Raw genomic sequence first — 72,089 nt, 5'->3', positions numbered from 1 at the left:
GAATTTTGAAGTTAAACTCTGAGTTTAGTTAAAATGAAAATGTACAATTTTCCAGGAAAACATAGGCAATACAATAAAAATCTGTATCAGTATTTGGAATTTTAGTGTCACCCTTTCTGTATCCTACTGTTACGTGAAATATCAATTTGAAATGAAATAGTTAAACTCAAAGGTAAGACTAAATGGACTATGCTAGCTATTAGGAACAGTTGACTGTTGCAGGTTTATTCTCATTAGACCATATTTAATTTGTAGCTAAACATTTAAGCAGTCATTTGTACCTTGCCATGGAAGGAAAAAAAAAAGTATTTGGCCATTGGACCTTCATTATTTAGTCTATTCTGGTTTTTCTTTACATGTTTTGGTAATAAAAAAAAGAGATCACTTTGCAGTTATTGAGTTGCTGCTGAAATTGCTGATTTTTACATGATACAGCTCCCACATTAATGTGAAATTGTTTTTGTTATGGGTGTTCCTCCTTAATGAAATGCTAAAACACAACAAATTTTATGGCCTTTCATTTTTTCAGCTTCTGTCTTCCCAGAAACTTATTAAGTTAGCACTGGGTTTCTTCTTCCTCTCCCATGTCCACTTCTTTCTTTTCTTTTTTGGATGTTTGCTCAAATTTATGATTACTTTGTAATTTTTCCTGTGTCAGATCTTCAGTAGAGATGTTCCATTTCTTGAGGTCTCCAATGGTTTCCCTTATCCACTTCTTTTTCATTGTATTAGTAGTTACTACGTTAAATATCTTCTTGATCAGCCTGTCTTTGTTTATTCTATACATGTGTCTGTAACTTTGCCTTCTTTTACTGCTGTTTGTAATCATTTCTGTCTGTTTGTGAAGTTCTTTTGTCAATCTCTTTAACTAGATCTCCTCTTTCTAAAGTGGCCCATTGATGTGTATCAGTATTTCCCTCTGTTGTTTTTCTAAAGCCTAGCTATTCATTCTTCCCTTGGCTACAGTTATGCCCGCAGTGTACAAGGCCTCTGTTAAGACTCCTGTATTACAATGTCTTAATTTGACATTAATGGATATAATACTATCATTATAATGGTTCCATGAAAACCTGTATACTTCCTGTAGTTTTGTGATTCTTTCTTCATTGGATGTCAAGTTCAGTACTGTTTTCTGTATATCTCCCATGTATTGGAAAATTTTTACAGGTGTTATCTTTCTGTATTCTGTTTCAAGTGGGGTATCTGTGGATTTTGTGCCTGCATACTGTGATTTTTCATATGAGATTTGTAGTCATGTCTTGGCTAAGGTTTTGTGTACTGTCTCAGAGCTTCTTTGGCTTCCTTTCTGTTATTTGTTACAACGGCTATATCATTTGCAAAAGCCAGAATTTTAAATTGACAATTCTATCCTGCCCCCCCCCCCCCCCCCCCCAATCTTCTATTGATTCTTTTGTTCCATGCCCTGATTATTTCCTCTAAAGCTGCATTCAATAAAATGGGTGATAGGCCAGTTCCTGGTCTCACTCTTGTTTTCATATGGAATAATTCCAACATCTCTCACATGCACTCACTTTGGATGTTAAATTTGTAAATATATCCTGGATTAGCTTTCTAGTCTTCTTATGTACCTTCACTTCTTCCAGTGTGTTGAAGACTGTTTCTTTACCTCTAGATTCGTACACTTTCTTGAAGCCTATGAATGTTATTGTGGCTTTCCTGGACATCCTTGTTAATATTGTTCTTAGGCACCAGAACTGTTAACTGCATGATCACCCCTTTCTGAACTCTTCTATCACTGAGTCCATCTGAGGCGCCAACCAATTTAACAAGGCTTTCAACAGAACTTCATATGTGACAGGTAGTAGTGAAATTCCTCTGTTATTAGGGCCTGTTTTGTCTCTTTTCTTGTTGTGGAATGAGTGTATTGGGGCAGACTTTCATTCTTCTTCACAAATGTGAAACGTATACTGTTCACCCAAGATACTGATGCAAGATTCAGAGTCACAAAATGGCTAATTTACTCTTTTTATTTTAAACAACTATCTCAGAAAGTAAACACTGTCATTTTATAAACACTCTCACAAATTTATGTACAAAAACTGCACAAGTAAGAGAAGACACATTTGGAACAGTTTTTCCTGGGGTTTCACCAGCAAACATGATAACGTCGTCATGATGATGATGATGATGATGATGATGATGATACCGCTGCATCAGATTTTGTTAGCACGATGAAACACATTTTGACGAAGCAAGCTGGGATAATTTTACTTCGCCTCCTGTTTTACCATCTGCCTCCTTAAAATTCATTTTCTTCACTTTTGAACTAATTACCATTAACATCTGCATTTTCATAAAAGGGAAAATGCTGGCCATCAGTTTTAAAGAATATAACACCAGATCTAATTTTGTGCTAGTTTTATGTATGTAATTGATTTTCTAATTTATTTCGATTATGCCTAGTTAGTATCTTTTGTTATAGGATGAAATCAGTAATTGTTTTGTGACTTAAATTCTACTGTTGACTTATAAACAAATATAAATAGTATAATAATTATAAACGCTTGGAAGACGAAACACTAGCATTCTTTAAGTATTTATTTGGCTCTATTCGAAAACATGTTTGCAAAGCCAGCCCTTAATTAATTCCAAAGTAATTAACAGTTTTGTCAAAAGTAGTTTGCATAACTATATATATGTTAATTTCGTGATTAAAACAAATAATTCATCTTAACCCCTGTAGTAGAAGAAACTGTTAAAAAGAACCAATTTTTCGATGTATTCAGTTAATTTAATGAGTTAAGTTTTAATTGTAATTTCTGTAAATAAAAACTTCGAACAATGTGCAGTTTCAGTAACTATTATTGTGGGGATATATAAGGGCCCAATTTTGGGTCCCAAGACAGTCAGTCCACGGGCGAGTTTCAAACAAGGAACCTGTATTGGTTAGAACAACAACAATGCATCTGTGAAAAAAGTGCAACACAATTAGGCCATGTGTTAAAACAATGACAGTGTCTGTTCCACACATACTTCGTTATTCTTCAAGACTTATGTGGTTAGGTTTTTACTGCTTGCAGATGTTCAATAGTAAACAATTGTAGCTGTATGTGGATGTTCGCCTGCAAACTATTAATGAGGCTTATCGAAAGTTAAACAATTGTGTACTGGCCATATTAAATGTGTATATGGGGGGTTGTGAACAGTGAAAGTAAACAACTGTGAAAAGCAACTATGCACCTGTTGGCTACATTATTTACAATAGTCAGTATCTAAATTACAAACCCCATTTTTCAGCCAATGTTGAGACCGAGGACAATAAACGAAGAAATAAAGCAGGTGAACGTCACAACATGTTATTCAATTTTTCTCTAATTTATAATCAGTTTATCTGAAAGGTAGGTATGGTGTGCTGTGACATGACATAAGTAATGTCTAACCAGTAACACTTCATAGTAGTCATTGTTGCTTCATGACTTCGTTAGTTTTAAGGAGACATTTGTACCAACAAAACAAAATGCAAGATCCTTATTGCTGTAAATTTAGTACGACTATGGTCACATTTGCAAATATGATTGATTTGTGAACATCAACATTAAGCTTAGATTTTCAATTTATAGAAGGAAAATAGGGGATCATATGACAAAGTCTAGCAACAGGGTGTTGGACATATAAGTGCAGTTATTTTTAGTGGTGACTGAGGATCTACATTTACAAATATACTCCACTAGCCACCAAGTGGTGTGTGGCGGAGGGCACTATCTGCACCAAAGTCATATCCCCTGCCCCCCCCTGTTCCACTCGCGGATCACGCGAGGGAAAAACAACCGAACGCCTCAGTACGAGCTCTAATTTCCGTATCTTTGAATAGTGACCACTGCGCGATTTGAAAATTGGTGGTAATAATATGTGCTCTACATCCTTGGCGAAGATCGAATTTTGGAATTTAGTGAGCAGCCCCTTCAGTTTAGTGCGTCGTCTATCTGCAAGTGTGTCCCACTTCAAACTGCCTGTGAGATTTGTAACACTCCCCCAATGGCTAATGTACCAGTTACAAATCTTGCCACTCTTCTTTGGACCTTCTCAAGCTCTTTAATCAAACCCAACTGGTAAGAGTCGCTACAGATGAACAATTTGCTACAACTGGATGAACTAAAGTATTGTAAGCAATTTCCTTTGTTGAAGGACTGCATCGCTTGAGGATTTTACCAATAAACCGCAGTCTCGAGTTCACCTTAGCCATTACTTGTTTAATCTGATCATTCCATTTGAGATCATTTCAAATAGTAACACCCAGATACTTTATGGGTGTTACTGCTTCCAAAGACTGGGCATTTATTTTGTACTCTTCCATTAATGGGGATTTTCGCTCTGTTATATGCAGTAGGTTACACTTATTAATATCGAGAGATAACTGCCAGTCATTACACCATGCATTTATTTTCTGCAATTCCTCATTGATTTGTTCACAACTTTTGTGTGATACTACTTTCCTGTAGACTACAGCATCATCAGCAAACAGTCCAATGCCGCTGTCAATACCATCAACCAGATCGTTTATGTAAATTGTACAAAGCAGCAGTCCTATTACACTGCCTTGGGGCACACCTGATGTTACGCTTGTTTCTGTTGAAGTCTCCCCATTCAGAACGACATACTCCTTTCTGTCTGTTAGAAAACTTCCTATCCAACCGCATATGACATCGGATAGACAGTACGCGCACACTTTTTGGAGCAAGTGACAGTGCGGAACTGAGTCTAACACTTTCGGAAATCAAGGAATATGGCATCAACCTGGGAGCCTGTATCTAGAGCCTGTTGTATATCATGCAAAAAGAGGACCAGCTGTGTCTCACATGACCACTGTTTCCTAAAACTGTGCTGGTTTCTGCAAATGAGCTTCTCAGAGTCTACAAAGTCCATATGTCTGAACACAAAATATGTTCCGTGTCAGTGAAATTGGCTGCTGATTATGTGCATTCGATTTTCTACCCTTTTTATAGACTGCTATGACCTGGGCCTTCTTCAAGTCCTGTGGAACTTTCCACTGTTCCAATGACCTCCAATAGATGATGGATAAAAATGGTGCTATATTTGTAGCATAGTCAACACTAAATCTTATGGGGATACAGTCTGGGCCAGATGCCTTCCTGGCATCTAAGGATCTTAACTGTTTTACAGTCCCAAATACACTCACCATTATGTCAGCCATCCTTGTGTTTGTTCGGTAATTGAAAGGGGGAATGGTGCTGCAGTCTTCTACCATAAACAAGTTTTTGAAAGCTAGGTTTAGAATTTCGGCCTTCAGTTTATCATCATCCATTACATTTTCTATACTGTCGGCAAGAGAAGGTATTTACTTATTTGTAGCATTATAGATTTTACATACGTACAAACTTTTTTGGGGTTATTTTTAGAATCTGCAGATAAAATATTGCTTTCAAATTTGTTAAAAGAATCTCTCATTGACCTTTTGACAGCTGCTTTCAATTCACACAATTTCTGTTTGTCAGCAAGGCAATGACTACATTTAAAATGACTGTGCAAAATTCTCTGCTTTCTCAGCAACTTCCTAATACGTTTGTTGAACCAAGGTAGATCTTTTCCCTCCCCTATATTTTTACTAGATACACATCTCTTGCACATGGTGGACAATACCTCTAATTCCAACCAAAGATGCTCAGTATCTTTGTGTCCCATGGTGAATGCTTGGAGCTGATTATGAAGATATTCACTAATGGCTCTTAATTGCTTTCCCAAACAAGGAAACTATGCTCCCCCCCCTCCCCCTCCAACATAGAAGCCACAACAACATTATGGTTGCTAATACCTCCTTCTAGATTAACTTCCTCAAAAGAGATCAGGTCTGTTTGTCACCAAGATACCTAACATGTTCCAATCTCGAGTTGGTTTTCTAACCAATTGCTCAAGGCTGTATGTTGAGAGTGCTCCTAGAATAACTTCACAAAAGTCTTTGCTTCTGCCACCTGTGATAAATGTGTAATTTCCCTAGTCAGTGGATGCCAGATTAAAGTCTCCACCTATAACTAATGGATAATTTGGATATTTATTTCCTATGTACTCAAGACTTTCCCCTGAAACTTTCAGTGACGTTTGTTGTGGATGCTGGTGGTCTATAAAAACATCCTAATACAATGGTCACTCCTTGCCTGATTGACAGCTTTATCCAGACTATTTCACAGTCCAACCCATTATCGATCCAACTGCATTTAAGCAGCTTTTAACTGCAATGAACACATCACCTCCCATAGCATCAGTCCTATCTTTCCTAAACATTGTCCACTCAGAGGTCAATATTTCACTGCTATTTATGTCTTGTTTCAACCAGCTTTGGTACTTAATACAATATTGCCATTACTACTGTTTATTTCAGAGAGTAACTCGGGGATCTTGTTACAAACACTTAGACAATTTAGTAACATGAGATTTAGCATATTTAAATCCGTTGGAATGACCTAACAATTTTTACAGTTGGCACACCCACATCAGTGTCATGAACTGGTAATTTTTCAGGCCAAAATTTTGTTTCACGTGGGGAGGAACCTAATCTAAAAAAACCCCATGTGCACACCACAAGCACTGTGCTACCCATGTAACCGCTTCCTGTGTGTAGTGCACCCCTGATCTATCAAGAGGTGTCCTACAACCTTCCACCTCATTGCGTAACGTCGAGGATTCTACAACCATTTTCGCCACAGTCGACTTAGCCTCTGGTGTAGATTCTCCACCTGACTCCAAACGAGAGGACCCCGGTCCACCCTGAGTACGATGCTGCAAATCGGCAGCTTGGCTTCCACTCCTCGTGAGATGGAGGCTGCCTTCACCAATTTAGCCAGACATGGAAAGGACCCAAGGATTTCCTCAGAACCTCGACAACTGGCATCGTTGGTGCCAGCATGTGCAATAATCTGCAGCCGGCTGAACCCCACACAATCGATAGCCACCAAAAGAGCCTCTTCCACATCCCAGACAAGGGCCCCCCCGCAAGCACACCAAGTGAACATTGGACTACTTCCCTGCCCTAGTTGCCATGTCCCTGAGGGGGCTCCATGACCCGCCTAACACTGGAGCTCCCAAAAACTAACAAACCCCTACCTCCACGTGTCTGTCCGGACCTTGCTGAAGGAGTACTGGTGTACTTAACAATATTAAATCAGTATTTACTTCATTTACAGACAAATGGTGGTGGTGGTGGTGGTTAGTATTTAACGTCCCGTCGACAACGAGGTGATTACAGACGGAGCGCAAGCTCGGGGGAGGGAAGGATTGGGAAGGAAATCGGCCGTGCCCTTTCAAAGGAACCATCCCAGCATTTGCCTGAAACGATTTAGGGAAATCACGGAAAACCTAAATCAGGATGGCTGGAGACGGGATTGAACCGTCGTCCTCCCGAATGCGAGTCCAGTGTGCTAACCACTGCGCCACCTCGCTCGGTCACAGACTAATGATTATAGCTATTAGTAGTATTATGTTTTTACGTTGGTCAGTGCATGTGGTAAGAGCAAGCCATTAATGATTATTTTCCCCTGAGCAGGGGGTCAGGTGTTGAACTATGGACACAAAATGGTTATTCAATACTGCCAGGCATAGGCCATTTAGTGGAGCAGTTACGACCATGCAGGAAACATCAAGTAGTAAATTATGTGACTATGTTTGTGGAAGGACTGTTAGATACATAGAAAACACAAACAACATACTGAAGTGGGTACATATTAAGGTACAATATCTGGTGGTGGTGGTTAAGGAGTGGCAACAGGAAGTGAATCTGGCCATCCTTTACCACTAACATTGGCAGATCCAGATTAACATACCCACCCTGTGAAGGTACTGAATAAGGTCAGGAAGATGATGATTCAATATTACATCAGAACATACTTGACAATTGTGTGCCAATTTTTAATCCACTGCTTGTCAAATTTTCTTCAAAAAGAAATTTAAGTAGCTGTACAGTGTTTGTCAGTGGCTCAGACTTCAGTCTAAGACAAACACAGAAAATCTGTTGCTTAAAGTACAGAAACAGTGCACGAGATAGTGTGTTCATGTGCCTTATTACACATATTTGATTTTGATGATATACAGACAATGAAAATTAATTGTGAAAATATTTTCTGTACGGTTCCTGAACTCGTCCTGACATGAGGTCCTTTCTAATAACCCTTTCAGTCTGAAGTGTAGCATACAAAATAATCATGCTGGACAGAACCTTCTTGCAAAGTGTTATTACTCCCTTTTATGAAACCACTGTTATGTGAAGGTGCATACTAACCCACAGAAATACTATTCTTAAGCCGAGTTTTCACAAGCAACAGATGTACTGCCACAGCAAGCAGCATGCTGGCTGATAAAGCAGTGGCATTGAGTGCTGCTGTTTCCACATGCTCCCTTCAAGTTTCTTGTTGCACTGTTTTTCAATATGGCATGAGCTGTGTTTATTTGTATGGACACTGATTATGTCAGTTAGATTATAGCATTACAGCTGAGCTAAGAGTTCGATATGAAGATAATGTTGAATTTGGAAATGCATTCTCCACAGAAGTAGTGAAATGTCATCAAACATATTTATAAATGAAGTGGCACTCATAAAGAGAGAGCCATTTGTGAATCACTTCAGAACAACAAAAGCCAATTTTGAGTGATTGCAGAGCTGACTCAAACTCTATTAAAAAATTGGTTACGTTAGAGATGCAGTTCTGACTCAAGTGAAACTAAAAGTGAGACATTAATATCTGACACCTGGTGATGACCTGCGGCTTTCCAATATTTATACAGTGTTCTCAGAAGTATAATTCCAAAATTTTCCTGTAACGTGCTTTATGCTATTTATGATGCCATAAAGATTCACTGAAAAGTGTTTTCACTATTGCACAGCACAACTGTTAAATAAGATGAAATATTAATTATTCTATACAGAATTTTGGAGTTATGCTTTGTGCAAGTGCATTAACAGACACTGCAACATAGTTGATTTCCTTTATTAAAAGTTACACTCAAGCTGAAATTCTACTGCCACCAGAAACCTTGTTACTTCCTTTCTCAAATCCTCTAGGCAATAATTTAAGAACATCAAAGTTGTCAGTGCTAGAATCTGGATATACTGCCAGTTTTGCATTAATTTTCACCACTTTTAAAATGAACTGAGCTGCTTTGAAACTACAAATCACATTTCATCAATTACTCAATAACACTTGGCTTACTCTCACACAAATCTTATCCATGCATCATATAATGGAACCATTCTGTAGTTCCACCACATAAATTAACCATTATGTACTCATAACTCCAATGGAAAAACCAATAACTATCGGCAATCTTAAATGTAGAAAGTTTAATATTAATGTTCCTGTTCTAATACACACTTCGTTGTCATGGTTCAGGACACATACCACTTTGAATAAAAACAAACACTGTCATAGTTTCTAGGTACTCACGATACATAATTAAATCATAATTCTCATAATTTTAGTGTCTTTTTTTGTATTGGCTTAAACACAGTAATAGCATTATTTTTATTGAACATTCACAACTACCTCACTTGCTTATTTTCTCTTGACTCCACAGCATGGCAGATGTCTTGCAATGACATAATAAAAAAATGGAAATTTACCAGCTGCTATAATTGTTAATTGCTAGATGTTTTACATTAACAATAGGCCTATTTTGGCATTATTGCCATCTTCAGGCTATCTGCAACCAAATACGCTTTGTTAAAAGTATGTAACTAATAACAATTGCTTTACTAAGTGCTAGTCAGTCTTGTAATATTATTTCTACACAGGGCTTTTCCAACTGCTGCCAAATTTTTAAATATTTAACTTAATTATCTCTATTAATTGCTGTTGTTTGCAAATGTAAGCTAAATCTTATCACTTGTTTACATTATTGTGGTTTTGACAGCTATTATTCACAGCTAGCCCAGTCCACCTGCTTAGCTGAGTGGTAATGGGTTTGCCTACCATGCAGTGGGCCTGGGTTCGATCCCTGGCCGGGTTGAAGATTTTCTCCACCCGTGGACTGGGTGTTGTGTTACCACCACCACCACCACCACCAATGTGATGTCGCCTGAATAAAGACTTGCACCCGGCTGCCCAACTTCTCCGCACGGGGCCTCCCAGCCAACAATCCCACACAATCATAACAGTAACAGCTAGTCCAGTGACACTGTATGGTTACAATTTGTTTATTCATTTGTCTACATATTGCAATTATCTATGGCTTGGTATTATAATCTTTGTTATGTGTTTGTAGAGTGTATATATTTGTATTACATGAAATATTTAGAAAGTTGGCTGCAGTTGGAATCTATGCAGAAATAAAACAAGACTGTGACAATGCCACAATGCAATATGGAAGTAAGTACTAGCACACTGTAAAGCAAAGTTGTTATTAGTTACGATGTTACAACTTTGAACAAAACACATTTGGATTGCAGATAGCTTGAAGATGACCATAATGCTGAAATAGGCCTATTGCGCATGTAACATGTATAGCATTTAACAATTATAGCAGCATTCTGGTACATTCCATTTTTTATTATGTCATTACCGCATGTGTGTTTGAAAGAATATACAGGAATTTATTTTCTCAATACACCCACAAGGAATAATTTCCAGAAATCGATCTCTCTGGATGCCCAACAGACCTGTATACACACCATCTTAATAAGATTTTAATTCTTTCTGGTGTTCATTGATGTATGCATTGTGAATTATTCTTGTTTTAGCTCTGCGATACATAAATCACAGCTAGAGACATTTGACATTTACGATCAACAATTTCAAGTAATGCCTTTGTTTTTGTGTTTACACAAGCAAGATCATTCCTTGGAAAGTTCATTAAACTGTATAACTGTTGCTAATAACAACATAGCAGACATTTTTTTGGTACTGTGAAAAACACCCACAACAAAATTACTAACAAGAAAGTCAAAACATGATAGTGCTTTGAAATGAAGCCACAAGATGGCAGTCGAATGATGGTAATCAGTAGTGGGGGAAGTAAAGTGCTGTCACAAAGTAAAAGCAACTTTAAATTTTGTGGCACGGCTGAAAGTGGCATCATTTTAGTGTCACCAGAATACTTTTGGTGTTTTCACATGCAACTTCTGTGACACCACTGGAGTGGCATCACTTCTGTTACATGTGGAAACCTAGCTTTAGGGCATGCAACTTCAACAGCGCACACACTCCCACCCACACGCACATGTACACATTGGTAAATGAAACTGTTTCTCTTCCGAAGATAATTTTGAACCGTGGAGTTACTTAAATGCAGTGAGTGGTTCCGTGTACTTGGAACTGGGTAAATTCACTTACTGTCTTTACCTCAACGAATTCTCACCATTACTAGGTAGTACACTTCAAAATTTTGTAGTACAATTTGCATATCAGTATTGTGTGTGGGTATGTAACCCCCATTTATAATTTGGTTGAAGTCTGGAATAGGGTCAACAACAGTCCCAGCTTCTCTACTACTCAAGTGTGTGGCAATGTGTCAGTTTCACATAGCAATGGGATGATACTTCCACATAATCAATGAGAGGAGAGAAAATTAATGTCTAGCATTGTCAAATATTTGATTTTTTCCCCTAGAGTATGATATGAATTATAAGGTAGTCATTAAGTTGAAATGTGAGTTTGGCTGTGAGTGGTGACAGACTGATCTGTAACGTAGCCCAACCCCTAGATTTGGTTGGAATATGAAAACTTTACTCACAAAAAGTATATTAATAATCTTTGTTACATATTTGTTACTTCCTCATATTTCACACGTTACAATGTTGTGATTACATTGTAACCCAATTGCATGGCTTTTGTCTGAATGTGTTACGATTTTGTAGGTGATACACTGTAGTGAGACTGTGACAATATTGCTTCGAAACATATCACTTGTATGCTGCTCTCTCATTATCTGTGTAAAACCAGCAGGTGACATCCTCTGTACTTCCCAGGGCTGCCACAGAGTGATTCCAGTAAAAAAAAGTAGTTCCAGTAGCATAAAAATAGTTGCAAAAATAGTAACAAAATTAGTAGTTAAAAATTTATTGTGTACCATTACAACCAATTTACACACATACAATTAATATTTATTAGACATAAAATCCCAAGTCTTTCTTCATAATTGCATCTACCACTCTTCGATTTGTTTATTAAGGCAAGGTATCAGCAGACGCAGTCTCCTTAGTGTATCCCAGACATGTTCTATGGAATTCAAATTGGGAGAGCAAGCAGGCCACACCATGTGTGCAATACCTTTAATTCACGAGAAAGTATCAACCACCTGTGCTCTATGAGGTCAAGCATTACTGCCCAACAATACAAAGTCTAGGCCCACAGCACCTCACAACCACCACAGGTAAGGTCCCAAGATCTCATCATGATGCCTGACAGGAGTCAAGTTAAACCTTTCCGATTCCCCTGCACAGTTTCATGAAGAGGTGTTCGAGTGGTCAAAAATCCCTGCCCACACCATTATGGATCCTCGATATCGGTCTCTTTCCACAATGTTTGGGTCCCGAAATAGTGTTCCATGTTCCCTTCAGATGTGACTTCATTGTGAATCACTCACCAGACTAAAGTGGGACTTATCTGTGTAAACAACACTGGTCCCTTGTTCTACCGTCCACATGGCATGTTGATGATGCCACTCCAGACGTTCCCTTCTGTGAAGACGCGTAAGAGGTAGACGTACAGTAGGTCTCTGACAAAGGCTACTCTGTCGAAGCCTTCCGCACAATGTTTTCCTTGCTACAACACGTCCAGTGGATGGTGCGAGCTCACATGCCAGTCGCTGTGCAGTACTAAGATTATACTGTTGTGCCCTTAAAGCCAAATAACAGTCCGCTCTTCTGACGTCACACGTGGTCGGCCCTGCCCTGGTCTTCAGGATACACCTGAAAAACAACAGAACGATTCACATTAAGCCATCAGGCCACACCATTTTGTTACTGTCCTACTTCCTTTCCTTCTATACCCCTCACCTCAGTGAGTATTTTAGGCATCTTCTCTGAGCCATACTGCACTATCTGTGACTTGTATACACAGAGATTGTGGATATGGGGCTAGCCAGTAAACACTACCTCGTTTCATAGGTGCCCTGACGTCACCATTGGCATGGTTGTCTACTGACCGAAATGCCATCTTCCACCTAGAGCACAATTGTATGGACATCTGGTTGACAGTTTGTATTACTGTATTGTGAATTAGAGACAGGATGGGGAAATAGCAGTTTGTTGCTTTAATTTTGGACGCCAGTGTAATATTGAAAAATAAGATTTCCTGCCATCTAAATATTTCTCATGAAAATATGGTGTCAGTACCTCTGTTATGATGTATGTCAGCTTTGTTTGATGTGACTGAAAATCCTGTGAAATGGTGTCAAGGGACACTGCAGTAAAAACAATTTTTAAGTCGTCATTAACAGTGGCAGTCGTGTTATGCGGAATTAGTATCATTGTGCAAAGTGAGTTCTGCTTTTGTGATTTCCTCTTTTAAATTAAACAGCTCTAATAATGTTACAGGAGTGTTTGCTTTCCCAATATTGGTGTTTAAATTTTCTCTTGTGGCTGTAATTTTCTGAGCTGTATTTTACACAAACTGTTTGCTGTCAACTTGACTTTTGTGTTTTCCTTGTGCGCATTTGTAGGAACATGCTGTGTGAAAGCTGGGAAACTGTTTGTTTCACAATTAATTTTTTTGTTCAAATAACAAAAAACATGTCTCTTTCATCAATCTCTTTGCACCATGAAGAAAATAGATGGCCAAGGCTAGCTGTTGTCCTAACAAACTCAAGGAGGATATTATAAATTCCTCCCCCCTTTTTTCTGCCTCTAAAAAAAAAAAAAAAAAAAAAAAAAAAAAGTGACAGTGGATGCCTAAAAGCATTACGTCAACATATGAATTAGGTATTTCCAGTTTTACATCTTTAATGAAGGCCAACCTTTATTTGATTACAATATCATACATCCAACCACATAAGAAAATTTCTGTTATACTACTTCCCACCTAACCTCAGCACTTGCAAAATATGGTAGGAAGAGGGGCACCTTACTTGCAATGATTGGTACTTGGTAAACATACTGGCCGTGCAGCCGCTTCATGTAAAACACGAAGTGTGGCGTACTAACAGTGATCTCTGATACCAGATATCACTGCATGTAAGTTATTACAGCCAAAGATATTACAAGATGATGCCATACCACTAAGTAGTTTGAACCTCTGAGAAATTATATCTAAGGAGAAACTAACTATACGCCAATATTATCCCTGAATAAAGATAATAATTAGTCACTTGGTTCTCCAAAATAGTTGTACTTTTGGCACTTTCTATTAAAAATAGTTGCAATAGTCAGTTTCAATAAAAAAAAGAGTCACAAAAAGTAGCATCTAAGTCACCTGTGGCAGCCCTGCTTCCCATCAAACCTCACAGTGAGGACTGGGAACACTGCTGCATGAAATACGCAAGTTCGCCACTAACCCTGAGGTAGATTTTATCTCATGTTTTAATAAGTTGACTTTGCCTGACAAATGACTTTCGTACTGACAGTTACCCCCAAATGCATATCTTCTATATGACAGAGAAATCTTTTTAAAACAGACTGAATCCTCCCATGATTTGTTAACTCCACGAAATAAAAACGATTCATGTGGCACTGAACATGATTTTTTATGTGCACTCCTCATATACACTGTTGTATGGGTAACCACATTTTCTGTTTAGTGCTCTGTTAGGAAGCTTTCCTCCATTATTATGGACACCCACAGCTGCCTGTTCTATGAAAAGTTAAATTCACTACATCAGTACAAGTGTAAGTCTTCTTCTAACAAATCTAAAATGGCACCTGTAAATGAGTGTTATGAAGTAACTGTTTATCACTTTTGCACTGCAGATCAGCTAGTTTGATTTCACAAACCTATAAAATTTTGGGAGATCATTAACCCAGCTTATAGCTGTAAGTTTTTAAAGGGGGAGGGGTTGGAGGTGGTATACAAGGTACACAAATTTCAACTAAATGACTAGGATATACATGCAGCTTTCACGTAATTTATTCTTTTTGGAATGATGCACCAGTATAACCCACGATATTACAACAGATCAACATTCCATGCAGATTCAATAACAAAATATTTTAGTTTCAAACTTTGCATATCTTCATCTTTCAATAAATGTAAGCAACTCAGTCAAAAAATGTTAGCCTTGGACATATAATCGTTAGTCGGTGGGCCATCAAACTTTTCTCAAAACTATTGCAGTGTTTCCACATAAAGAGAAATTAAAAACAAAAACGAGCCAACACACACACACACACACACACACACACACACACACACACAGTGTAATATTATTAAATCTTTCTGTAATTACTTTCTTTGGGTCAGGATGAGTAGTGGGTATTGTGGACAACAGACTTATGTAAAATAAGACAATATAACATATCTTACATACATACTGCTCTGCTGTAAACCCTAGACAAGAATGCAAAGTTTACACAAAAAAAATTGTGTCTTGTATTGCGACAGTGCAAACCATTGTTCAGCTTAAACCAATTTTTCACAACCACATAATACTTTAACTAAAATAACAATACAATTGATGTTTTGGTGTGTCAAGTGGCAGGGGCTAGCAGTCAGGCAAATGCAATTGTTTCTTGGCACCAATGTGCTCAAAATGCTCACTGATTTTTAGGCACCACACAGCTTTCCCAGGCACAAAAGGATGCATGAGTACGGGAGAGCCTACTGTTAATTTAATGGCCACCCTTACTAACATCCTTCCCACTGCCACTAATGACAACAACAAAACAACAACAACAACCTGGAAGCACAAGGTGCATTCAAGTTCTAAGGCCTCCGATTTTTTTTTCTCCGGACTGGAAAGAGATAGAAACATGCGCATTGTTTTAAAATGAGGCCGCGTTCATTGTCAATACATCCCAGAGATGGCAGCACCATACGGCAGATGAAATTTTACTGCCAGCGGCGAGAATGAGAACTGTTTTAAATACTTAAAATGGTGACGTTTTCCTTACTTGAACAGCGTGCAATCATTCGTTTTATGAATTTGCGTGGTGTGAAACCAATTGAAATTCATCGACAGTTGAAGGAGACATGTGGTGATGGAGTTATGGATGTGTTGAAAGTGCGTTCGTGGGTGCAACAGTTTAATGAAGGCAGAACATCGTGTGACAACAAACCGAAACAACCTCTGGCTCGCACAAGCCGGTCTGACGACATGATCGAGAAAGTGGAGAGAATTGTTTTGGGGGATCGCCGAATGACTGTTGAACAGATCGCCTCCAGAGTTGGATTTCTGTGGGATCTGTGCATACAATCCTGCATGACGACCTGAAAATGCGAAAAGTGTCATCCAGGTGGGTGCCACGACTGCTGACGGATGACCACATGGCTGCCCGTGTGGCATGTTGCCAAGCAATGTTGACGCGCAACAACAGCATGAATGGGACTTTCTTTTCATCGGTTGTGACAATGGATGAGACGTGGATGCCATTTTTCAATCCAGAAACAAAGCGCCAGGAAGCACACAGATTCACTGCCACCAAAAAAATTTCGGGTAATCGCCAGTGCTGAAAGAATGATGGTGTCCATGTTCTGGGACAGTGAGGGCGTAATCCTTACCCATTGCATTCCAAAGGGCACTACGGTAACAGGTGCATCCTACGAAAATGTTTTGAAGAACAAATTCCTTCCTGCACCGCAACAAAAACGTCCGGGAAGGGCTGCGCGTGTGCTGTTTCACCAAGACAACACCCACACATCGAGCTAACGTTACGCAACAGTTTCTTCGTGATAACAACTTTGAAGTGATTCCTCATGCTCCCTACTCACCTGACCTGGCTCCTAGTGACTTTTGGCTTTTTCCAACAATGAAAGATACTCTCCGTGGCCGCACATTCACCAGCCGTGCTGCTATTGCCTCAGCGATTTTCCAGTGGTCAAAACAGGCTCCTAACGAAGCCTTCGCCGCTGCCATGGAATCATGGCGTCAGCGTTGTGAAAAATGTGTGCGTCTGCAGGCCAATTACGTCGAGAAGTAATGCCAGTTTCATCGATTTCAGGTGAGTAGTTAATTAGAAAAAAAATCTGAGGCCTCAGAACTTGAATGCACCTCGTATGTGGTGACCCAACTGCACTGTGTGTGTGTGTGTGTGTGTGTGTGTGTGTGTGTGTGTGTGTGTGTGTGTTTTGCACACACATGTGCACCTACTGCTTGCTGAAGTATGTGGAATGTTGCATACAATCAACAACTCTCTCCCCATCATACCTGTTCCTCAGTCCCCAGAGAAAGTGAGGAAAGTGCATAACAACAGTCATCAAAATTTTCTATTATTTGCCAACTAACAAAGTATCTGACTGGTAACACCACAAATTTTAAATCTGAATTGAAACTGCTTCTTCTGGACAACTTCTGCAGAGTGATGGCAGAGTTAGGATGAAGGCAGGATGTGTGCACCCTAGTGTGTTAAATTTCTTGAGATGAAAGTCATACCTAGAAAATTTAACTGCCACATCTGGAGTTTATTGTCTCCAAGTCCAATGTTACAGGATACAACTGATGTGTCGGGAGGCTGCTGCAGCCAGACGGAGGGCATGCTGCCCTAGGAGAGGAGCTAAGAAACACATATAGCTGGGAGGAGAGCATGTAGGCAAGAGAGCAACGATGTCTTTGGAAAACTCTCACCGGCCTGCTCCACAACACCCCTTGTAATGATTTCCAGCTTTCCTACTGGCTGGTAGAGGGCACCTTTAGGTCAGCAATGCCTCTGGGGTAGTGTCCCACACCAGCAGTACCCACCGTTGAAATGCTACCCACATGAACATAGCACGAGCAGGGGCACGAGTAACACTCTGTATGCACCAACCCAGCTCCAGCCACTGTTTCATCATGGGCCATTATACCAGCATTGTAAAACAGAATGGAATAAAAATTTTGAAAAGATTTCCTCAATCCTTTACATATTCTGCTCAGTCTGACTGCTCACCAAACACACCACTGACCTTACCGCAATAGCTGTTTTATGGGTCAAACTGAATGTACTAAAGTTAGTTAGTAGCAAAAGGTTATGGGCTCCTTTGTACAGGTCGCCGACATTTCCTAGAAGACTTACTCTACTAGAGAATGCTCAAACAAAATTCTTTTTAAATGACTAAAGGGGTAGGGTAATGCTGATTTATCGTTCGAGATTGGTGTACACAAATTATGTTGTGAAATGAGCCATGTGTATATAGTTATACCTTACATGTGTTTTGTAAAACAGAGAACAAGGTGGCTCTTTGTGTTGTGCTGATGAGACATCATTAAAGAGGAGATAGTGCTAAGGTGGTGAAGGTGGATGAGGCAGCACTGAGACAGCAGACGGGCAATGGCTTACTGTCGCACTGGCAATGTCCGAGTGGGACGATGGGGCTGTGGCAGTAACCAACAGCACTGATGCTGCTATAGTAAAGCTGTCAGGCATGGCGATGTGGCTTTGCAGGTGGCAGGGGACTGCAACACTCAATAATGTGGCAAATCAGTGGGGCCTCAAGAGGAGGTATCAGTATGGGGGAAGGGGGCTATAGATAATTGTGGCAAAGAGCGTTTGTAGTAACAGTATCCACATGAGAAGTTATGGAATCAGTGACAGATGTTTATAAACCTACATACCTTAAGCTCTCTTAGTCTTTTACATCAGAATGGTATACAACATTTGTAGTTAGTAACTGAATTCTACCCCTAGTATAGGATACTATCCCAGTGGGGGTTCATCAAGAACAGAAAAGTATTCCTGTATTAATACATTCCACTGCATTTAGTTACAACAATTAATCAGTATAAAGTGCATAAAAATGCAAGTATTTCATTTCAGAGAAAAGTAACCACCTGTCGTAAATACTTAATTTCTAAAGCTGAAACTAGGGAGGGGGGGAAGGGGGCATGTCTGAAAAGATTCGTGTTCCTAAATACTCCACTCATGATATTCACCAGATGGCTGCTGTTTAGGTATTGCTTGAGGTTGCATTCCACAACATTCACAGCAATCTTGGATATATAGTGCCCATATAACAAAACACACAATCATCAACATTGGAGCAACAGATGTACCACTAGGAATGACTACTCGGTGTATGTAATCCCTAGTGTTCCAGTCATTAATATGGGATGACGCATAGTCAAGAGTAATTTGTCCTTGCTCCTGAGCTAATTAGTCATTGATAGAATCCAACAGACAAGTCTTGGTATCATTTGGCAACACAGGCAGGCTGTCAAGGTGAGGGAGCACTAGGGGGCTTCAGGCACATAAAGCAGAGAAGACTTAATTCTAGCATCATGTGCATATATCATATGGACAGACAGTTTGGTGATGAATGTGATTATAGCACAGGTGGAAATGTTAAACAGGAGTCTACAACCAGCCAAAGTAACCCAATAAGTCTGAGACACAAATGCATGATTATAGCAAAGTAAGACCACTTTAGTGGGTTGTAGCACAAAATACAGTAAATTTTTACCAACAGGGACGGACCATGGTTTGTGTATCACGACGACGGCACAAGGGCAAGGAGGTACTTCAGTTTCCTTTACAAACAGTGCAATTTCATAGTTATTTACCCTGTGTTAAGGGACAGGGTCAGCACATCTCTTAATTAGTACGAAAGCAAGATACAAATGTATTAAGCGGCACAGCTGAGTGCATCTCGCAGTCTTTACTAACAATTACAATGTACTTGGTTTGTCAGAGGATGTGTTCTTGGGCAGCTGCCCATACAACTGGGAAAGGATGAAGACAGTAACATTTGAATTCACATTTTGCGGAAGTAGCAGGCAGTGAGACTTGCACATTTAGCGAATCTATGGAACGTGACAGTTGTACCCTAGCAGCTGTACTGTAGTACAGCAGAGCTGATTCTCATGTGGGGTAGATTATCTGCACAGGAGCCCTACAAATGAAAGGAAATGTTTGTAAAAAGGTTTTGGCAGGCAGCAGGTTAGGGCTGAGCCCCTGTTGTAATCCCATCTGAATGACAGAATGCAGTGTATTTAAGATGTAACTGGATCACATGCATATTGTACAGCAGGATATGTAACACTTTTGTTACTCCCATGGTGGTAGTTAGGTTCCTTAACACCACATATATGGTGACTATTTCATGTTGGATCGAGTTACCAAGTTCCTCACATTGTTGCACCAGCTCAGTAGCTACGCTCAGGATTCGTCTGGTATTTGCCAGAAGGCTTATCAGCAAGCACACATGATGGTGGACATGGGTGTCATGATTTTGAGCAATAAAAGAGTAGCCCACTGGAGAGCTTTACTCCAATGATCAGCATCAGCTTGGTCGGGGGTTGTGAACAATGTCTTTAGCTCTGCCTGCATTGAACCAGGCTCGCTTGATGTGATAGAGTGGTAGAGCATCTGAAATACTTGGCAGTTACTCTTGGGTAGTGACAAGTACCTGGTTAATATCACAGAGTACGAAGTGTTCCGCTTCAGCCTGAACTCTTTATAAGAGGTTCACATGCTATTAACTGACTGGTAATCCACTGCAACACTACTACTTCTTTCAGTGTAGAAAAGCTTAAGTCAGCTAATATGGCAATCCGGTGAGAACTGTAGAACAAGTTGTGCAACTGTTTGAACATTATTCCTGACAATGACAGGTGGTCTTGAAGGAGCGGAGCATCTGCAATACAAATTGGGAGAACAAACATAATACAGCACCTCATTTCAAATACTAGTGATGGTTGATGAAGGCACAACAACTCTGAATACCTCAGCAAACATGATTAGCAGCAATACAAAGTGTCCCAGTGGCAGTGCTAGGTAGCCCAAGTCCCATCTAACTAAACAGTAGGAACACACCGTGTTGGAAAGGGGCGAACAAATCTCTTCACACTTTTGAAGTCAGGAATTGACAGAATACTGTAAGCCGGCAGCAGACAAAGGTTGGTAGTAACCTGTGTGCTGTTTCATGACTTGTAGCAACGGCAGCAGTCACAGTATGCTGTTGTGGCATGTGAAAGATTCAATTAGCAACAATGTTCATGAGTTGAACTTTATTTGTAGTATGGTGGTGGAAAGTCGAGTCAGCTAAAGAGAGCAGTAGAGGAGGCAGGAGTCGCACACGCTTATGCACCATATAAATCAGCACTTATGCAGTTGAATGCATAACATAACATCTGAAGTTGTTTGTCTTATGACTGGGGTGATCGGTCGCCGAAATCGATTGGACACTGATGGGTGTTTATAACCCTGAATCCTAAAACAAACTGGCAAGCTCGTAATAGAGTTTTAAATGGTAGTGCAGCTTTGGTCAAACAGGAGGTACTGTCACATCGATGAACAATGGTAGAAAGTAGTGGAGCCAATAACATATAAATAAACATGCGTATCATATGAATCCTAGCTGACGATCCTCCAAAAGAAATTCACAACCTTTGCAATAAAAAAGGACCAACAGTGTAAATGCACACGTAAGTGTGAATGTAAGTGTAAGGGGATGTAAAGTTTAGGACCTTGCTGCTTGTGGAAGCAGGTTTAGTTGGTGAAGCTTGGTGTAAACTACATTGTGTGCAAGTAGAGCAACAACTGTGGGATAGCATTGCTCAAGACTTTTGAAAAACAGTAGAGCAACTGGTCTGAAACATGTCATCAACAAAGGAGAGTGAATGCTTTATTACTGGTCAATTGCAAAAGCTCACAAGTCCAAGTATTTCAATGGGTTTGAAATGGTCATGGGCACTGGCAATTTGTGGATAAGGAGTCCAGTTTTTTCCCCCCTAAGAAATCAGCTATAAGAACTGTTGGGGATCAGTGGGTTTATTTGGTAAATAAGTTTTTAGTTCCAGAAATGCCTAAATGCTAGGTTTGGGTGTTAATAGCAGAGCTATGCAACAGTGCTTTTTATTATTATCCTGTTTTCTATTTTGGTGTGGGTTTTGCTTTGTCCATTTCGAAACTTCCAATGAAAGAATGTAGTGACCTTAAGACGAAGTACACAACTGTACAATCACCAGGAGTTGAGGCACATGAGCCAACTTTTAAGAGAGACCCAATCAGATGGAAGAGGAATCAATGAGAAGAGGGACAGTGGTGCCCGAGTTAACCTCGTTACAAGGGTGAGTTTAATTTTATAATTAGCATGTCATATAGTGGGACTATTTGGCAGGTAGGTGAAAATATATATGCCTTTCAAAACGATTGGTAGTACAAATTACGCAGACTATAGTGCAATTGTCAAAAAGACACAAGGGGTACACGGATATTCATGTGAGCCAGAGAATGGAAAGCAAGCATAAAATGTGCTGGTAATGTAATTGTGATCAACTGTTCAGGCTTGGAGTACCGTAAGTAAACCGCATCATTGGGCTCAACTTGAGTTCAGAAGACTCCAAGACTACAAAATTTAGTAGTGTATAATATATCTGTACAACAGTTTGTACGGGACATGGCTGGAGCCAAGAAAGAAAGCATATTTAAACCTATACCATTGCTGACTGGGCAAGAAGCATGGAACAAAAAACAGTACTCTTAGTGGAATCCTGTAACTTAAGTCTCAGAGCGAGTGTGTATGATATGTATGATACATGTTGGTGCTGAAGCAGCATACAATGCCCAGTGTACACTTGAGGTAGGGTGTGTGTGTGTGTGTGTGTGTGTGTGTGTGTGTGTGTGTGTGTGTGTGTGTGTGTGTGTGTGTGGGGGGGGGGGGGGGGGGGGGGGCAGATAGCAAGATGATAGAAGGCAGATGGGTCATAGTACGAAAGCGAATCTGAAGGGAATACTAGGACCAGCTTGGGATCTCTGATTGCCATTCTCACTGTGCTAAGTGCATGCCCTTAGAGGAACAGAAAACTAATCAACAACCTTGCACATGGCTGGTGTAAGAAGCACAACTACAACAGCACTGACTGCCTGGTTGTATGCTGATTGATGATTGTATGTTTAAAGGGGTTAAACTACTGGGTCATAAGTCTCTCCATTTCATGAGAGAAACACGTTAAAAGGTAAAAAGTGAAAATTGTGGGGACTTTGCTGCTCTAACTTTATACGCAAGTCATGGTGTTTAAAAAAGGGCATGACAGTAGTTGTAACATGATAGGTAAAAGGAAATTGAGATAAGCTATGCAGCATCATGAACAAGTGCGTCTAAAGGCCCAACAAGGTGAGGGGGCAAGAAGGTAACTTGCCGTCACATGGGGGTTCCGTTGCAAGGGCTCTCCCCCCCCACAATCATCCCAACACTGAAAGTGGAGGAGTTTATAGTTTAGTGTAAAATTCACTTTCTTCCCTCAGGAAATTCAACACTCTGGTAGTGTTTGTCTTGTTATCTGCAAGCATTTGAGGTAGTGAGGTAGGCTAGCTCAGAGCGTGCCACAGATCAGCCAGCATGGCACACCCAATGAGACCATGTGTTACAGTCAGTAGACTACAGGTGCAGAAGCAACTTGCAGGTGAGCCTCATGTGGGCGCCCAAGACAATGGCATCTTTCAGAGAGGTCTGGAAAGATGGATGCTATACCACAGTGGACCCCTTAATCACTCTCTTAACTTGTTTTGGGTCATAGTAGCCTGCCATTCCAGTTCCCAGAGCCTCAAAATATGCGTCGAGGTTGTAATCTTAAGTCTTGGTACGATTTTCTGATGTCAAATTGATCTCCTGTAGTGGCATCTTTAATGAGACGATCAGCAAATTCATTTCCTGGAACGCCTACGTGGCTCGGTGTCCAGATGAAGGTCACTGTCTTTCCAGAGTTGCAGAGGTCAACCAGTAGGTCCTGGATGTTCGCAAGCAAAAGATTTTTTGGGATAGCACTGGGATATGTCTTTTAAGCAACTCATGGAGTTGCTACAGATCAGAAAGTTCACTGTGGCAAGGAATCTGACATATCATAGAGCCTGAGATATGGCAACCAACTCTGCAGCACTTCTCATAGCTTCTTGCACGTGCAAAGCGTAACAAACCCCACTGTTGACTTTAGATCTGTCTGCGTAGAGGCATACTGAATTAGAATAACCATGGAGAAACAAACAAAACAGACGTAGGAGGAGGGTATGATCAGCATCCTTCTTGGGGCCACAAAAGAGGTTCATTCCTATTACAGGACAGAGTACAGACCATGGGGGTGGGGTGGGGGGGAGGTGTTGAGTGGGAGCCCTAGGAACTCAGACTAAAGGAGGCTGTTGAAGGTCCTTTAGTAGAGCATCGACTTGGATCCCAGCTAGTCCACCCAATTTTGGGCAGTGTGCAAACAGTCTGAATTGTTGGTTGTGGAACAGAGGTGAGTGACATGGGTGAGTAGGCATGTGACAGATTGTGACTGTGTAATTCGCCAGAATCTGCTTTCATGCAACCCGCAGCAGTGGGAGACCCGCTTCCGCCAAGAGGGTATTAACAGGATTCATACAGAAAGCCACTGTTTCCAACCACACACCAGTGTGGTGAACGATGTCCAGCAAGCTAAGCACAGACGGTGCTGCCGACCCCTAGGCAACACATCCATAGTCCAAGTGAGATAAAGATCAATACTTTGTAAAATCTCAGAAGAACTGTGTGGTCTGCATCCCAAGGGGAGTTACTATGAAAACAGAGAGCATTTAGCTTCTTCACCCAAGTTCCCTTACCTTGAGCTGGCGACCATGTGGCAGCTAAGCTAGCTTGTTGTGAAACAAAATACCTACGAATCAGAAAGTTTCAATAACTTCGAGTAACTGGTCACTAAGATAAAGTTCTGGGTGCACGTGGACAGCCTGGAGTCAGCAAAAAATGCATAACTCATGATTTCACAGGTGAAAATTGATAGCTGTGACTCTAAGCCCCGTCATGTACTCTCCAAACAGCCCCCTGAAGTTGGCACTCAGCAGCGCACAGTGATGAAAAGGCATAGTACAGGAAAAGATCATTCACATACAGTGATGGAGAGTGAGTGGGGCCCACTGCATTTACGATGCCACTGATGGCGATAGGTACTTCAGTTTCTTGTACATATAGGTTACTGAGAGTTGAACCTATCTGGACCTAAAGAATTCTGAGAGATAGGAAATTGTGGATAAAAATGGGTAAACTGCCCCAGAAACCCCACTCACACTGTGTAGACAGGACGTGATGTTGACAGGTGGCATTATATGCGTTCTGTAGGTCAAACAACACAGCAATCGGACATAGGCGATGCGCGGAAGCATTGCACACTGCAGATTCCAGATGAAACAGGTGATCTGTGATGGACTGGAAAGCTCGAAACCCACCAACTACGATGGCAGTTGACCATTCATTTGAATAGATTACACAGCCCATTCGTCGAAGAGACTGTCCAGTAGTTAGTTAAATATGTGGGTCAGTTCCATGTTTCAGGACATGAATAATAATACTTTCCCACCACTGAGATGGAAATTCTCCTTCTCACCAAATACAATTAAAAATTTTGAGGATATGTTGCACGCTGTTGGCACGAAGGTGTTTAAGCATTTGGTTGTGGATTTTGTCAGGTCCAGGGGCTGTATCTTGACACACTGTGAAAGAGCTGCGCAGCTCCCATTCATTAATAAGGACGTTACACAATTGAGAGCTGTGTGCCTGGAAGGATAGTGGGCGGCACTCAGTAAGGTGTTTCCTGGTCAGGAAAAGAAGATCTAAATTACTGCAAGCGGACACTTCTACAAAGTGAGCCACAGAACATTCGGCAAGTACCATGGGATCATTGCAGATGTTACCATTGACAAGGAGCTGCCAGGGGAGATGGATGGCCGCAAATGCAGTGGAGCTTAGTCCATACTTTGGATGATGGTGTGTGGGATCGCATAAATCATACATAAGCTCCCAACACTCCTGCTTCCTTTCCTTTATTAAAAACTGCATTTTTGTCTGAAATCTCATGAACGCTATTAAATTATCCATGGAAGGAGGGCGCTTGTGTCTTGGAGCCCCCCTGTGTCATTCCCTAATAGATGTGGCTGTATCATCAGACCACCACGGAACCGACAGTCGTAGGGATGAGCTGGAAGAGAAGGGGATCATTTTTGCTGCAGCATCCTATCCTGTACCACTTTGTCGATATCCATTGCATGACTGGCAACAAAAGGGGCTGTAGAGGAGAAATCCTACCATTTATTAGCTATATACAGCTTTTAGTGGCTCTCTGAATTACTTCTCATATTTACTGATTGTGTTATTGAAACTACCGAATTGATGTACAACATATTTCCTCTACAAGTAGTTTCTGTTTTGTGTCTCATCTCTCGACTAAGCAGTTTTGTAAAACCCAACTGGTGTTCTTCCACCTTACCTCGCAGGCCCTATTTTCCGTTGTGTTGGATTAATGGTCTGGTAACCCTTCTCTGTGGTACTTAAAAAATTGGGTGGTTGCAAAAATATTCGATACTTCATGAAATTTCATGATATTTCCCGGCTGCATGAAATTCCCTGATAATTCTCAATAGTTTCAGCTTGTGGCTACCCTGATGCTACATTCACTAGCCCAGTTGTGTGTATAAGTATGGACATGGACATGTTTGTATGGGCATACGACAGCAAGGTCTTTAGTGCCTGCGCAAAAGCAGATTGAGATGAGTGTCACTGCAATACACGAAACAGGGAGATAGAACAGCATGTAAAACACAGGTAACAAAAGCTGGCAAACTATGTGTGTACCCATACAGAACCACGGAATGAAGAATTGCATCAGTAGTAAAACATTAACGACACAAGAAGAAAGTGGTATAAGGAACTAAAACAATATAGCAGATGAACGTAGCTGGCTGACAACAAGATTAAAAAAAAGAGTCACTCTGCAAAACACTAAAACCTCCAGCTTAAAAGTTTAGGCCAGTGTCCAGAGACATCACAAAATGTTAAAACCTTAGTCACACTCTTCTCATCATCAACCAAAATAGAAGACAGATCCACACCAATATTTGCTTCTGCCCTTGAATCACAATATAAAATGCACTCTGTCAAAATATGGCGGATAGAGATGTGCGTGCCACAAGAATCACAAAACGGGGGATCCACTTACTGTAGTAAAAAGCTATGTGTGTGAGGGCAGTGCTCAATTCTAAGATGTGTGAGGGTCACTTCATCCCACCTGAGCAACTAGTAAGAGGAATGCCACAGCTAGGTTCCTGACTTTACCAACTGCAGCTTATTGGCCATCACTGCCAGTCATTTCTCATCCCACAACTGCACGACTTCCTGTGTAGTGCAGAAATGACAGCCTGCAAGGGAATAGGACACTGTGCCACATCCTGTCCTCTGCAGACCTCCTTGACAGCCCGATTGGCCTGTTCATTTCCTCATATCCCTACATGACTCGGCACCCAGCAGAATGACACCTGCTTACCCTGCCATTGGAGCAAGCGCAGTTGGTCATATATCAGCTGGACCTACTCCTCAGCTGGGTACAGGTTCTGTAATGATTGTAAGGCACTAAGGGAATGGAGCAAATGAGAAACTATTTGTCCCCCATATGATACATCTACTCTACTGCCTTCAGGATCATGCAGAGCTCTGCTGAGAAAATGGTATATTTATGAGGAAGGCGAATCCTGTTGACATGGTCGGGGAACATGACAGAGCACCCAAGAGAATTCCCATGCTTGGAGCCATCCGTGTACACTATTGTGAAACCATGATGTATATCTAAAATGTTAAAAAACAGAGATTGAAATGTAAAATCTGACGTATGATCTTTCTTAAAATTCTTCAAGCCTAAAATAAGTCTGGGCCGCCATAGAAGTCAAGGTGGAAATCTGCTCCCACCACAATGTAAAACATGAAGACCGGCCACACCATCTCCAGAAGGTAAACCTGTGCATGAATCCCATAGGGCCTCATTGCCTGTTGCCGGTTACGAAAAAGGCTTTCCAGTGGAGGCTGAGCAACGGTATGGTAGGTGGGTGTGTATCGTGTGGACAGTGTTTTATACGCCTGGCACACATTAAGTAGCCGTCACCTGACTTGAAACGGCGGTTAACAAGCCTCTGCACAAAGGCTTGGTATGGGGCTTGTTCTGGATGCCCCAGTGGCCAACTGAATCCCTTCGTGGTGCACCATGTCCAACATCTTTAAATAAGAGGGTCTCACAGACCCACACACCATGCACCCATAATTGAGCTGAGATCGCGCAAATGCCATGTAAAACCAGAGCAGACAAGTCCTGTCTGCCGACCCCCCCCCCCCTCCCCCTGTACTGTGGCTCAGGCATTTTAAAATGCTTAAAGCCTTAAGTGACCATTTCATCAGGTCCTTATGGTGTGGTAACCACATAAGCTTAGAGCCAAATATGGGGCCCAGAAACCTCACTGTGTCTTTAAAAGTAAGGACAGTGTCCCTCATCCTCAACTCAGGAAAGTTTAAAATGGAATGAGAATGGTTAAAAAGAACACACACAGACTTCTCAGAGGAAAACTTAAAACCACTCTTTTGTGCCCATTCATCCAAATGTCGCAGAGTTAGTTGCAACTGATGTGTTATCGTTGCTAGCCTTTAAGAGCAAAACGGAGAGAACTCGTCCACAAACAAAGAACACAGGACAGGACTTTTCACTATGCTGTTAATAGCTATGGTAAACACAGTCACACTTAAAACACTGCCTTGAGGGACACCATTCTCCTGCTCAACGCGACCAAACTCATTATTTAAAATATTGTGGTGAGAGGAAGGACTTAATAAAAATGGGAAAACAACCAAGAAAATCCCATTTGATAAGCTGCTCCAGGATAAGATGGTTGGTCGATTAGTTTAAAAGAGGGGGAATGGACCAAACCACGAGGTCATCGATTCCTTGTTCCAAAGGAAACAATGCCAAAAGGCTGAGAATAAGACAATGAGACAACACAAAAAACAATGAAAGGAAAAACCACAACAACAACTGAATGGCAACACTTAAATGGACAAAACGGGACAAGAAAACCACGAAGACGCAAGAAACCGGTAGGAGAGGTTAAAATAAAGCGGGTTACCATAGCTGGCTGACCATGAGGATAAAAAATTGAGCCACTCTGTAACACATTAAAACCCCCACCCTGAAAGCACTAGGGTGGAGGACACACAGGGACAAAGGACGTGTTAAAACTTAGAGCAAATGATAAAACTCACCCTCACGAATAAAACGTAAAACTAAAGCTGCTGTTGAGGCATTGTCGCCCAACACCGAAGGTAGGGTGCTGGGAAGGTTAGAAGTCCGCCGCAGAGCGGCTAAAATTGGGCAGTCCAGAAAGAGATGGACGACCATCATTTGCGAGCCACAGCGCCACCGAGGTGGGTCCTCGTGACGGAGGAGGTAACCATGTGTCAGCCACGTATGGCCAATGCAGAGCTGACAGAGAACCACAGAGTCCCTGTGAGAGGTACGCACAGAGGTCTTCCACACATTCATAGTTTTTTTTAAGGCACACAGCTTCTTGTGTGTACTGAGGTTATGCCATTCTGTCTCCCAAAGCCACAAAACCTTGCGGCGTAATACTGAATGGTCAGTTTCAGAGAAGCTGATCTCCATAAGCGGTTTCTGCATAGCCTGTTTGGCCAGCCTGTCGGCAAGTTCATTGCCTGGGATTCTGACGTGACCTGGGGCCCAGACAAACATCACTGAATGACTGGACCATTCCAGGGCATAGATGGACTCCTGGATGGTCGCTACCAAAGGATGCCGAGGGTAGCACTGGTAGATGGCCTGTAGGCTGCTCAAGGAGTCAGTACACAGGAGAAATGACTCGCCTGGAGATTAGCGGATGTGCTCAAGAGCACGAGATATGGCTGCCAGCTCTGCAGTGAAAACACTGTAGCCGTCTGGCAAGGAGTGCTATTCTATATGTCCTCCATGAACATAGGCAAAGCCAATGTGACCATCAGCCATTGAGCCATCAGTGTAAACCACTTCATGGCCCCGGTACATGTCGAGAATTGAGAGGAAGTAACAGCGGAGAGTCCCAGGTTTAACAGAGTTCTTAGAGCCATGTGAAAGGTCCGCGTGAAGCCGCGGCCTAGTTGTACCCCATGGAGGTGTTCATGAATGAACCTCAAGCATAAGTGGTAAAGGCAAAACTCCAGCTCAGAGAGAAGGTATCGCACATGAACTGCAATTGTAAGCCCTTACCTGGGTCGCCGATGCGGGAGATGAACCGCTGTGGGCGGGAAGAGATGGTAATTTGGATGCGCAGAACTATGAATGTGTGCAACATAACTGTAGAGCAATTACGCATGCCTAACCTGCAATGAGTGGACTCAGGACTCCACCAGGATGTTTGTCACTGGACTTGTCCTAAAAGCTCCTGTCGCTAGGCGAACGCCACAGTGGTGCACTGGGTCGAGTAAACACAATGATAAGGGTGCCGCCGAACCATAAACCTGACTCACATAGTCAAGGTGGGATTGTACAAGGGCTCTGTAGAGCTGCAGCAGTGTAGAGCGATTGGTGTTGCTCAGGCAGCGGAGGCAATGAGGTGCTGCCAGCACTTCCGCTTAAGCTGACGGAGGTGAGGAAGCCAAGTCAACTGGGCATCAAAAACCAGTCCTAAGAATCAATATGTCTCCACTACAGTGAGTGAATCATCATTAAAGTAAAGTTCTAATTCCGGATGAACAGCATGACGCCAACAGAAGTGCATAACACACGACTGTGCAGCCCAAAACTGGAAACTGTGAGCTAGAGCCCATGACTGACTTGTGGATGGCGCCCTGTAGATGCAACTCAGCAACACCAGTACCAGTGGAGCAGTACGAAATATGCAGAAGTCGTCTGCATACAGAGACGGTGAGACGGACAGTCCTACGGCTGCTGCTAGACCATTAATGGCCACTAAATATGGAGCCCTGCTGGACCTCATTTCTCCTGGATATGGGGGTGAACTATGGGAGGCACCAACTTGGACAGAGAAAGTACGAAGCGACAGGAAATTTTGGGTAAAAATCGGGAGCGGGCCTCTGAGACTCCACTCATAATGTGGCAAGGATACGATGTCGCCAGGTCATGTCATACTCTTTTTCTAAATAAAAAAGAGACTGCAACCTGGTGTTGGCATCTGGAAAAGGCTGTTCGGATGGCAGACTCAAGGAAGACAAGACTATCAGCGGTAGAGTAACCCTAGCGGAAGCCGCCCTGACATGGAGCCACTAGGCCACGTGACTCCAGGACCTGACCTGACCTGACCTGACCCGACCCAACCCAACTGCCAACACAGCAGCTTACAACAAACATTGGTGAGGCTGAAGGGCCAATAGCTATCCACATCAAGCGGTTATTTTACCGGGTTTAAGCACCAGAACGATGGTGCTCTGAACGATGGTGCTCTCCTGCCATTGCAATGGAAAGATGCCATTGCACCAGATCCAGTTGAAGATGATGATGATGATGATGATGATGATGATGATGATGATGTCGCTTGTAGTCAGATGAGTGATGTTTAACCATATGGCTGTGGATCCGAGCTGGCCCAGGAGCTGTGTTGGGGCAATGTGCAAGGGCACTGAGGAGCTCCCACTCTGTAAATGGGGCATTATATGGTTCACTGTGGCATGTAGCAAACGAGAGGACTTTCTTTTCCATCCACCGTTTGAAGATCGAAAGGCTACGGGGTAGTTCTCCGATGCAGAGGCTCAAGCATAGTGCTCCGCAAAGTGCTCAGCAATCGCATTTGCGTCAGTAGACAACACGCCATTGATGCTAATGCCAGGAGCACCTGCTGGGGTCTGTACCCAAAAAGACATCTGATCTTCATCCAGACTTGGGAAGGTGACATATGGCATCCAACATTCGAGACAATCTCTCCCAACACTCCTGCTTCCGTCTTATGATAAGCTGGCGAATGCGGGCACGGTGCCGCTTAAAGGCAACATGGTGCTCCAGCGAAGGGTGCCACTTACGCCACTGTAGAGCTCACCAACACTCCTTAATTGCCTCGGCGACTTCCAGTGACCTCCAAGGGACCGCCTTTTGGCAGGGGCACCCTAAAGAGCGAGGGATAGCAATTTTTTCCGCATTAATGATTGTTTTGATCAACTGCTCAACCATCACATCGATGTTAACGTGTGGGGGGAGAGTCAACAGTGACCGCAAAGGTGAAAATTTCCCAGTCTGCCTTGTTTAAAGCACATCTGGGCAAGCGTCCAGGAGCCTGATGCCGGGGCAGTGACAAGATGGGGAAGGGGTCACTACCACACAGGTTGTCATGTGCTCTCCAGTGGAGAGATGGGAGAAGTCCTGGGCTGCAAATGGATAAATCAATGGCAACTACCATGAGCCGCACTGCAATGTGTGGTGGCCTCAGTACTTAAGAGGCAGAGGTCGAACTGAGACATTGAAGTTTTGGCATATCTGTCTCAGCCAGTAATCACAGCACCACCCCACAAGGGGTTATGGGTGTTAAACTCTCCCAAAAGTAGGAAAGGTTTAGGGTGTTGACCAATCAGTGCAGCCAATACATTCAAAGGTTATGTTACGTTATGTTAATTGGGGACCTAGAAACGACGGAGAGGCTCCGTCCACTTCACCCCTCCACCACTCCATACCGAACCCGGAGTTATTGTGCAGTTCGACCCCCGTTGGACGATACGACCCCCCCCCCTCCCCCCGGGAATGTCTCACACCAGACGAGTGTAACCCCCATGTTTGCATTGTAGGGTAATGATGGTGTACACATATGGGAGAACTTGTTTGCGCAGCAATCGCTGACGTAGTGTAGCTGAGGCGGAATAAGGGGAACCAGCCATTTGCCGAGGCAGAACATTCAGGGGTACTGCACCATGTGGAGGAAGATGTACATTGCAGACAGTCACTCCCTGCGTCATCCTTATTCTGACAGCCACAGCTTCAAGAGGGGTTTGAAAGGGCACAGTTGCACTACAGATTGAGTTTAGGACATAAATGCAAACTCCACCTGACACTCTATTATAGTTGCTATGGTTCCCGTAATATCCCTCATAGCCACAGACGGCAGGGGTCCGCATTGCCGGGAACCAGGTTCCTTGGAGGGCAATGCAGAAACCAGGTGCAAAGCTCGTTGCCGTAGCTCAGCCAGGCAGTGGAAAAAAACACCGCAATTCCACTGGAGGACAACATCGTGAGACTGGGAAGGTATGGAACATTCAATGAGGCAGTTTACGCCTCAGGGTCACCTGCTGCCGCTGACTTATTGCCTGAGCAGTCTATATCCATTGTGTCTGAGGGTCCAGCAAGATCTAGATCCTCCTCAGACACCAGAATCTCCACCTCATCCCCAGACGCAGAGCTTGTAGGAAAAGGTGGTGTGGGTGCCACCGTAGTTTCCTTGGTCTTGGGGGTCTCCTTTTTGGACTTTTCTTGCTGCTCCTTGGGTTTCTCTGACTGGGAGGGCTTCACTGATTCAGTATCTGGGCCTGAGGAGGGTCGTGAAGCCCTATGGCCAGCTGCTTTTGGGCACTTCAGTCAATGGTGGGCGTCATCTTTCCCACTAGCAGAAACCTGTGAAGGGAGTGACTGAAGGGATCCATTCCTGGCGAGAGGAGCTGAAGAAGACTTCTCCAGCTGGGAAGTGGGGACTGGTGTCCCTGATGTTTGAGGGGTGGGGGGGGGGGGCATGCTCCCGAGGTAGGTGGTGCAGGAGCAACAGGGGGGAATTGCCCCCCCCCCCCCCCCCCCACCATCAAGGGAGCAGGTGTAGCCTTCTGGATCTGAAGGCACTCATATTTTCTCTTAGCCTCAATGTAGGTTAGTAGGTCCAAGGTCTTGTATTTCATGATTTTCCTCTCTTTCTGTACAATCCTGCAGTCTGGGGAGCAAGGTGAATGATGCTCTCTGCAGCTGTCACAGATGGGAGGTGGGGCACATGGAGTATTGGGATGTGATGGACGTCCACTATCTTGACATATGACACTGGAAGTACAGCGGGAAGACATATGACCCAACCTCCAGCATTTAAAGCACTGAATCGGGGAAAGGATATATGGCTTGACATCACAGCACTAGACCATCACCTTGACCTTCTCGGGTAAGGTGTCACCCTCAAAGGCCAAGATGAAGGCACCAGTGGCAAACTGATTATCCCTCTGAACCCGATGGACGTGCCGCAGGAAATGAACACCTCACCGCTCTAAATTGGCACGCAGCTCGCTGTCAGACTGCGAAAGAAGGTCCCTGTGGAATATAATACCCTGGGCCATATTTAAGTTCTTATGTGGTGTGATGGTAACAGCAACGTCCCAACTTGTTACAACTAAGTAAAGCCCATGACTGGGCAGAGGATGCTGTTTTTATCAAGACTGACCCAGAGCACATTTTGGACAAGCCCTCTACCTCCACAAACTTGTCCTCTAAATGCTCTCCAAAAATTGTGGCTTCATCGAAAAAAAGGAGTCCCCATCAGTCCTCATACATATGAGGTACTGGGGTGAATAAGGTTCGCTGCCACCCTTAGCCTGGCGTTCCTCCCATGGGATGGCCAGGGAGGGGAATGATTTACAGTCATACTTTCTTGCATTGTACTGGGACTTGGGATGCTTGGAGACTGCCGGTGTCTGATCACCAGTAAGTGATGACATGGAATGAGTCATCTGCCCTCATGCCACCCACTCTGACCAGGGGGCCTCCCCACAGGCACTATCCAGCCACAGCATAAGCCACCTGGCAGGATAACCTTTGCTAAGAGTCCCAATGCCCCAGGATGATGGGCATCTACTCCTTGGAATACGTGGGGAGATAACGGCGCAGGCATCAGCACAACAATCCCTGTGTTGTCAGGTGGCTACAACCAACAGAGTACATGGTGGCCCCAACACAACGGACTGGCTACTGTGCTGGATATGAGGTGCAAAGAAGTCCATGGTCATCGTCGGTGCAGAAAGAGATACTACAATAGTGCATGGTGGAAAACGCACCCAGGAAGCTGTCCTTGTCCAAGAGATGGAGAACGAGCTGGACTACAATGCAACAATGAGAAAGTGGGCTAAAGATCTCAAGGCGCAATGCACGATGTAAGGCGCCCTTTCCCAATTGGCTCGCTCTTCGGGAAAATCTTGAAAAATAGGGGACCATCACATAAAGGCCGAAACGTGGGAGACTCCTTTTAGTCGCCTCTTACAACAGGCAGGAATACCTTGGGCCTCTTCTAATCCCTGGACCCACAGGGGGGCAGGATAAGATGCCTCAAGTAGTATCGTAGGCCTTCTCGATACCAGAAAATATTCCTTGAAGGTGATGCCGGCATAGGAAAGCCTATTGTGTAGCCACCTCCAGAAGGGCACGGTTATCAAAGGTAGAGCAATACCTCATGAACCCACACTGAAAGCAACTAAGAAGTATCCTGGATTCTAAGATCTAGACAAGGAGGAAGTTGACGACCTGCTCCACGGTCTTCCCCACTCAGTTAGTGAGGGCAAGACTACGGTAACTACTTGGGCATGTAATGTCTTTCTCAGGTTTTAAAAAGAGAAATTAAAATTGCCTCATGCCAGAGTCGGTAAAGTGATCTGACTTACAAATGGCATTAAAAAGTGCGAGGTCTATATCTCTGTTTCACTTTGCGAGGTGCCACAGCACACTATAATGGGTCCTGTTGTGACCAGGGGATGTGTCACGAGCCACAGACAATGCAGAACCCAGTTCCCACATGGAAAATGTGGCAGTTTTAATCTTCATCAGAGGTGACCCAGAAGTCCAAACTACACCTCTCAGCAATCACTCTATGGTGCTGGAAACCTGGATCCCAACTGGCTGTTGCAGTAACTGTGGCAAAATATGCCTCCATAGTCTGGGCAATGTCTCGCGGATTGGTTTGGAGTGTGCTGTTCCCCATTACAGCAGCCATGTGGCACCTCCCTTCTCTCCCAAAACTACTTCTGATGGTCTCCCATACAACAGAACTTCTAGTGGAATGATTAATGGTGTTGAGGAACTGTTGCCATGACCTCTTCTTGCTCTCTCGAATAATTAGGTGTCACTTTGCCCTCGCCACTTGAAAGGCTGCAAGATTCTCTGCAGTTGGCCAACACTTGAACCTATGCAGAGCTGGTCCCGACTGGAGTCAGCACTCCACCAAGGGAGAGGTTGCCCCTTCTGTTGTCCCGTGGACTGTGGAATGGATGCTGCAGTGGCGTGGGGGATCATTTTGGTAATATTATCCACCCATGCCTCGACATTCACACAATGTTCTAACTGGGCCAAGTGACTATGAAGTGTCCATTTTGCTCTATCGAGCACCCTTTGTTGTGGTTTCCTTTTGGGTTCCACCCCATCTGGCAGGTGAATCCAGATCAGGAATTTATCACTTCTGTGCAAGTCATTGACCACTTCTCATTGAAAAGTGTGAGCAAGAGCCGGAGAGCGAAGTGAGAGATCAATGGCAGAGAACGATCCAGTTGCTGTACAGAAGTGAGTGCTCTGTCCTGCATTTAGCAACTATGCAAGTGCACTGATGCAGCAACTGCTTGTAAAGTCTTCATTAAGTGGGAGAGGCGAGAAGTGGTAGTCGGTTCTGACAAAAATACCTACACCGCCTCTAGCTCTCTCTCCACTCAGGTCATCCTTTTTGTGGAGTAAATGGCCTCGTAGGTCAGGGATGTACAATTGATGGAAATAGGTTTCATGGAAAAACAGACACAGTGGCCTACCCCGAGATAAAAGAGATGGAGTATAAAGAATAAAGGAGACTAGCAAACACAAATTTGGCAAAACACCCTAAATTTTTCTCATGGCTACCTCACAATCTTCTGTCCACTCAAACACAGCATCTTTCTTCAACAGCTTTGTCACAGGTTTAGCCACGATAGCATAATCTTTCACAAAACAATAATTGTAGTTAGCTACACCAAGAAGTGACTAACTCCTTAAGGGGAGCCGGAGGTGCCTATGCTGCCCATGTTAAAATCACTAAGTTTGAGGAACATTTATGAATAAAGTACCAAATAGAAAAATTTGAATTTTTTTTTTTTTACTTGTAGAGTGGTTTAGTATTGCAGTTATGGCAGAGGGATTTTGGAGTATCTTTTCTAGTTTCCTTCCAATTATTTTTTTTATTAATGACCAAAATTTTTTTTACAAATAATTGCTTTATAATTAAACTGAAATGAAACTACTGAACATATTGTCAAATGGCTGTGTTACAATGTAAGTTTGACCACTAGGAGTGCTGTATAAAAATTTCATTTCTCTAGCTTGAGTGGATTTTAAGAAAATGTTCCTTATATTCAAAAAATTCTAATTTACGGGAAATGGCTATCAAAGTTTCTCAATACATTCGTGCACTATAGGATGGATTATCAGGGTCTTCTTCTTCATCCTCCAAAAGCTTCCTCTTCTGTCTTCTTTTCTGGCCTGTTGTTCCATCATACCTCATATGGCTTTCTCTTCTTTCTGCTCCTCTTATCCTTTCTCTGTCAATATTTCTTAGTGCTCGTACAGTGTTCACCCCAGCTGTAAATCCTAATGCCTTCAGAACTTCACACTGTTCCCTTGGTTGTAGGTTGCTATTGCATCATAAATGCCAAAGTGCAGTGTTTTTATGCTTACAAACACCCTTTTAGGAATCACTTTCCAAATCAAATTGTTTACACTCTCATTAGGATTCTGCGTCTTTCCATGTAGACATTTGTGTAACAATGTGCTAAGTCATGAAAAATTGGTTTTATTGCATTTATCACAACTGCTGGCAAACCATGTTTGTGATCATAGTCCTTTTTTGCATTATATTTGCACCAGGAATCTTTTGGGCACAGGCTGTGTTGAGGGTATTCATTGGAAGAGGCAGTATGAAGGAACAATGCCCACACTGCTTTTCACATGTCACTAACATTACTAGTATTTTGCCTTATAGCATACCCATAGTATCTCTGTAGACGTTCAATCACCTCATCAGTAAGCCTGCCTCTCCCTCCTATTGTCTTTCCATCACTGAGCTTACTTGAACCCAAAGTTTGTTTGAGCCTTCGAAGCCATGCACCCATACACTTTTGCACATGCCCAATGCATTCCAACTTTTCAACTACAAATTCATTTCCATATGGTTTCAGTTCCTCTATAGTCTTGAAACCTTTGGAGTCACCATCCCCAAGGTAGTATTTGTACGTAACGTTGTATCTGGGAACTGAACGTTCAAAAATTTGTTTCACTCCATCCACTTCCATTGCTCCACTTGATCCACTAAAATTTGCCTCACAGGTTCCACTGTGCTCTCCTTTGATTTTATTTTTGCACCTACAATGTTTTGATAATATTGTAACATCCATCACTTTTGCACTATCACCACAAGTAGCAGTTACAACCCCATTCAGGGATTTATGAGCCCTCTTTTGCCAGGAACCATCTAATGCTACTACCAAATACCTAGAACCACCGTTCATTTCTACAGATTCCTCCACTGCTTCCTTCATGGTTTTCAAAGCCACATCTTCAACAGAGGATCCTACCAGTTCACAGTAGTACCCAAATTTGCTTGGAGGCGATGGCAAGTTCATAACACCACAAAACAGTTTACCAGCAGCAGACCCTTTTCCAATGGATCGAAGACCATACACAAGTCGAACATTCACATCAAACACTCTAGATCGTCCACTTTCACCAAAGAGACTGACGTGAATTGTACAAAGTCACTTGATACTTGCAACATGCACAGATTATCTTCATCTCACAAGCTAAACCAAAGTGCTTTGTTATCTCTAGTCCCACTCCTACACTTTCTTTCAGCACAGAAGATAATAATCCAATATTCAGTACTTTGTTAATATCATCACTGTCACGAAATCTGTCACTTCCACCAGTCAGCTTCTTGCTAGAAGATGTCACAGGGCTATCGCCGGCCATGTGTTGCTTAGCAGAAGAACACACTGTTTCAGTAATTGTAGTATCGCAAATTGGTATTAGTATTAATTTTCTTTTCCCTGCGTTCTTCCTCTTCTTATATACACGGTTACTAAAATGTGGCATCGTAACCAGAACAACGCTTTACACAAGAAGTATAATACTACCAACAACAGGCGCAACACTGAACTAATTCGAAACGGTAAACAGCAAAGAGACGATGTTCCATGCTCTTAGCGCTTCATTTGTCACAGAAAACAATGTAGCCAACCCTTGCACACTCGCTGTATGCGTAACATAAGGCACTGTATGCGTAACAGGCCGAGAAAATCCCAAGCAGTTCACCAGGAAGTCACGAGAGGGTGTTAGATGCATTCAGCGGTTGCCCATTTCCTCTGCAGGTGTGGGGGAAAATGGTAATAACTCCACTTCTAGGGCGAGCAGAACAATAATTCAAAGTTTACATTAAAGAGGAATGTTCCAATTAATTTTCGGTAGCAAAAATCGTAATTTTTTGGATTTGACCACCTCCGGCTCCCCTTAACATTAGTGGCCACTGAAAAAATCTGAACTGCTTTGTTAGTACTAGATCTGCCTGAACTCTTGTACTAATAATATATCCCAGGTACTGGACCTGTGACTTTGCAAAAGAACAGTTTTATGTCTTCTGGCTTAAATGGGCACTTTGCAGCATGGACAACATAATCTTTAACCTCTCCACATGCTCCTAAATTGTTCTTGAAAAAAATATTATATCATTTAAATACACAAGACACACAGACCTCTCAGTAACAAGTTGGCAAATCTTTGAAAAGTGGCACACCAAAATGCACACAGAGAAACTCACAGTGTCTCGAAGGAACCACAAAAGCTGTCTTTGGTCAATCTTGTGGTGCAGTCGCAATTTGGTGGTAACCTGAGTGAATGTCAAGGGGAGTAAAATACTGGTAGTTTCATCCATAAAGAGTAAACCTGAAGTGTCAGGGGTCATGACCATATTTACTGCTCTACCACACAGATGATTTTTTTTTTCTCCACTGACTGACCTCTTTGTGACCACTACAATCGGAGAGGGTTGAATTATCCCTGCAGCCAGCTGTTGCTGAATAGTTTAGTCAACAACACATTGTAGATAAAAGGTTTTTGAGTGATCTGTCTAGCATCTTTTGTGGAGATTTTATGCTGTACAAAGTCAGTTGGTGACAAATACTGCCATTGCTTGAATAGCCATGCATATTCCTCCAGAACTGGGTACAAAACATTCTCTTCTGACTCAGGTAGAGGTAGGAACTTCTCTCTTAACTGATTCCTTAATAAAGGCATAATTGCACAAACCTTTCTCACTGGCAACTGCTTCTACTCTGCTTAAAGTGTTTCTCACATTGAACAACTTCTTAAGTTACTTCCTCTTCACTAACTAATATAGTTCCATGTGGGATTGCTACATCTCTCTGACCAAAATTATCAACACACACAAACTCAAATCCTCTTTACTACTGCTTCTGCTTTACTTATGCTTCTTTTGACACAAAGTTGGAGCCAGTTTAGAACACCATTCTGGCTGAACAGAATCAACTAGAAAGTCCGATCTCAGGGTATCCAAGTTTTGATAGCAATCCAGAGAACTCTTCCTGTACCTTCGCTGATACTGACAGAGGTACTAGTTTTTAATGACCTTGTATGAGGTTCTATTGGAACCTGCAGAGGAGGCGGCACACAGCAGGTTTCTTGTGACTGAGGTCTGCACTTACTGTCACAATAGTGAACTGCCTCAATGAATAGCAAAGTGTGTGTCTTATAACCTATCACTGCCTGAAAATAGTTCAGGAAGTCCTTCCCTAAAATTACATCGCAACCTCGTCTGTGTTTGCTCACCACTTCCATATACTGAATTCATACTTTCTTCCATCAATATGTATATCTCCCACACAGGTATTGGCAGAATCTATCTCCTCACCTAAATTACTTCTGTTACTATGCCGTGGCCTGAGCACATGTTTATTTTGTGAAACAAATAAAATACTAACTGGAGCCCCCTTACCCATTAACATTTTGCTACTCATTCCTCTAAGCTTGCCTTCTAAGACTATGTTTGCTACCTCATTGATTTCTTCATTTCTCACTGGGTTAGTTGTTCTTGTAGGGGCGAGGGTGGGTAGCAGGGCCTGCCCCATGCTTGTTTCACCACAGTGTGTCTGAATTTCCCCCCAGTGACCTCTCGTTCTGCCTATTACTCTGCAGTGCCGTCCACTGTGGAAAACTCTGCAGGCAGTCATCAATCGCATGCCCTATTGTACGACATTCTGTACAACAAGGAGCACGACAGTGCTCAACCATGTGGATCCATTTTTCCCACTGCTGACAGTTTGTACCATTTACAAAAATGTAGCACTGCGTATTATTGTGCACAGGGGCGGGGGGAAAAAAAAAGACCCCCTTCCTCTGCAGTGGAGCCAGTCTCATGGCTTCATGTAATGAGGTGGTGGATGCCATCTTAACCTCAGTCCCAAACTGCAGATTTATTTCTTGAGTAAATACATCAATAGCTCTTGCTTCAGCTTCTTCAATTAGAACCTCATTCTGAGTAGTATCTTTGCCCAACGCAGGACAAAGCTTGCATTCTATCAGCAAAAGCCTCAAAATCTTGACCAGGACAACCGATCACAGTAGTAACTGATGCCTCTTATTAGAGTAGTGCTCTACTAACAGCTTCGCTAGGACATAAGAGACTGCACGTCTTGCAAGGCATCAACCAACTACAAAAGTAGAGGCATCGCCCAAGAGTTTTAATCTTGTAACATTTAGTAAAAAACTATCATGCCAGGAGCAAGGGAGCCCTATGTTGTGGACATTTTTCATAAAGGTGGTGACACTTTCGCTGGGTTTTCCCAAAAAGGAAGGGTACTAGTAACATTTGGTACACATGCCACAGTTTCCATTGCAGTGGCTCTAGAAGTGCCTGCAGTAGTTTGGCTTGCTGCCTGTATATTTTTGCGTTCACATTGATGTGCCAGGTTAGCAATATGTTCCTGTAGCTTTATTTTCTGTAGTAACAATTCATTAACCTGTACTTGTACGAAGGTGGCATTATCTATGTTGCGGTGTTAAGTCAAGTGTTGGCACGCCAGTTCGAAACGAGAGAGCAGAGGGCGCTGTGAAGAAGTCAGCCAATCGCACGCTGACCGACCCCTCTCCATGACAACAACACAATGTCAGTGCCCTCTATGCAAAGAGGACATAAGTGCCGTGTCTACTGATCATGAACCAGTTCTACAGCAGCATCAAGAATAGGCACTTCAAAACCAGTGACTTACGAACATTATTACTTTGCTTGTATTAGAACTGTATATACTGAAGGACATCGTTTATTTTGTCTGTTGTCCTTTGCTTGTGACAAACTTATGTCGTTCTCAAAAGTTAAGTATTGTCATCAACTCATTTCATAACAAAACTCTTTAATACTATGTGATTGAAATATTGTCTAGTGACCCAAGAAGCTAGTTCCCTAGACACCCCGGCTTTGACAACTAGGCAGGATTCAACAATCTACCTCAGCACTAGTTGATCAGTTTGTGGGGGTTGAAGGGACCAGACTACAAAGGCCATCGGTCCCTAGCTCAGCATTACCATCACCAGTGGCTTCTTGGCATTCCTGTAGTCAATTCACCATGAGCGCGTGTCAGGCATGATTACAAAATATAAGGCCAAAAATTCTAGACATCAAATGTGTTACAAAAGAAAATAAGGTCTCGGCACAGAACTACAAAAAAAACCTTATTGGCATGATGTCCAATGACAGCAGCTTACCAAAGAATTGCAGTACGACACTTACATTTGCCTTTCCAGCACTGGGTGGAGAGTTGTAGCAATGTTGGCAAGGTCAGCAACATGGTGCATGTCAACCACCACAATGGAGTCAGCGGTGTCAGCACGGACACCCAGTGGATGGTGTGGCGACGGTGAGACGTGGTGGAGTTAGCACGGACCACGCTGGGCCAGTTGCTGCAGCAGCACAGCATGTAGCATGAGCTATGCGCAGGCAGTGATTGCTTGACAGAACATAGCATTACTTTTAACTAATCAAACGATGCACAAAATATAACAAAAATACAATCAGACTATATAAAGGAACATACTGTTTATATTATTATAAAGAGTATACTGGTAAAAGAGAAAGTTCCAATTCCACCTACCTGCTTTGACAAATGATACCATCAAGATGGGAGATACCCCTGTTTCAACTATACACAATATCGTAACCGTGTCGTCACTCATTCCACCTGCAAACAAACATGAATAACATGTGAAATATTTAACCGCAGCAATAGAATTAAACTAATGGGACACATACAGGGAGAACAGCATTTTGGGTGGTGGACAAACTTAATATGTGACAACAAGAATAATATCAACATTCCACAACAATTGTTAATCAAAAAATTAAGCACGTAAAATTCCTGTCATTCAACACAACCAAATAAATAAATGCAAAAGTTATTGATATTGTAAATTTTGCATGGCATATATAGCTCAAATGCTGACCACAAGACAACACACACACACACACACACACACACACACACACACACACACACACACACACTAACAAACCCAGTACTTTAATTTTCTCTTGACCTACATAGCTCACAGAAAGCCCAGCATGAATTTGCATACAACTCTATACCCAGGGTTACGCATTTCTCTTTATCTATACAGCTCAAATGAAGTCCTAGGTAGCACGAACTCACTCAACTCCAAAACACAAATTTAACTTGACCCATATGGTAGCAAAAACAAAGCCCACAGTACCCAAAACCAACACAATCAAATTCTGAACTCCTTTATGAAAACCTTCACTTACTCTATCCGTCTAAAATGAAGTTCATAGCACAACAAACCAAAACTCACTCAAAACTTAATCAACAATGGTAAACCAGTATCCATGATACCTAACAATCATTATCCAACAGTTACCAACGAGTAACTAGAAAACAGTGAAATTCATGAAAACTTACATCGTCAACAATTTCGATGTACACAAATTATAAACTAACCCGCATACAATACATACTAGGCTACAATAAAAAACAAAACCACAAAAAATACTTACCACCCCCTCCCTCCTACACACACACACACACACACACACACACACACACACACACAAACACACACATACAAACGAAAAACCAGTTTGCCATCAGTCCAAAGTAGGAACTTAATTGGAGACAACAAGCAATGACCTCGTAGTAGATTTATGTATCGTATCCATGACTGACAAAAAAAGAAAAATAATATTAAATCTCCAACCATACACAACACTAATTCTAAATACAAATGTGAATCCATCAGCCATAATCTGCAAAAAACACAGCAGCTCTCGGTATTCACTTCCTACTCGTCCATAACTAGGCTAACAATTTCGATCACACACGTTTGCATTACGTAGAGGCTGTTCCACACAATAGCAGAACCTCAATGAGCAGCTTTATTTTTAATTAAGCCTATAGGCATAAAATTGTTTTAAGAGAAGCACTGTATTGCCATAGTGTTATAGTTGTTAAGACAGAACACATTAGTAATGTGTACAACAAATCTAACAGGCACCAGATTCTTCAATTGTACGATCTCTTGAAATGCAGTCTTGTTTCAAGACAGACTACTTACTATTGTGGCATGTAGTATACAAACAATGTCTAAAGTGTGTGATGCAAATTACAAACAGTATTACCACCGACGACATCAGCACCTGAGCCTGAGGGCATAACCTGAGGCAGTAAATAGCATTGAGGTATAAAAATCTTTCATTCTGAAAAATTGTGCTGTAAGAATGTTGTATAAAGCTGATACATAAAAGCCTTGCAGAAGTCTCTTCAGGGACAGTGAGATTCTTACACTTAATGTCTCATCACATTTACGGCCTAATCGTACTTGTGGTTAATGCGAAATAGGCCTAGTGAATTTTCTTTATGTCAACAATGACCGTCTTATAAACCCTTACCTTCTATTTCAACTACTTCTTTTGAAATTGCAAATTTGCAGTAGTACCTTCAGTCTCCTTTTGCATTTCACAAGTTTCAACATTACGCACTTCTGTGGTTGGAAATAAAGCCGAAGAACACCATTATTTAACAACACAAAATTTTAAAACAAGAGTTAAATTTTAAAAAGCTTTCCCAATGATTAATATAATTTTAATCTTAAGCTGCACACAGCACAGCTATGTACCCTTTCATGTGATAGTTACATGACAAAGTAGCCACTAATTTGCACACAGCTTTGAAACTGAATCTGCAGTTTATTGTTGGTTAGTTCCATTGCTCATTTTGCATGCTAGATCATAATGATGGGGTGAAAGTCATTTTATATTCACAATGCAAAATAATTTGTACATATGGTTACATTCCAAACGTTTTCAGGTCTTTTGTTTTTATTTTATGTTGTTTTTTAATTACAAAAATAAAAACGATGAACAGATGTGAGTTGGTAATTCCTATCCATCAATTTTTAACACATTACAGTTACAGGGATTGTTCCTACAGTGTAGATGGTGTTGCCAAGGAGAAACTTTCCCAGAGTGTTTTCAAATTTAGCTTTGCTGTCAGGCAGAAATTTTATATCATGAAGTAAGTGGTCAAAAATTTTGGTGGCAGAATTGTGTACCCCTTTTTTGTGCTGAAGAGAACGTTAATGTAGAGTAATTAATGTAATACTTCCTTCTGGTATTGTAATTATATACATCAGTGTTCCTTTTAATCTGCAATGCATTATTTACAACAAACTTTGTGAGTACAACTTGCAGTTTTAATACAAAAGTCACAGTTGTTGGGACGATTGTACCTTTGAGATTTTGTCTATAGCCTAAAATATTAATTTGGTACCATCACAAACTAACACGCATGTGCCTGTAACAAAAGATGACCACCACCATAAATACTAATGAAAACATTATTTGTCAAAAGCATGTCTGCTGGAAAACATTCATCTCTCTTCATTTCGGACTGAGAGTCTTCAAAGTGAGGCTTAAAAAATCATATGCGTATAAATTTTATAAAAAAAATACGATATTCTGGCTGCAATCATTTTAGCCGATCAACTTACTTACCTCACAGAATTTGAAATGTACAGTACATTTCAATTTCTAACTCCAACAATTACTCGTCCTGATTTTTTTTTGCTTTCTGGTGAAAGACAGTGAAAACTTCCTTTCGCCTTTAGAACAAATGATTCTTCCCACACGAAATTTAAAACCGTATGTTAATTACCGTTTTTAATCTCATGTATATTGTCACAGTCTTCACATCACAATATTTAGCCGCTTATGCAGTTTTAGGGGTTACATTTTATACATCGGTATCGCACTTTCAGGCCCCATACCACAAGTAGTCGAGAAGAAAAGGTAGTTTCTTGCGTAGATCTTTAATGTGCCGCAGCATTCATACTACATATTTGCACAATAATGAAGTAGAAACACGAAATTCACCAATTATGGCACAATAGCGTCGGAAACTGAGAAATCGAATTGAAATCGAGCTTATGCTGTACGATGTGCTTCTACACAGTCTATACGCAGGACAATTACAGCGAGGTCTTCAGCCACTGGAAACATGACTACTTAGTACTTAGTCGCGCGCCCACACAAATTAGTATCTACTATCTACACACTAGTTTGAAACAATAGAGTTACAGCTTCGTCTTCGTGTATAATTTTGGTTTTGCTATGTTTTTGTCACAGATGTGGCTACGCTAGTACGTCAAGTCGACATGTTAAATCTATACCAATGAAGCCTAGGTTGCTACATAGAAGGATGGGCCAATGTGTTCGGCAGCGATCGGGTGCTTCCGTGTGACGTCACTGTCGAGAAGCGTCAGCAGCGCGAGACTTTCGCATACGGCACTATTGCGCTTAAACTAACATTAATTTACGAAAAGTGAAGGGCAATATAATGAATTATGGATTCGATCGAAGCTTACGAATACAGGGACTGAATGTTAATACCTGCTACGACTGTGAAACTCTTATATTGTCTCTTTGGTAATGACATAAGTAAAATTACAAATTTGTGGCTCTCCCTTCAATATTCTTTGTTAGATAACAACAATCTGGTATGCTTCAGTCCCTTTTTATATATTTTACAATTTTTAATAGTACTGGAAACGCAACAATTACAAGAGCTTTCAGTTTACTAAACACATTTTGTGCATCACAGTCGGCAATAGTGTGTACTATCTTTTTCATGCAGGTATTAAGCAGCAATCGTACGTCTAGTTAGTTGAGACATTACTACACATAATGATACAGAAGCCCAGTTTAATGAACTAACATTCAAAAATTTTAAGAAGAATTTAAATACCTTAATCAGATCTGGAGGGGACTGCAGAAGCTCTCCACCTGTGTGCTGCTTTCTGCTGCTGCTGTTTGGCCCTCTGTGCCTTTGCAGGTGTGTTGAAGTGCCTTATCCGGAGGAAGGTTCTGGTTTTAGCGTACACTGTGATGACCTCTTGAGGAATAGTTGGAAACTTCCCAATTAAAAGTCTCGTCAGGTTTCTGATCACATTGCCGTCTTTACACAGACCGCTGCCATGAAAATTAAAAACAAGCATCTCTAACTGCTTAACAACATCAAACCACTCATCTGAAGGGATGATTAAGCCACCACGAGACAGTTTCTCAATCCACCCAGAACTTGCATGGCCTTTCGACACTTCGAGTGTCTTACTACTAGGATGACCAAGTGATTTGTCAATGGAGACGCACCTGGAGCAATATATCCAGCGATGTAGCGGAGACCTTCTAGAGAACACACTGAATCTTCTATCAAAGGTGGAACAATTAAGTCATGTGGTGTGATGTCCCTCATTTGTTGATCACCTTCTATCATTGACAACGCTTCCTCAATGCCCGGCACAAGTCCTGTAAACAGGTTGGAAGGCAAATAATTTGTATCAATTTCCGCTGAGACTGGACAAGAACTGCGTAACTGAATGTCAGCAATACTTTTGTTCATAACTAAAATACGTAAACGGCTTTTAAATTCCACTGGTAAGGGATGATCATAGGCTCTGCCAATTGGTCTCATCTGGGAAAATAATTTTTCAAGGCAGTCTTGGTTGAAACTTGAGGTCAATACATACTTCAAACCGTAGCCATGTTTTAAAGCCGAAAAACAACCCAGCAGTGACCGAATCGAGGTGAGTAATCCCTTTTGGAAAGGAAGTAAAGTTTTATGATTTCCCACTCTCATTTTTTCACAGACGGAGTAGAATCTGCCAAGAACTTCGTCCTGCGTCTCCTTACACAATTCAAAAGCACTTGAAATTGGCCGTTTGCTGACAGGTAGCCTCGAATTCATAACATCAAAAGTGTCGTTCACCAATTCGAAGAATTCTGCCGTGTCTTTTTCTTCAGGCATTACAAAAGAAATTGCTTCTGATTCAGTGTTGGAAAAGAGTTGGCAAGCAAGATGAACGCGCTGTCGATCTCTTCCACAAACTGTCAGATGATGAGCAGTAAGCTTAGGGCACAGTTTCAGTTCTCCATTATCTTTCGACAATAGCTGCTCGATTACGCGCTTTCTTATCGTTCTTCCGTCACTTAATGAGAAACCACCGTCTAAAAGGTGGTTTCTGAGAAGTTTCACCATATGTGGTACATCAGCAAATATCCAAACACGTTTCGTTTCATCATCTGGGTTGGTGAAGCACGTGTTTGTGTAGTCGATGTGGAATTCTTTCAACACTTTCCCAGTTTTATCCCCCAAATGAGACACTATACCAACTACGACAAATCCCACTTTCTGCGTCTCTCTGACTATACTGATCAGTAAATCCCGATTCATCGTAATATCAAAGTTATAATATACGGGGTGCTTCCAGGTTCCACACAAACCACGTGCCATAACAACCTGTACCTATCTATGTGGTCCGTTTATGGTGTCAGTTTCTTGTTCGTAGGATATGCGACTGTCCACATTCATTTCGTCAAAGCTTAACACACACAGCTTCTCTGCTTGACTTAAGTTTGTTGCTTGCTTATTCATTAAGTACAATACATCAGTCAAAATTCCGGGAACACAACGAAAAGAATTGGATATCCATAGTTTTAACATAGAAAATCCAGGTAATGGTATTCCCATTATATTTCTTAAATAAATATAAGTTTTTCTGGACAGTGAGCGCAGAAGCAAGGCTTTGCTTATATCTTCCTGGGTCCAATTGGTGCTCTTCTTTGATTTCAGAAGACATTCAATTTGTGCGTTCGTAAACACTTTTTTTACAACTTGGTGTACTTTAGTTGTCACTTTAGTACTTCGTTGATACTGAAGACTTTGGCATAGCTTTCTCTGTCTGCTTAATACATGAGCCAGTAATTTGTTTCTCGTTCTCAGTGTGTTGTTTTCAGCTATCAAACGTTTATTTTTTTCTGTCTGTAGCGATAATTCCTTATGAAGCCTCTTCATTTCATCCTCGATGTGGCCTCTTTCAGTTTCTGTGCTTTGATCCACTCTTTTTCTTCTTCGGTGACAGTGAAGCTAGTCTGTTGAGTGCACGTTCACGTGTTTCACGATCTTTCCTTCTGTCATTTTTTTTCTTGGACCGAAGACGAAGCAGCAGCAGCAGCTGCAGATGTGGCTTTAATGAGGTGCAATGAAGTAACTGCAGTCGGCTTTAAGATCTTCTTTGGCGGAAGTTTCATTAATTCAGCTTGGAGATCCCGTAAATAATCGTGTTCTTTAAAGTGTACGCTACAGATAGTAGCATTTTTAATGTTAATACTATCAATTCTTCTACAGAGCTGAACCCATCGAGCACATGTTTCAGGATCTTTCGGAAACTTATAGTAGGAAATACTACTCCCTTTAGTCTTCTGATTATAGTTTTCACACACAGCCACGGCACGATTCGGCATTGTTAAAGTGTCGCAGAAAGAATAAACTCGATTCAACACGATAACAAACAGCAACAACACAAAACTTACTTGCTTCAACACATAAGAAAGCGCGCGCGAACTGAGCGGAGTTTCTCGACGCTGACGTCATGCTCAGTACGGTGAAAAATCTCTGTTCTGCGCACGCAATATGCCCCCCCCCCCCTGATGAAGCAACTCTTGTTTGCAAGAAATATATGGCTCATTTATTTCGAATATATGGATGAAACTAATTACTGAAAAACCAAAAGAAGAGCAGGAACAAACTCAGTGTGTGAGACTATCTACAGATAGAAATATTAGCAAGTATAGAGAAGAACTTAAGTCTATAGATTGGAATACAGTTTTACATTGCTCCAGAAATGTTGATGAAACCTTCAGCACAGTCCTCAAAATCATTTCTGAAATCTTCCATACATACTGTCCACTGGTTAAAAATAAAAAAAAAGTCAGGAAACCTAGCCACTCAACTATACAGAAGGGTTTTCACCTCAATTACAAAAACTGAGACTATTGGTAATTACTTGTCATGATGAGGTCAAAAAGGGAGCAGTAGATAAAGAAACTTACAAAAACCTAAAAAGAAAATACAGATCTGAAATTAAAATAGCCAAGTGTAAGGCAAATGGTGACATCATTACAAAATCACACAATAAATGTAAGGCTGCATGGAAAGTAATAGAAGCAGAGCTACTATGGATATAAAGAAAACGCAAATGCTGCTAACATCACTGCCGGTGACTTCAGTCACTTTTTGGTCAATTCTGTCAATCTTAGGCTCTCAACTCAGGGCAACCAGAGTTCCAATTCAACACATACACCTATTTCTCACCCTACATCTGCCAGAAAGTTTCAACAAAACATTACAAACATAACGTCAGCTTGTAAATGGAGAGGAGTACAAGTAATTGATGGAATTAAAGCAACCTCTAAATTAAAATACTCCAGATCTGAAGATGTTTATGGCCTGTCACACTTTGTAAGTAAAAAAATTGTAGATCTCATATCATATTCTCTTTGCGTACTGATAAACTGGATGCTCTCTAGTGGACACTTTCCAGAATGTCTCAAAAAGACGGTTGTCATACCATTATACAAAAAGGGTGACAAGTCCTGTATCAGTAATTATAGACCAATTTCACTTGTGCCTATTCTCTAAAAAATAAAGAGCATTGCATACTGCAGCAAATATGCATACACATATCAGACAACAATATATTAAATGATTCTCAGTATGGCTTTAGGTCAAACTTATCAACAGACAAAGCTTTTGTACTAAGCTCATTCGAGTCGGAATTATCTGCTGAAGCCATTCTAATTGACTTCAGTAAGGCTTTTGACTCAGTTAAACACAAATTGTTATAAGATAAACTGTGTTGCTATGGAATCAAACACTTGGAACCTCACTAACTGAATCATACCTCAGCAATAGAAAACAAATTGAAAGCATAATGGCCAAAAGTCACAGACTCTAAGTATAAAATGAGGTGTTCCTCAGGGCTCAGTGCTTCACCCTCTACTGTTTATATTATTTGTAAATTACTTCCTGAGTAACTTACCCTGTAAATCCATCCTCTATGCTGATGAGACAACATTACCTAATTCCAGAAAGGATATAAACAAATTAAAGGAGGAAAGTGAAGAATGTCTTAAAATATCTAATATCTGGTTTAAAGCTAGTGAGATGTCTATGAACCATGAAAAGACTGCCAAGATAATCTTCCATCTATCAAACAGTAACATTAAGTTATCATCTGTTAAACTACTAGGAATACACGTTGACTCGAAATTAGTGTGGGACACACATACAGATTATGTACGTCGAAAATTATCACGAGTTATCTAGCTACTAGCCAAACGACACACATGTGTTACACAAGATTTATTACTTCATTCATACTATACCTTCTATCACTGCCATCTACAATATGGCATTCTTTTATGGGGTAACTCCCCAGGAGCCAAAAAAATTTTCACTTTACAGAAAAAATCAATTAGACGTTTTTATGGAATTACTAACAACAAGACCTCATGTAGATCTTATTTTTAAGACTGAAAAATTCTCGTAGTCCCATCTCTTTACATATATTGTTGCCTCTTAAACATAAAAGAGAACTTAAACCACTACACTATAAGGAAATCTGTTCTTCAACACAATACTTGACAACAAATATGAATGATATACCCACAACCAGGCTTAAGAAAATCCGATCTAGCTATGAATAGATAGGCATAAAATTATTCAACACTTAAACCCATACAGGATCAATTGGTTCCACTGGATATTTTCAAAACTAAAACCCAAGTGTGGATGAAGGAAAATTATCTATAGTATAAAAGAATTTCAGAATAGTTGTAAAGATGATCTAATTTATTGATAAATTAAGGTTTACTGTTATGTATAGATATGGGTGTAGAGGGAGTTATAAGCTAATAGGGTACAACACTGTTATATTTTTACCATGTGATATTTGTTATTTAAAACATAATGTACAATTAGCTGTAATTCTTCTGACGACTTTGATTGCATATTAATGCTGAAGGATGGATAAAGTAAATAAATAAATAAATAAATATGTTGCGGTTTCCATATCGCGATTTCTGAGGGTATTGTAGGGCTTGGGCATAACAACAGAGCATAATCCAAAAACGTTAATGGAAGTGGGTAGAGGGGGTAGTTTATAGTTTATGCACTCGTTAATTACAATTATTAGGTCTTCAGTGGTATTTCACATATAAAATAAGTACAAACGTCCTATTTTACACTCTATACTGACAAATAAACTGCTCAAAATATTGGTAGGTTCAAATGGCTCTGAGCACTATGGGACTTAACATCTATGGTCATCAGTCCCCTAGAACTTAGAACTACTTAAACCTAACTAACCTAAGGACATCACACAACACCCAGCCATCACGAGGCAGAGAAAATCCCTGACCCCACCAGGAATCGAACCCGGGAACCCAGGCGTGGGAAGCGAGAACGCTACCGCACGACCATGAGATGTGGGCAATTGGTAGGAACCACCAATTTGCACGAGTTGCAATCGTAAATTATTGGACAGTGTAGTGATGTAGGGTTAAACTACTGGGAGTGAAACAGAGAATTTTATGTTCTTTGTTGTTACAAATACTTCATTGTTGTTATACAAACAAGTCGCGATTTCTGGGAGTGTGGTTAAGCTGTTTTTGGATGTATCTTCCGAATGTATCGCGATTTTATATGGTGTTGCTAGGCTGTGACTTAAGATGACGGTTTGATTGGCTGAAAATATCTGGTTGTGGTGGTGGATTGATCTTTGCGGTAGGCTGAGGTCTAGGTTAGTTTGGAATGAAACAGTTGGGTTGTGAGTTGGCAAAGCCAACGAATATAAAAGCAAAAAGTCTGGGTTTGTTGACAGACTGTTCTGTAGCGTACCCAGATGTCTAGATTAGTTTGAAATGCAACGGAAAAGTAAAAGCAACAAAGACCGTGAAATGGTAAGAATTTGGATGTTTGGTGATCCTCCCAGCGACGACAATCGTTAGTGACTACTTCGGTTCAAACAACGCTCTTGGTAGTGAAGGTCTGCAGTATCTTAGATACGAAAGACCTTTCTGTTCACACAAAGAACGTCGGCAGAACGTTGAGGGAACGTCATAGGTGCCACCCCACGATATGGCAGAAAGACTGAACATTTCGCATATTACCTTGCTGAGTACATTTTCCATCGAGCCCAACACCAAAAGGAAATATTACTTCACTCTTTTGTTGAAGCGGAGTAACATTACCCGCCTGGCGGAACTGTAATGCGATAATTCTTTCAAATTATGCTCGAAGGACGACTAGCATTACAATTTTGTGGTTTTCAGACAAACGGAGGCCTTCAATTTCATAAACATTATGAGTATGTTACAGTATCGCTTTGCTTGGCACTGTACATTACATTAGAATATCTACTTTATTTGTGTTCCATTATTAACGTCTTTCCGTCATTTGTACGTTTGCGCATTGAAAGTATGATTGGATAATTACATAACGTCTAATGTGCTCTCGCTCTGTGTTCTGATTGGCTGAGGAGATCATATGTCTTTTGCTCAGATAGTATAGGGTGATTATAATTAAAGTTAATCTTTCAAATCGCTGTAGAAATAACACCACTAGTCAGAATGACGTCAAATCGCAACGGAATATTAAAGGAGAAGGGGGAAAATGTATGGCAGAGGAAAAATAAATAGTTACAAAATGTAGCAATAGATGGCGCTGTAAGCATCATAATTTAGCAGTGTTCAACTACAAATGACAAATGAATCATACAGCAGGTGTATGTTTGACATTAAACAAACTGTACTACTCAGTGTGCATGAGTGTACAGTTCTGATACTGTTAGTTACGTAAGCTCATCCACAATGGCAAGGTCAAGGTCATTTTATTTTATTTTTATCTGCACGGAAAGTTCTGTAGGACAAAATTGAGGAGCAAATGTCCAAGGTCATGGAACGCATCGGAACATGAAATTACAATATGTCACACTGGATGGGAAAAATCGGTTTTTAATTGTCCCGAGGCCGAAAACCGCATAAAAAGCATCACTCACATCGGTTTTCAAGTGAACTGAGGCCAAAAACCGCATAAAAGCATCAATCACATCGGTTTCGAACTGCCCTGAGGCCAAAAACCGCATAAAAAGCATCAATCACGTCGGTTGTTAATTGTCCTGAGGCCAAAAACCACATAAAATGCATTAGCAAAAATCAATTCAGATTATTAATTTCAGTGTGACTGGCGCAAAACATATTCAGTATGCTGTCCACCGTGTTCTGCAACAAGTTGAAATCGAGAAACAGCATATTCCATAACTGAGCAAAGTATTTCTGGGGTCACATTCAAAATGTGTTGGGCAATGTGTGCCTTCAATGCAACTAAATTTGTAATCGGAACACTGAACACAACATCTATCAGATAGCCCCACAGCCAGAAGTCACATGGATTAAGATCAGGTGATCAGGACGGCCAGGCTGTAGGGAAATGGCGGCTGATAATTCTAGAATTTCCGAAATGGTGTTTCAGCAGCTGCTTAACTGGATTTTCAATGTGCACAGGTGTGCCATCTTGCATAAAAATGATCCCATCCACTCATCCACGCTGTTGGAGAGTTGGAATGACGTAGTTGTGCAAAAGACACTCATAGCACCTACCAGTGACTGTACAGGCAACAGGACCAGAAGCTCTTGTCTCTTCGAAAAAAATATGGCCCTATGATAAATGATGCCATAAACCCGCACCACACTGTGACCTTTTCAGGATACAGTGGTACTGGTTGATTTGTGCGTGGATCTTCCGTTGCCCATATTCGACAATTCTATGTATTGACATATCCTGTCAGATGGAACTGGGCTTTGTCTGTGCAGAAAACCTTCCACGGCCAATCATTGTCCACTTCCATGCAAACAAGAAATTCTAAAGCAAAGGTCTCTCTTGCTGGTAGGTCAACAGGAATCAACTCGTGCACACGGGTAATATTGAATGGATAGCAAAGAAGGATGTTTCATATGATTTTACGCACCATGCTCAGGGGTATGTCCAAAGTTCAGGCAATTGTTCGTGTGGCACATGTTTGCACACCACCACTTGTCTCCTCCTGCGTTGTTGTCGCCACTGCTTCCACTGATGTCGAATCAGTTCGTTTCCTCCCTCTACCAGGTTGCACACCAAAACTACCTGTCTTTTCGAATTTCCGAATCATTTTCTCCAAACCCATGGCAGTCATAGGACCACTGCCTTTTTTCAAACCCTTCACTGTCCAGAACTTTTGCAGAGCGGTGAGAGCACAGCCATCATTCTTGTAATACAGCATTACAAGCAGAGCGCGATCCTGCATTGAGACCGTCATGGCGAATGTCGCGGACACGAAAGGAGGAAAAGCCGTGTACCTGGAGTGATTATACCAACTTCAATGGCTTGTGCACATGACAGGTATTTTCATTTATGTATTCTGACACATACGGCGGCATCTACTGATCAATTTTCACACTATTTTTCTGATTCTGCCATATGTTTTCACCCTCCTCTGATAATATTTCGTTGCAATTTGATGTCATTCTGACCAGTGGTGATATTTCTGCAGCGTTTTGAAAGTTTAACTTTAATTATAATCACCCTGTATATCAATAGTGCATCGCACAGCGCAATCTCGATTTCATAGTTCCCGATGCTATCGTGCAGTATTTGATGGAGTTCGTATTTATATTTACTTATTGCTCAAAGATGCAGTTTCAGTACTGTCCTCCCCCCTGCTCTCTCCCCTCCTTCCCCCTCCTGTCGCGTCAACAGTATTGTCTCCTATAACTAAACATTTGCTCCCTCCCCGCCAACAAATACCTCTTCATGCATACCCTGTCCCAACACCAGGTCTGCTCCTTCATCCTTAATGAAACCTTCCTCCAATCTCACCACATTGTTTGCACCTCTCCCTATCTTCTTCACCACACCGTCAACTCCTTCCCCTCACGTGAGGCACTGTCACTATTGGCCACCTCAAGCATATCCCTATCTGCCCACAACCACAGCTCAATGATTCGATCGAACACCTTCTCCTCAGCATCTTTTTCCCTCCCTCACCATCACCTTTGCCACTATCTATGTCCATCCCACAGCTTATCTCCCTACGACTTCATTTCCCATGTGTACTGTACCTTCTCCATGCATGTGATTGCCATCGATCTCACCATCCACAGCTGTGACCCAACTGCCATTCGGTGGTGGAATCAGTTCCTTGCCATCCTCCATGGTGACCATGTTTCTCTTCCACAGCACACCCATCCTGAAAGTAACTTCATCCCAGATGTCATCCTCACTTCCCCCAACCTCCTTGGCCATGTCACTGCAGATGTCCTCTGTCCCATTGGTAGTGACCACCTCCCTGTCCTCCTCACAATCTCCTTCGCCCAAGGCACCCCTCCTGCCCCCTGACATGCTGCTCCTCCTAAGTCTGTCCATGAGTACTGCCGCACCGAGTGGAATGCCTACCGGGAATCCATTGCCTCACAGGTCGAAAGCCACTCCCTTACCTTTCACCATCCCGTGGATGACAACTACGCCTCTTCCTTCCTCCAGACCATCACAGATGTTTTGGAGTCCCACATTCCTACCAAACTTATCTACCCTCACCGCCCTACACTTCCTCCACAGGCCGTCCTTGTCCTCCGTGAATCATGCAGGTTTTACGACCCCTTCCTCAGCATCCATGACCAGGATAGATTCCTCCATCACCAGCAATTACGCCACATTTGAAACCTCCTCACAGCAAAGAAATGCCGGGACTGGTGGCAGACATGTACCTGCCTCAATTCCACCCTTCCTGTCAACTCCTCCAAGTACTGGACTGCTTTCCACCACCCCACATTACTCTCGTCTCCAGGAGGACTACCCCTTCCCCAACAACCTTAGTAAGCCTAACCATTTTGCTTCTCACGTCTTGAAGCTCTTATCCATTCCTGACGATCTGCATTTTGACTACACCCTCTTCTCCATCGTCCCTGAACGCACTGATATCTCTGTCCTGCCACTCTTCCCTAGTTTTTCGTACTTGGATCAGTTACCCCCTTCAGATATAAACACTCCCATTTCCGCACATGACATAAATTCATCCTCTGCTCCAAACACAACACTACCCTGGTCACGATGGTGTCACATACTGCCGCCTCAAGGAATCCCTCCTATCCTTTCTGGCTACTCTGTACAATGTCCTCCTCTCCACCGGCCTTTACCCTGACTTGCGGAAGACTTCCCGTGCCCTGCTGTTCCCTAAACCCAGCAAACCTCCCTCTGATACCCTTCCTATCATTCCATCTGCCTCACCTCCATGTTCAGTAAGGTCTTTGAGTCCACCCTCACCCACCATATTCATCACTACCTTAACCACCACTACCTCCTTCTCCTTAATCAGAGTGGCTTCCTGCCTTCCTTCTCAGCTGACGACCAGCTCTTTAACCTTATCAACCTTCTTTCTCTCGAGTTTAACTCCCGTCGCTCTGCTATCTTTGTTTCCCTCGACCTCCAGAATGTCTACGACCATGTCTGGCATCCCGGGCTCCTCTTTAAACTCCAGAGCTACGCTCTTCCCATCAATTTCGTCCATCTTGTTGCTTTCTTACTCTCCCATCGTCCCACCTATGTCACTATCCGCAAAACCAATTCCTGTAATTTCTATTCCACTGCTGGCGTGCCCCAAGGCTCCGTCCTTTCCCCTCTCCTCTATCTTCTGTATACTGCTGATATGCCCAAACCTCCCCCATCTGTTCACCTCCTCCAATTTGCTGATGACACTGCCTTCCTGGCCCTTTATCCTACCCTTCAAACCCATTTCAACCAGTTCACCTCCTGGTGTGACCAGAGGCTCCTTCACATCAACCTGTCAAGACCCAGGCAATCATAGTAGGTTGCATCACCACAACAGGCTCTGCCTCCTGAAACTCCTGTTCAGCCAGACATGGGGACTGCATCCTTCCACCATCCTTTGCACCTACAAATCCTTGATCTGCCCTGTCCTTTGTTATGCCAGCATCACTTGGATTTCTGCCACTTCCAGCTTCTAGAAAGTCCTCTATGACCTCGTCCCCTTCACTCAACTTCTGCTTTTCCTTGAACACATCCGCACCCTTACATCAGCCACCGACTTGATCCCCCCACCCCTTTGTGTCTCCTATCCTCTCCACCCCCAGCCCACTGCCGCACCCTTACCATTGTGCTCTGCCCTCTCTCCATCTCCACACCCTCCACCTCCTTTCCCAACATAAGTTACTGCACGTACCCCTCCCAGATGAGCAGCTTCACACTGATCTCTACCCCTCATACCAACTCTAGCCGCACCTCCCCCTCCTACTCGTCAGGGCTCCCTTTCCCCTTCCCATTGCTTCCCCTGAGCGGTTTTCCTACCTCCTACACCCCCTCCCTTTGCCGTACCCCCATTCTATGTCTCTGTGCTCTCTTCTGCCTTGCATTCCCTCTTCATCTCCCACCCACCCATCTCCTGCCTCCTGGTGCGCCCTCTGCCCCCTTTTTTCTTTCCTCCCACCCTCTCATGCTCCCCCCTCACTGCACCTTCCTCCCCTCTTTCTCCCTCCTCTCAGGCCTCCATTCCTTCAGCAGGTCCCTACCACTGGTTTTTATTTTTCATGTGTGTTCCTTCACATCCAGTGGTTTTTTAAGTGTCTCTCACTCTGTGGCCTACTTTTAACTTGTGTGTGTCTCCAGTGTATTTTAAGTCCCCCACAAATAGCCAACTGTTATTTTAACTTTCTGTCAACTTTTTTTAATTGTCCCCCAATGAACGTCCCCATGTTAGTGTATATTTTAACTTCCATTGTCTCCATTTACTGTGTTTTTATATCCATATTTTTCCATACTTTTTATGTATAAGTCCTAATTTTTATTTTTTGTAGTGCCACTCGGCTGAAGAGCGGCGGATTGTGCCCCTGCCTGCCTTCCTCTGCCCAAGTTAGGCAGGGGCATGAAATTAGTATAAAGGAAAAAAAAATTCAGTGCTACAGCGCAATAAAGATCTATCCAAGAAACACTCTTTCACCCTTTTTTCTTAGTTTGTTGTGCTATAGTGCTTGAAAGTGCAAGATACTGATGTACAAAAATTCTACCATTCTTAGGACTTACAGTTTACGGCAGTGAAGGAATTGACAAAAAATTCGTGGAAAATGTATCCCTTAGCTAAAAACATAGGTAAGATCTTCTCAAACTACGAGTGTTTTTTCTTGAGAAAAGTATTCTAGTTCTTGTTACCTTAACTAACTGATAATACACACTTCTGACTGAAGAGGACTGTGCAGATAGGATGGTCTGAGTGCAGTGTTTATCGTCAATGGCTGCAAATATGTCATGGACAATGATTCCCTTGGTTAACCTGAAGCTAAATTTGATGTTTAAGTAGTGCAACTTTATGTAGTTCTCACAAAAAGTTTGGATTAACTACAGCAGTTTACGAGTAGCCTTGTACTTTTATGTAACATTCTGTTCAGCGGATTGATTGAGCCAATAACATAGACTTCTAAGTATTTATTAATACATTGCACTAGAGTAGAGAATTGGAAACAGCTAACACGCTTTGTGATGTAAGCTAGCTAAATTAATGAATCTATTATTAGATTTAGTATCTAAATAATAGCAGTGTTTATGTACAGTTCTTTTTGTCAGTGTATAAAATATCGTATTTTGAAAATTCAGAGAACTGTCTTATAAGTTACTGCACGTAGTTCTCAGTAGTCGTGATCTAGGAAATTGTCTTGCTAAAGATGTTTCATATGAAGAAGTTGCCAGTAAGGTGCAAAGTGTCGTGCAGTAATTCAGGAGTATTTATTATTAAGATTACTTTAATATCTTAAAACGGCGTGAGTTTAGAGTAAAATTTCCTTGTGCCGTCTGATTGTCATTAGTGTTTTCTCTCATAAATAAAAATCAAGTTAAAATTGTCACTGCTGACGAAAATGAGTTGAAAAAAGCAAATTGTCAAAGCACATTTTTTTATGCTGAGAACTATGACAAAGCAGGTGACAGTATGCTTACCTGATACGAGCTTTATACTTATAGACGCCTCAGAACTGAGCTATTTAAATTGCAAATACAGCGTATGATACATTCTATGTCAGATTGTCCAAATAAACAATTTTTTGGTTTCATCAGTTCAAATTCTGATGAAATCTGATATGAATTACACATATAAGAAGCCTAATATTTAGTATGAGATTAGGAGAATGTCACAACAAGATTTCTCCATAATTTTCTGGAATAACAGGCTTGGTGACAATCAAGATTGAAAGTCAAGGAGAAAGCTCTTGAGATGTAAACTATTGTAAATATCTGCATGTTAAATAGGAAACTGTATTTCTTCGCTTCTCAGCTAATTTTCCCTCTCGTAAAACAAAGGAAAAGGTTATGGCTATAAGTATTTTAATTTTTCGAAAATTTTGATTCGCATGGCTCTGTCTTGGACAATTTGGCGACATAAGCTTTTGTCACTGCCATACCTTGCAGTACACAAATTGCTACTATATATTCTCCATTTTTCGAATGATAGCTGTATTACCGGTAACATAAAGAAACACGCACAATACACATATGTACACAGAAGATTACTGTAAGTTTACGCTTAGAGGTGGCAAAAGATAACTGATAAAAATAACTAGTTACTGAGAAGAAACAGTTACTGTAATAACCGCTCACCTGATAATAACGTTATTTTAATAACTACCAATAGTGCAACGTGCCATCTGTTTACCAAAGATCGTACTACGCTTCCGTGTCATCTGAGCTCTGACCACAAAGGAGACAAAAGGACCATCTGGAAAGTGTTCTATAGCTCAAGGAAATAACTCTGAGACTGTGCGTCATCTGTTTGCAGAACTGTGTATTACCCTTTCGTGTGCTCTCACTACCGTCCACACAAATTAAGTTGGTGTCAGTGTAGTGGATGATGGGAGCGACCATCAAGGTATTTCGCATGTACAGTTGTTACCATGAACCATCGCACCAAGTGTCAACTTAATTTGGGAGAGTAGTACAAATAGAGTGACCACAAGGAATTCGTGCACCTATGGAAATAACCGTCAGACATCGGTACTTTTCTCTGGCAGTTATCGTATTTGCTCACAGTTGCTGTTCTCTAGGAGTTCCCACTACAGGTAACCCAGAAGTTGCTAACTGTGTTTCAGTCTCCAGTTGAAGGTCGCAGAAGCTGGTGGTGTTTCCAGAGAGGATAGTTATTGGATTGAGCAATTATTTTCATACTGCCATGAAAATAACCACTGGCCAGAAATCACACAGCCGAGCAGTAATTTTGTAACAATATGTTGTGTCAGTTTACACTTACTAATGTATTTGAGTGTTGTGGGTGATCTAAAATAGAAAATAGTTGACTGTCTCCTCAAAGTATACCATATCCCTAATGCTTTGTGGCATCTTTATCATGAAGAAGTGCCAGTGCTGAATCACAGATCAGTCTCATTAAAGTGTACCTTATCAGCTTATGAGTACACAAAACGTATGTAATTTGGTGAACTTTAGCCTTGTGGCATTACTAAGAGAAAAATTTTTTCTGAATTTGTACACATCCATCATACAGGGTTTTTTGTGTAACTAATCTTTGGCCATTTGCTTGAAAAAAATTTCTAGAGTACTGAGGCACATCAGGTTTACAATGGAAAATTGTACAAGAAATGTTTACACTTCAGGAGTGTTTGGCAAATTAAGCATTTCATGGAGGAATATTTGGGAGGAATACAGTAATAGTCAGGTCAGGTACTTCAGCTTGTTAGCAGTGTTTAAATAAAAGTATAGATTTACTCAGTTTCGGGTCTGCTAGTACTTGTGCATAATACATGAACGTATTTGAATGGTATATGCTTTTTTGTTTTCAAAGAGCTCAAGTGAGTTCATTTTGTACTATGTTGGGTATCACTGGAAAACTTGCCGCCAGATGCAGTCATTACCATGTTGAAGTTTTGTTATATACAAGGCTTAAAGATTCATTTTGAGTGGTCATCTGTCTCGGCTATGAAGAAGTCTGTTATATAAATAGACAGTTAACTGCCTTAATATTAAATTGTAGAAAGAAAGAAAAAAAGTCAAGGCACACAGGTACCATTGGCAGATGAAGTATATTGGAAAGGGTGCACATTATTGACTCATATATCTGACATATATTTCATCATATATATGTTAGAAAAGACAAAGTATGGAATCGTCAGGAGAAGAGGGCAGGAAATGTTGTTATTGAGAAATTTCTGAAAACTTACTGCAAACTCGTATTCCGCACATCAACACTATTAATTCAGAATCTCAAAGTCTCGAGATCCAAAGAAGAATTTATTGGATTAAGATTAAAGAGGTATAGTAATGACGTTTGAGGCGTTTAAATCTGTTACTCTTACGAGGTTAACACAATCAGTCATGTACTGGAATTCTGCGTACAATAATGTGAAGTGTAAGAGAAACACAACAAACTGAATGGTTGGAGAAATGTGCTTAGTCATTCTCTCACCAAAAAATTAAGACTCTCTCAGTTTCTGAAGAAATCAAACAGTTTTCCAGATCTCCCTTCATTAACATACATTTCCCCAAATGAACTATCTTGTACAGGAGGAAACGAATCTATTACGTAACATATATTTTTGTGTTTTATTACAAGGCACTACACTTATTCCATTAAGTGAACAGCATCAGAAAGTAAGCTTCGAATTTCGTCCACAGTATTCAGCTTACATATCAGTTCATACTTGAAAAACACGTTTTTAACATCTCACATTAATAGTGCTGTGGCAATGTTCTGTTTACTTTTTGTTGCAGCTAAGAGGATAATATTTCTAGTAGTGACCGATAACCTGTACACATGTAATATGAAACACCAACAACCATTCCAACATCGACTGAAATTTACTGGACGGGTAATTAGCTAAAGTAATGGCACAATTAGCAAAAACGAAACACCATCCAAATAGTACAAACTAACTGAAGTATCCTCTACACATTGAATCATGCCTCTTGACTGTTCTGTTATATATAGTGAGAGTAGCCAATCAGCGACTCACAACTTCTCTTGTCTAAAAAAAAGATTTTAGACCAGCGAGGCGTCGTTCTCACGGTAAAGGTGACCATGTTTCGGCAAAAAATGTCTGCTTAAATGGGATCACAGTCCCTCATTTATAGAGAGATGGTTCAAATGGTTCAAATGGCTCTGAGCACTATGCGACTTAGCTTCTGAGGTCATTAGTCGCCTAGAACTTAGAACTAATTAAACCTAACTAACCTAAGGACATCACACACATCCATGCCCGAGGCAGGATTCGAACCTGCGACCGTAGCGGTCGCTCGGCTCCAGACTATAGCGCCTATAACCGCACGGCCACTCCGGCCGGCTTATAGAGAGATCTAATCTTTCCAGACCAACCATTTTCAATTTCTGAAAGAAGTTTATTAAGTTTCCCAGATAGTTGTGCCCATGAAATACGTATATGTTTGTGCTGCTCACTAAATGAACATTTCTGGCATCAGTGGAGTGCCTAATCTGGTGCCTAATCTGCACCAAGCCACGTCCAGCCATGGTATGCTGCTGACTCGTCATTTGAAACGCTGTGGTTCTCTTCACAATCCCTAGCGCTTATTTTAGTGCTGTGTTTTTACAATGAATGTTTACAAAAACATATACATAGAAAAAAATTACAAAAATATGAACTGATGGTCATTAAACTTATATTATTAATGAAAAAAGTGCCTTACTCCTTTCTTTCATTTAAATAATTACCAGTCGACGATAATTAATCGCTAATCTAAAATATATAAAATAATCATTTCCTAGTTGTGAAGCCATGTTTCTGTTGTGCATGTCATTGTTATGTTAGTTTCCCAGCACCATTCATGCACCCCTAATGGGCTAAGTTCGCATAGCTTGCACATTCATACTTCAAGCACTCTCACACCATGCAACACTTAGTTCTAATTATTCTACCCTTTACCAAGTTTAGCTACCTCTAACCCTTTCTGCTTTACACTAATTAGGACTTTGACACTTCTCCTGATGCCAACTTGTAGGATGGTTACGCTGATGCAGAATCCATAAGCGATAACCACAGATGAAAGAGTACCTCTAGCGAAAACTATCGTACCATAGGCGATTATCTGTAAGTGTAACGATACTCGAAAACTACCAATGGGAACACGTCACTCCACTCGCGATAACCCTAATAGAACCTCGGCCAGAAAAATAACCATTTCGAACGTCAACACGCCTCTGGCGTCGACAATCCATGTTTATCTCACAAGGTACCCCCATTGGTATCAGTGGCATGACCGAAATTACGCCAAGATACACTATTGGATCACAAATCAACTTCGGTGGCACCATTATAGTAGTGGGACAACCTTTATGTCATCCCACATTGCATTGTTGCCAAATTTATTGAAGATGGAAGATCCAATATGGTGGCGATAGAAGTGGCAACGTCGCAATAACGACCAGGCGCGAAGTTCAAATTTTGATGGCAAAATCGGTCAGTTGGGCTACCTCCACTAACCTAACCCTCTCCCTTCCCCTCCGCCCTCCCCTCTCCACCTCACCACAAGAAAATGGTGGCAAGTTCAAATTTTGGTCGGAAAAAGGTCACTTGGGCTACCTCCACCAACCTAAGAAAATGGCGGGAAAGAAGGTCACTAACTTAACTCTTCCGACCATCACCTCTTCGGAGGAACTGGCGGTAACAAGACTCAGCCTGTGCTGGGCTGCTGGAAAGGAAGGAGTGTACTTTTATTTATTTTTTCAGTGGGAAGTTTGAGCAATTTATTTAGGGATGGATTTAACGTAATCTATTTATCACACTGACACAAAACACTCGCTTTGACGTGCTTGGGGTCACAATACACAGCCTACAGACGTGAAAACTACTTGTAAATTGAAATAATGCAGTACACTCATGTACAGACATGCAAACAACTCGTAAATTGTCAAAATAATGCCTGTGAAACGCTCTTCAGACACGCTCACCAATTATAAATTGTCGAAATAACACACGCACAGCCTGCAGACACATTCACAAAATAATGCAACGGACATGTTCACAACACGTAAAATTGGCAAAGTAATGCGTGTGTAACGCTCTGCAAGCACACTAACAATGCTTAAAAAACCGAAAATAATGCACTGCACGAACACTGATTGCATGTAAAAATGCTTTCGAACTATCGTTAAGAAATTCAGTCGCCAGCGTATCAGTGAACTGTTCCCTACAGAGCCCACAAGCCGGCCCCACATGCGAGATGCATACAGGTGCGCTCGTATTCACTGTTGATGACGTATCATAAACGCAGCTAAAAGGTTGTTGGTGCTATACTGACATCACATATCTATGTAAATAGCAGCCAAGTCTCCCTCTGGACGAGCTATAGAAATTTGTTGCAATGCTTCCCAGAATAACACAGAATGGAATCTTCCTAGCGATCCTAATGGGACATCCTGTCCCACATGTGACATGCATCGGTTGAGTGCATGTGTTCACCTGCCCAGTGTGGCTGATACATAGACACGAGATGATTGCATAGCATGGCTGGAATATTTTGGTGTCCTACAGCTAGTGGTCTGGAGATGTCCTAATGCTACAATGGCGGATGAGGGGCAGCTCCATGACAGAGACGGATGGTCTGCTTCAACTTGTCTTTGAACACACCTTACTCTCAGAACTTTCCATAGATACCTTGCCCCAATCTTGTTTGAACCAGTCTGTAGAGGCTCCTATGTCCCAGCACAAAGGATGTCTTGTGAATGAATGGAGCATTCTGATTGGCTCTTACTGAATTTACCCTTCAAACTGCTGCTGCTGCCTGTGTGGGAACACTGTGCGCCATTTTTTTCTGCAGGTGAGACTTCCAGCAGCAAAACTATTTTTTGCAGATCGCTATATTGCACTGAAAGTTCAATCCTGCAAAAGTGGTCTGCAGATCGTGAAATACGGAAAGACACTTCCTCAATTACACTGTTCTGCCACTGGCGACGGAAGCTTCAATATTTCAGCGTGAAACCGATCTCCATGCTATATCGGTGTAGTAAACACCCAATTCGTATCCTGTGCCATACAAAATCACCACTTCTGCATCCAGATTATAGCTACCGATCACCAGACACTTGTACATATACCGCGAAGACAGACAGTATAAGCACCTGCATCGTAAATACTCCTCGGAGCGCTAGATATTTCCCGCAATGTCGGGCCATCATCCACTGCAGCCGATGGCCACAAGTCATCCACTCCCGCACACGCACTGCCTGACACTTGACCAGAGCGCCCTTAGCCGACCAAGGTCGCCCTCCAAACTGTTGCACACGGGTAGGGTCGATTCCCCTTGGGCACAAAGGCGTTGCTGTTTCTGGTCCCTACCTGCTTGCTTGCTTGCTTTGTACACCCATCTCCAGACTCTGGATTCACAAGAACATATCTATTTTCACATGGTTTGCCAGAATATCATACCATTTTCGCGATACTTCTCGATATCCAGCACTTAGCAGTATGCTACCGATCGCTTGTACACTATAATTCCGAAGATACAGGCTGGAAATTATTTCTCTAGAAAACCGAAACTTCAGAGAGGTGGAGCAGGCTGTAAACCACTGAGTAACTATAAACTTATCTCGTCTGTGAAGACCTTTACGTGAAAACTCAAAAAAATGGAGGAAACTGATATTCCCACTCGTGAATACCGATGTCGGTGATCTAACAGATTCCAAATCATCGTTATAATTTACTAAGTCAACTAAGGTGTTTCTCATGTCTAGAGAAACAGCACATGTGTCTTCCACCCGTCTTTCACCTGCTGCATGCACACAACACACACCACATTCAATATTCTTAAAACCAAATAAAGATGGAAAACGTGCAGAAGCAGTCAACCGAACAACTTACATAGGAGGGAATAATAGTCCAGCGCAAACACACGTCCTTATTGAATCTTCTCAAATTCCCACGGAGAACACACATGATCACAAAGGCTGCCCAGCATACACTGAGTATTAGTTCGCTATTCAGCCGTCTAGAGGACGACACAGTCAGGTGAGGTACTTTCCTGTATGACAACAGGCCTTTCCATTTGGCCATTTGGGCAGCTCCTGCCGTTAGCCGGAAACGTGAATCATTCCCGCCAAAGGCCACCGCCGCTGCATGCCACAGGCCCCCAGACGGAATCGTCCTAACAAACCGGCCACATACATATTTCATCGCTATACTTACAAATAAATATCACGATTGCGGTCTCAATTGTAAGCAATTCGACAATGAGCGAAGTATCGGAAATACCCCCTGCTAACGGCTGTGGCTCTGGAAATAGAAATATCTTTACCATTCTTATGACTTGACATACTTTTCCAAGTAAAAAAAAAATCCTTCATTCCCTTTGCGGCTATCGCTGTATTCCACGTCAAATCCATATCTTCCCTTACCACAGGACATAATCATTTTCGCATGTGAGGTCCGCCAGTTATGCAAAACACCGTTTTTCTCAGTACCCAAACATGTTTCGGCACCACTGTGCCATCATCAGTGGGTTTTCGTTTTTCTTTATTCTGAAATGTGAACATTTTTGTTAAATGATTATAAAATTATGTGCATTTTTAGTTCAAACAACAGACCGTTTCTTTTTGTAAATACCTTTATATTTGGTGTGCATGAATTTTCTGTATCACTTGTGTGTTAATTACTACAGGTAGCTTGTCATCTGCAACCAAACGATGTTGATGAGAATTTTTTTTTTTTTTTTTTTTTTTTTTTTTTTTTTTTTTTTTTTTTTTTTTTGCTGGGAGTTAACCTATCTTCTAGATTGTAATTCAGTTTTTCGCGATGTTTTCGCGCCTATAACCATTATGGGAGAATGGAAGTACTTGCCACACAAAAACGTAAGTAAAAACGAATATAGGCGTGAAAACATCGTGAAAAACTGAATTACATTCTAGAAGATAGGTTAACTCCCAGCAAAAAAAAAAAAAAAAAAAAAAAAAAAAAAATTATAATCATTTAACAAAAATGTTCACATTTCAGAATAAACAAAAACGAAAACCCACTGATGATGGCACAGTGGTGCCGAAACATGTTTGGGTACTGAGAAAAACGGTGTTTTGCATAACTGGCAGACCGCACATCCAACAATTTTAACTGCAAACACGGCCAATACAAGGAGCTGCAAATCAAAATGATGGATAATTATTTTCTTTGCATATGTTGGAACCCATCACGCATCCCCTACTACTAAGTATAATACACTACTGGCCATTAAAATCGCTACACCACGAAGATGACGTGCTACAGACGCGAAATTTAACCGACAGGAAGAAGATGCTGTGACATGCAAATGATTAGCTTTTCAGAGCATTCGCACAAGGTTGGCGCCGGTGGCGACACCTACAACGTGGTGTCATGAGGAAAGTTTCCTACCGATTTCTCATACACAAACAGCAGTTCACCGGCGTTGCCTGGTGAAACGTTGTTGTTATGACTCGTGTAAGGAGGAGAAATGCGTACTATCACGTTTCCGACTTTGATAAAGGTTGGATTGTAGCCTATCGCGATTGCGGTTTATCGTGTCTCGACATTGCTGCTCGCGTTGGTCGAGATCCAATGACTATTAGTAGAATATGGAATCGGTGGCTTCAGGAGGGTAATACGGAACGCCGTGCTGGATCCCAACGGCCTCGTATCTCTAGCAGTCGAGATGACAGGCATTTTATCCGCATGGCTGTAACGGATCGTGTAGCCACGTCTCGATCCCTGATTCAACAGATGGGGACGTTTGCAAGACAACACCCATCTGCACGAACAGTTCGACGACGTTGCAGCAGCATGGACTATCAGCTAGTAGACCATAGCTACGGTTACCCTTGACGCTGCATCACAGACAGGAGCGCCTGAAATGGTGCACTCAACGACGAACCTGGGTGCACGAATGGCAAAACGTCATTTTGTCGGACGAATCCAGGTTCTGTTTACAGCATCATGATGGTCGCATCCGGGTTTGGCGACATCGCGGTGAACGCCCATTGGAAGCGTGTATTCGTCATCGCCATACTGGCGTATCACCTGGCGTGATAGTATGGGGTGCCATTGGTTACACGTCTCGGTCACCTCTTGTTCGCACTGACGGCACTTTGAACAGTGGACGTTACATTTGAGATGTGTTACGACCCGCGGCTCAACCCTTCATTCGATCCCTGGGAGATACTACATTTCAGCAGGACAATGCACGACCGCATGTTGCAGGTCCTGTACGGGCCTTTCTGGATACAGAAACTGTTCGACTGCTGCCCTGGCCAGCACATTCTTCAGATCTCTCACCAACTGAAAACGTCTGGTCAATGATGACCGAGCAACTGGCTCGTTACCACATGCCAGCCACTACTCCTGATGAACTGTGGTATCGTGTTGAAGCTGCATGGGCAGCTGTACCTGTACACGCCATCCAAGCTCTGTTTGACTCAATGCCCAGGCTTATCAAGGCCATTATTACAGCCAGAGGTGATTGTTCTGGGTACTGATTTCTCAGGATCTATGCACCCAAATTGCGTGAAAATGTAATCACATGTCAGTTCTAGTACAATATATTTGTCCAATGAATACCGGTTTATCATCTGCATTTCTCCTTGGTGTAGCAATTTTAATGGCCAGTAGTGTACTTCGCCAATAACTGATTGCTGGTGATACGAAAAGATACGGAGCGAAAATTAGTGATGGGTGGACGTGTCTCTCAAGTTTTTCTTGCAAGAGGTACCACAGTATCTTAGAAAGAGGGATGTAATCGTCTTACAAGCCGCCAGATGTTAAAAACACAATCAAAACGGCTATGTTACTACCACAAGCGGTCTTGGTTTTACAGGTGCTCACAAGTATCGTTAACGGTATCCGTGTTAAAAACTATACAAGCCTTATAAATTATGGTATGGCATTACCTCCGAATTAAGTGGTTTTTTCACACAAATACTGCGACTCTGAATATAGACGGTGATATCCGAAGTGTATATTAACAGAACGAAAGTGCGGTTACACGCCACCGAAGGTGTAAGCTCGTAATAAAATCACCGAATTTAGAAAGTGATTCAGCTAAGGGACACGGTATGAAACAGGTACTTGCGGCTGCATCAATGCCGCCGCTAGATATTCCTCCAGTATTTGCAATGCATTGTGTCTCGATGTCACGTCAGAGGTTCTGTGATATAGCCAGTGGGCTATAGGCAATGTCCCACACATCTGCCATGCCAACTACCCAGCAGCAGAACCTTCTTCTTTCTGTTTGAATTTGCAACTGACTTAAGCTTCCTAATCGCTGAGGACTGGTGCATGTTTCCTACTCTTACAGCTACAAGAGACTCCACTCAGCTCTGAGAGTTGGTAAAATCTATGGCTTATAAGCAAAGAGTAACTGATGTATATCTCCTCCTCCTAGCTGCCTTTTTACCAACTGCCAGTTCGCATTCCCCAGCTCCCTTCACCCTCCTCAATCTATCTAGTTCCTCCTTTGCGTCTTGTAACTGCACCTGATGAACACAGATCTTACGCTCCTGCTCCTCTATCAACTTATTTCTGCTACAAATTCTGCATTTTCAGGAGAGGATCTTGCTAGAATGCCCACTGGCTTCCCCACTGCATTTTCCCAATGAAAATACTTTGAATACATCCCACACCGTAACCCACTACTCACAAACCTACGACAAAGCCCACACTTCTCGCTCATGGTAAAATTTTAACAGTTCCTAAACAAAACTAAGCGTCTACGTTATCTAAGTTCAATTGCAACAGTAGAACTGTTTAAAGAACTAACAATAGTGGTCTCGAAATTCTCTCTTTTCTAAGATAGCAACAACTTTTATTAACAATACTAAACCACAACTAATACCAATACCATCAAAGCTTCACACAATTTCTTAGCTAGAACCAAAAATTCAAGTGGCCACTGGAACACTCAACGAAATTAAAACAGTGGATGAAAATTTTATTGAAATATTTCGCTAGAAACAGTAAGACACGTCAGCTGAAAAATACAGCACGTAATTTACCAAACGACTTCAACGCACAAACAAGCTTATTAAACAGTTACTTCGCCTGAAATAGCACGAGACACCGTTGAAAACTACTAAATTTAATAACTGTACAACAGTGCACAAACAACTTTGTCAGTACTTAGCTTTAGAACAGCTACAGCTACAACCGCACGCCGCGAAATGTAAACACACTGCTGAGGCCTGAGACTAGGATGAACTACGTAATCACAAGCACGAATAACATACCACTCGAATCAATAACACAGAAAGAAAGACTGAGATGAATGAAAATCTAGCAATAAGTTACTATTACAGCAAATATTAACACAAATAAAGTTTAAAATAAGTATCTGATGTCTAAAACTTTATAAAATATTGGCGAGCAATTTGAACAGCAGCCTAGCACACGTGACATCACACAAAAGATATCAGAGAGGTATGGAACGACAACAAACTCCATCCTTGCACCGAGTCGCCACTGGCCCAAACCCTGTGAATTGGGCGGATGATGTTGAACATGACAACCGAGATGCAGGAACGAAGGTAACACAGGACGTGGACGAAATCGAAGATGCCAGGGAAAATGATACAAGAGGTTGCAAGTGAAACAGCCGCCGTTTCGGAGAGACAACGGCGAGAGAATATTTAGCGGAGTTGTGCAAAACGAAACCCCAACAAGCATATCGTACAACGACGATGAACATCAATAAAATCAGCAGTGGGCATAAATTACAGCTTCTAAGCGACATAGTACATTCTGTGGATGTAGACATCGTCATGTTATAGGAGGTGAGGGAGACGGATCTCTACTCCCTGCGTACTCATAACTCTCGTATCCACCCAAGTACAGCACAAGAGATGGGGACTGCAACCCT

At 41.8% G+C, this 72,089-nt stretch overlaps 1 long non-coding RNA gene across 1 annotated transcript; it reads right to left on the bottom strand.

Moving 5' to 3' along the window:
• Window positions 1–12,004: 12,004 nt before the first annotated feature.
• On the bottom strand, window positions 12,005–46,541 carry LOC126471182 (uncharacterized). The gene is made up of 4 exons (XR_007586304.1): window positions 45,842–46,541; window positions 42,930–43,016; window positions 42,569–42,738; window positions 12,005–12,871 (listed from the first exon to the last, which is right to left on the bottom strand). It is a non-coding gene; the product is annotated as an uncharacterized LOC126471182 (long non-coding RNA).
• Window positions 46,542–72,089: the final 25,548 nt, after the last annotated feature.

Source organism: Schistocerca serialis, chromosome 3 (assembly GCF_023864345.2).
Source record: "Schistocerca serialis cubense isolate TAMUIC-IGC-003099 chromosome 3, iqSchSeri2.2, whole genome shotgun sequence".
In the NCBI taxonomy this organism is placed as follows: Eukaryota; Metazoa; Arthropoda; class Insecta; order Orthoptera; family Acrididae; genus Schistocerca; species Schistocerca serialis.
The sequence above is the reverse complement of the archived record's forward strand: the minus strand, read 5'-3'. Positions and strand labels throughout refer to the sequence as shown.